At 46.8% G+C, this 62,442-nt stretch overlaps 5 protein-coding genes across 7 annotated transcripts; 4 read left to right on the top strand and 1 right to left on the bottom strand.

Annotated features, from left to right (window-relative positions):
* Positions 1–6,108: 6,108 nt before the first annotated feature.
* On the top strand, positions 6,109–12,578 carry LOC136530391 (uracil phosphoribosyltransferase-like). 3 transcript variants are annotated; one of them, XM_066523134.1, is made up of 12 exons: positions 6,109–6,418; positions 7,560–7,639; positions 7,734–7,812; positions 7,900–7,958; positions 8,183–8,260; positions 8,342–8,423; positions 8,730–8,778; positions 11,664–11,725; positions 11,865–11,932; positions 12,033–12,088; positions 12,175–12,222; positions 12,299–12,578. In XM_066523134.1, exons 2-12 carry the CDS (start codon positions 7,595–7,597, stop codon positions 12,348–12,350), a joined length of 678 nt encoding a protein of 225 aa, XP_066379231.1. In that variant the 5' UTR covers positions 6,109–6,418; positions 7,560–7,594; the 3' UTR covers positions 12,351–12,578. The 3 variants fall into 3 exon arrangements, with proteins under 3 accessions (XP_066379231.1, XP_066379233.1, XP_066379232.1); XM_066523136.1 differs by having other exon boundaries at positions 6,109–6,425; XM_066523135.1 differs by lacking the exon at positions 6,109–6,418 and having other exon boundaries at positions 6,450–7,639.
* A 3,818-nt stretch (positions 12,579–16,396) lies between these two features.
* Positions 16,397–17,949, top strand: LOC136530393 (peroxidase 40-like). The gene is made up of 4 exons (XM_066523138.1): positions 16,397–16,714; positions 16,861–17,052; positions 17,232–17,397; positions 17,498–17,949. The coding sequence occupies exons 1-4, from the start codon at positions 16,397–16,399 to the stop codon at positions 17,947–17,949; spliced, it is 1,128 nt and encodes a 375-aa protein (XP_066379235.1).
* A 6,220-nt stretch (positions 17,950–24,169) lies between these two features.
* Positions 24,170–25,654, bottom strand: LOC136530392 (uncharacterized). Its single transcript, XM_066523137.1, has one exon. The coding sequence runs from the start codon at positions 25,652–25,654 to the stop codon at positions 24,170–24,172; it is 1,485 nt and encodes a 494-aa protein (XP_066379234.1).
* A 982-nt stretch (positions 25,655–26,636) lies between these two features.
* Positions 26,637–27,197, top strand: LOC136530389 (uncharacterized). The gene has a single exon (XM_066523130.1). The coding sequence runs from the start codon at positions 26,637–26,639 to the stop codon at positions 27,195–27,197; it is 561 nt and encodes a 186-aa protein (XP_066379227.1).
* A 9,168-nt stretch (positions 27,198–36,365) lies between these two features.
* LOC136530388 (formamidopyrimidine-DNA glycosylase-like) lies at positions 36,366–56,542 on the top strand. The gene is made up of 10 exons (XM_066523129.1): positions 36,366–36,662; positions 37,224–37,275; positions 47,538–47,595; positions 48,222–48,290; positions 48,380–48,505; positions 49,093–49,143; positions 54,890–54,967; positions 55,445–55,547; positions 55,632–55,666; positions 55,744–56,542. Exons 1-10 carry the CDS (start codon positions 36,434–36,436, stop codon positions 56,281–56,283), a joined length of 1,341 nt encoding a protein of 446 aa, XP_066379226.1. The 5' UTR covers positions 36,366–36,433; the 3' UTR covers positions 56,284–56,542.
* Positions 56,543–62,442: the final 5,900 nt, after the last annotated feature.

Below are 62,442 nucleotides of genomic sequence, written 5' to 3'. Positions count from 1 at the left end.
GAGCCTGGGCGGTTATGACGAGCAACGGCCGTAGGCTCCCGTATACGTCGCCGTTGTCGTCTCGCTTCAGTCCATGCCATGCGCCGCTTCAGTCCATGCCATGCGCCGGTGACACGCTACTCCTTGATTTTGATAGCCGACATGTGTTGGTGTGTTGGTTGAAAGTTACTGCAATTGTACCCTACGGTGGTACCATGATTAGTGACAACGGTAGAGCGTCGAAACCTGGAACCTCCTGTCGTTGGCCACCATAAGGAAATACAGGGCACTCGTTGTTATCGGGGTCTATGATCATGATCCATTATAGTCCACAATTAATGTACTTTCTCTCTCTTGGAATCCCTTTTGGGAATTCACATCAGTACTTCTCCTGAATTTTCTAAATCCCTTGTTACTTGCAACCTTCAAATTGATCTCGATGTAATCTCCGAACCAACCCTTGTTGTTTTATGAACTCTTTGCAAGTTAATGTGTTTGACACATTTCCTTTTCCATTACTCAACCCAAGGCTTTTTGTCACTTCATAATCTTAGGACGAGATTTCTTTAAGGGGGGATGATTGTAACATCCCAGATGTTAAAATGCCATTAAAAGTTTGATCATGAGCATCATCAAACATAATTAGCAAGTATTGATTCATTCATGCATTTCATGTTTAAGTTATAAGCATGTTAATGTTAATTATGATGTGTTTTAGGTGATACATGAAATGTTAACAACAATATCAATTAAGGCTCTTTGTGAATTTATATATGAGAATTTGTTTAAACATATAAAATTTTGCTAAAATAAAACTTGTAGTACAAAGTGTGCTTTATAATGTAGAATCAAAAAGTGATGATGTTTCTAAATTAAACATGTTTAATTTGGAGCCCAAAGGTTGGATTTAAGGTTGATTTTCAGACAGCCATTTTGGTCGTCCTTGGAAATCAGTGTTTAAATTCATACTTTGGTAAATTATTACATGAATTTTCACAAATAAAATGTGGCCAACTTTTGTACCATTCTTTGGTCCTACACTTGAGCTTTGCTATTGTGCATTTAGTTGTGATGTTTGATTAATGGTTGATCATTAATTAAATGCCAAAGTAGCTTAATCAAAACTATTTCAAAACTTGAAACTGAACCCATATTTCAGTTTCACTGCACCCTTGTTCAACATTCCAAATCTCAAAATCTAGTGATCTTTGGATGTCACTTCTTAATCAAAGTTGGAGATCTATTATAGATCAACAACTTTTGTTAAAAGTGACCATCACGTTTCCTTGCAAAATCCAGAGAACGAAGGGGTGGAGATGGCTCTGCCAGTCGATACATCGTCACCGACAAGCAGGTGCCAGGCAGCTGCTTGCCGTTGATGCGCCGACCTCCTCCGCCGCCCTCGCGCGCGTTGACACGCAACAGCCTATAAAAGCATGTAAATAGCCAGTACGTCCTTGACATATAGGGCCATCGGCTAAAACAGCCGATTCCGGAGATCTTATCGTATAGCATACGATCACTCATCCGTTGCATGTAAATAAAACTACAAATAACTAGGCTCAATCTATTGTACCATCAACAGGTCGAGTCGTCTGATGCAGCATTGACACTAGGACCCTAGATCAGAGACCAGCAATCGATGGATCTACTTACATCGCAAAGAAATCATGAAGGCATGTTATACGCGTGGAAGCTCAGGCCATCGGCTAAATAGCCGATGGAGACATAGCGAGTGGCTGACGTCGTGCTCTTCTTAATAGATAGATCTATTAACCGACAATGTCCAATCTGACACACTATCAACAGATCGAGTCGGCTGATGCAGCATTGATAGCGGAGTCATACCGGATAATGGCGATCAATGAATCTATCTCTTAACAAAACACGACCTCAGGCACCCACCATGTACGATCAAGATCAAGATGGATTAGTCATCAAACTGGATCTAACGTCAAGAATTGAATTCAACTGTGATAATAATTGGCAGACGATAGATCAAAATAATAAGACCAATAAATCTCAATCTAGATCTGGCAATTGGTGATATTGTATTAAACAGTAAACTATTTAGCACGATATCGATAACTTTGATTAATACCAACGTTTATAAGAGATCAGTCGTCTGTTGCAGCTTTGTAAAGGTTGATATGAATCGATAACTGATCTATACTGTGATTTGTAAGAGATCAATCATCTGTTTCAGCCTTACAAATAACAATATAGATCGATAACTAACTTATACTGCGACTTGCAAGAGATCAGTTGTCTGTTGCAGCCTCACAAGTAACAATATAAGTTGTGACGGATACTCACAAACAAGTCGGAGGTCAGGTCATCCGATGCAACCCTGCTTGCCCAAAGAACTCGTTGAAATCTACTCTACTCCTACTCCTAAGGGGTGGCGTGAGCCGAAAAGTAAAGATACTTGTTTTGTTGATCGATGAGAGATGTCTATTACAATAGCCGGCGTTCACTATTTATACCCGAGGCTTGACTACGAGTCCTGGTTGAACAAGACCGGTTATGAAAACTTAGAAAAGAAAACAAAACTTCCTAATTTAAGATAACTTGGACTCCAATCTTTCCTTTCTATGGAACCCGATGCGTCTCTTGCTGAGTCCCGCCGTTTCTGCCAATTGGGCCCATTATCTTGGAACGATGATCTCATCTTATTTATTTGATGGCGACCTGGTTAGCCGATCCTTGCTGAATATCTTTGGCTTTCCTTTGACAAATTTAGACCTCGGGGTCCCTTCTTCTTGAACATAATTTTGGTGTCAACACATATAGCGTTAATCTGGACGCAAGATTGGTTCACTATTTGCGTCGACTGTACCACAAGCTGAGAAATCGGTTTCGTCACACCCGATGGTCCCCTATGTGGCATTGGTCTCATTGGAAGATCGTTTTGCTCTATTTTGAGACAATGTTAATCTCGGTACAAGAGCCGGGCACGGTTTGTGCCAACCGTACCATAGGATCGGAAATAATTGTGGTCGCACCTAATGGTCCTCATAGGTGATGTGCATCATGTTGAAGTTTGTTTCAATCCATTTGGCAATAGTGTTAATCTCGGCGCAAGATCGGGGAACAGTTTGCGCCAACAGTACCGCAGGATCGGAAATCATTTTGGTCGCACCCGATGGTCCTTCTAGGTGACGTCCATCACATTGAAGCTTGTTTCGATCTGTTTAGCTAAAGTGATAAGCTCTACGCAAGATCGGAGCGCGGTTCCACATACCATACCATAGGCTTGCAAATCACTTTGGTCGCACCCAATGGACCTCCTAGGTGTTGTGGGACAAGCGAAAGCTCTTTTCGGTCCGTTTGGAGATACTTCTAGTCTCAACGTAAGATCGAGGCACAGTTTGCATCGACCATACCATAGGATTAGAAACCATTTTGGTCACACCTGATGGTCCTTCTAGGTGACATGGGTTAGGTGGAAGCTTGTTTCAGTTTGTTTACAGACAATGTTAATCATGATGCAAGATTGGTGCATCGTTTGTGTCAATTATATCACATGATCAGAGATCATTTTGGTTGCACCTGATGGTCCTCCTAAGAGATGTGGATCAAGTGGAAGCTCATTTTGGTCGGTTTGGATATAGCGTTAATCTCGACGCAAGATTGGGGCACCGTTTGCAACGACTGTAGTATAGGCTTAGAAATTGATATGGTTGCACGCAATGGTCCTCCTAGGTGACATGGGTCCAAGTGGAAGCTCGTTCCATTCGGTTTGGAGATAATGATAATCTCGTCGCAAGATCAAGGCACGGTTTGCACCGACCGTACAACAGGATCGGAAATCATTTTTGGTCGCACCTCATGATCCTAGGTACTTCGTGTTGAAGACTGTTTTGATCTGTTTAGCAATAGTGTTTATCTCGGTGCAAGACCGGACCATAGGTTGTTGCACGGACCGTACCATAAGCTTGCAGATCACTTCTATCGCACTTGATGGTACTCCTAGGAGATGTAGAGCAAGCAGAAGCTCATTTCAGTCCAATTCGAGACAGTGTTAATCTCAGCGCAAGATCAGGACACTATTTGTGCCGACCATACCATCAGGCTTAGAAATCATTTTTGTCACACCCTATGGTCGTCTTAGGTGACATGGGTTAATTGAAAGCACGTTTTGGTCTATTTCGAGACAGTATTAATCTCGACGCAAGATCGAGGCACAGTTTATGCCGACTCTACCATAGGGTCGGATATCCTTTTGGTTGCACCTGATGGTCCTCCTAGAAGACGTGGGCCAAGTGAAAGCTCATTTCGGTCTATTTGGAGATAGCGTCAATCTTAATGCAAGATTGGGGCACCGTTTGCATCCACTGTACCACTAGTGAAAATCAATTTGGTCGCACTCGTTGATCCTCCTAGGTGTCATGCGTCTAAGTGGAAGCTTATTTCGTTCCGTTTGAAGACTATTAATCTCGGCGCAAGATCATAGCATGATTTGCACCTACCACACCACATGACCAGAAATCATTTTGGTCACACCTGATGATCCTCCTAGGTGATGATGTGCATCATGTTGAAGTTTGTTTCGATCCATTTGGCAACAGTGTTAATCACGGCGCAAGATTGGGGAACGGTTTACGCTGACCGTATGCCACACCCAGTTTCAAGGAATCGAATGCACATCAAATGTATGCCAGGATCAGTTTCTTCATACATACAAGACAATTAGTGATACATATTAGTGTTTATGTACATACATTAACTTTATTACAAAATGACCAAAGGGTCTAAAAGAAAATTACAAAGATGACTTCAGCTATGCCAGGTCTTCCATTATCCATAGGCAGACTGTGACACCCTAGTTGTCAGTCTCAAGTTAAGACGAAACTCAAGTCTCAAACAAGACATATCCGATGGTGATCATGAGCTCTAGTTCATAATCTTGCAAGTGGTGGCAGAGGTGTTTAATTCAATTGTTTAAAAAATGAGACCTAACTTAAACTTTTAAAGATAGAGACAAACTCTTTTGCTTAATGTTAACCCTTTGCAAAATGTGCTTGAGTAGTGTTAATCATGTCTCTTGCATGTGCATCACATAAGCATGAACATCTCTTGGTTATATGAAAAGTTGCCTGAAGTTTGGAATCATATCATCTTCCACTAATAGCCATGTCATGCCACTAACTTCCAACCTCTTAATGCAAGCTATCCATGTCGTCTCAGGTTCTCTCTCGACATGCAAGACATCCATATCATCTTCCACTAATAGCCATGTCATGCCACTAACTTCCAACCTCTTAATACAAGCTATCCACATCATCTCGGGTTTATCTCAACATGCAGACATCCACATCATGTTCCACTAACTATTCACATCATCTTTCATTAATAGACATACTGTGCCACTAACTTTTAACCTTTTAATACAAGCTATCCATATCATCTCTACTTAATTTCATTTTTAATTTTTTTGCAATCTCGGCAGTAACACGCGGAGTACCTTCTAGTTTTACCTAAAAGCTATGGCCTCACTGGTACAATAGGTAGCATGGATGGACCCATATCATTTTTGCTAACATGTGCTACAAATATTAAGAACATTTTTTTTAGAAATGATGCGATAATAGATTTAAAAGTATCATGATAACACATTAAGGTTATTATGAATACATCAAATTAAATAAGTTCACAAGTTAACCACAATTTTAGCTTTATCTATTTTTACTTCCAAAATATAATGTTTCTCGATCTGCTTCTAAGCATAGACGTACTTACAAGTTATGACCAACCGTGTTTATTAAAGAAACAAAGAATACCAAAAAAATAAGAAAACGGTTATTACATGACTATAGTTTATTAATAGATAAAAACATTACTATTAGTATTTTCTATAAACTTATTTTTTAAGAAGATTCTATAAACTTAATTAAACCAAATTTAACCTATATAAATCTTAGACGATTTTTTTTTTACCAAGGGAGTAGCAAACATTGCCTAGCCTGGCCCATGTATGGTCCAACCACGCGCTTATGGAGCACAATTGCAGAAACACGCCCATCCATCCCTAATTCCCCGCCGACCAGGGGCGGACGCCCGCCCGCGCCACCCCCCCCCCCCCCCCCCCCCCCCCCCCCCCCCCCCCACCCCCCGAATTAACACAGAGCAAGTCTTCACAGCCCAGCCCAAAAACACCGGTATCCCTAGCTTCAGCCCCCGCCGGCGGCTCGTCCCGTCCCCGACTCGAGCGGCCGTAGCGCTCGCCGCTCGCGAAGTCGCGAGTCGCCCCGTGCCCCCGTCGCCCGTCCTCGCGTCCCCGTGCCCCCGTCCAGGCGGCAGTTCCTCTCTCTCCTGTCCCCTTCTGGCCTTCTCCGTGGCCTGGGCGTGCGGCACTGCGGCTGGCGCTGGCCGGCTCCCGGCCCCTGCCCCCGTCGCTCCACGGCCCTGGACCAGTACGTCACAGCAGTGTCGCACGGTGAGAGGTGACAGGCTAAGAGCCGCCCATATGTACTGAATACTTATCTAGTTACTAATAATTGCATTTTACTTTGCAACACTTCATATCTCAAGGTATAGAACTAAGGCCCTGTTTAGTTTCAGGGTGTAAAGTTTTGGAGTGTCATATCGGGTGTCATATGGGGACGTCGCATGGGGTGTTTGGATACTAATAAAAAAACAAATTACAGAATCCGTCAGTAAACCGCGAGACGAATTTATTAAGCCTAATTAGCCTGTCATTAGCACATGTGTGTACTGTAGCACTTGTTGTCAAATCATGGACTAATTAGGCTTAAAAGATTCGTCTCGCAAAGTAGTCGCAATTTGTGCAATTAATTATTTTTTTAGTCTATATTTAATGGCAACGTATCAGGTGCAAACCAACCAATCTGTGCAAACTTAGAAACTACCAATCAGGACCACTAGATGTTGATCCAATGGATGGGGTGAGAGGTGGGATTTTTTTGCGCTTAAGCCCTCCACCCGTCGGCCTTTTTTTTGCGCTTAAGCCCCCTCACCCCATCCATTGGATCAGCATCTAGTAGTCCTGATTGATAGTTTTCAAGTTTGCACAGGTTGGTTGGTTTGCGCCTGATATGTTGCCATATTTAATACTCCATGTATGTGTCCCAACATTCGATGGGATAGGGTGTAAACTTTTGGGGAGGAACTAAACAAGGCCTAAGAAATATGTATCAAAGAGTAGTGAGATAGCCGGATTGAGTAAAAAAAAAACTGCGGATTGAACTTAATATGGATGAAATAGTTGCTGGTCCAGGGCTTATAGGAAGCGAATTGATGGGTTACATCGTGAAAGCATATGTGTTTTTTGTTTTTTTGCTATGGAAGGCTCTTGATTTGGTACTTTTCTATTTCAATGTTCCACTTAATTGTTTAGGACTTTGAATTGATATAAATCTTTGTTATATCGATTAGTATACGGCTAGTAAAATTTCTAGTCTTCCTAGCCTTCTATTGTTCAGCACCCCCCTTGGCTCGTTTATGGATCCGCCACTGCCGCCGCCTTCCCAACTTGCCATCCTGCACTCCCATCCCGCCGCCTCCCCTTGCCGCCGATTGCTTTTCGTCCTAATCCTGACTCACTTAAAACCCTAAAGGCCTCCAGCAAAGGTCCCAATCTTGAGTACGGAGGATGGAGAACTGTAACAACGGACCAGTGGCCGTCGACGATTTCAAGGTACGAACCCACCTGCTCCCACGTTGTATTAGTGATTGGTGCCGTAATACTCGTCGGAGATCAAGGTGTTGGTGGTTTATTGCGCCGTTGGCAGGTGGTGGTGCCGGGGCACTCGCTGATCAGCCACTGGGTCTCAGTGCTCCGCGATCACTCCACCCCTTCCCATGCCTTCAGTGAGTGCTGTGCCTTTTTTTATTGTTCTTCTGAATCTCGTCCTTATTCTTGGTGCGTCGTGCTTCACTTGTGACAATTAATTGCAGGGAGTGCAATGGGGGAGTTAGGGAGATTGCTAATCTATGAGGCAACTCGGGATTGGTTGGTATGTTCCTAATTCTTACCTAAAACTAGATGGAAATGCTTTATTTGGTGGTGCTAATGCAAGTGTTTGATGTTAAGATAAATTTAGGGTAGATGTGAAAATAATGATCACTGCGATGTGAAAAGGAAACTTGTAATGTATTTTATTCTGGGCAGTCAGTAATGATGAATTTTATTTCGTTGAGTATGTGATCATTGAGATAGTTCTCCACTTTCTTCTGGTAGCCGACAGTAACACGGGAGATCCAGACACCTGTGGGCACTGCGGTTGTTGAATCTGTCAGTGAGATGGAGCCAATCATGGTTTGTATTTCTCTTCAATGTATCTTTTTGCAAATTTGGCATTATTATTAAATAACCTTGAATTTTATTGATATATTTCAGATTGTACCTATTCTTAGAGCAGGGCTTGCTCTTGCAGATCTTGCAACATCAATTTTGCCATCAACTAGAACTTTCCATTTAGGTGAGAAAAAATAACTTTTGATTTGTTGGGAAAAAAAAAAAACTCAATTTCTCACTTGCTGATGTTTGTGATGCAATATGTTTTCATCTTTTGACTTACAAAGAACATCATATTTGATCGAAACACTTTCTGCTGATGAATATGCTACTAGTATGTCCAGAAACACATGGTGTGCTTCAACTTTTCTTTTACTGGACAAATTTAGCACATAAAAACTGGTCTAGTTTTCTAGATAAATTTATCTATTTATTTAAGCATGCTTATTGATTACTGCTAATGTTCCTTTTTTACCTATACTAAATGAAGGTATGTCCAGGGATGAGACAACGCTGCTGCCCTCTGTTTACTTAAATAAGTAGGTGCCATTCTTTTTGTTTTGCATTTAGATAAAAAATGTCGTTGATATGTTATAACACAGTAGTTGGGGCTCTACTAAAGCTATGTAACTTCATTTGGCAGAACGAAATATTATCTCAATAAAAATGTAGCTTGTTTGTAGCTAGGAAACTACAAGCGCAGGTTTCGAGGCAGTTCATGGAGGTTTTGGGTATTATAGTAGGAATCAGGAGGGGGAGGAAGTTTTGGACTTCGCGGTAGCTTTTGACCTGATGATAGCCAACACTTTCTTTAGAAAGAGAGAATCTCATCTAGTGACCTTCAGTAGCGGACAACACTCTAGCCAGATTGACTTGTCCTCGCAAGAAGAAAGGACAAACGAGCATGCTTGGGTTGCAAGGTGATATCAGGGGAGTGTTGTTTCTCAACATAAGCTTTTGGTGGCAGACTTTCGTTTTCAGGTGTGTGCCCGTAGGGATAAACAAGCTAAGATTGAAAGAATAAAGTGGTGGAAACTGAAAGGGGAGACGTCAGAAGTATTCAGGGAAAGGGTTATCAAAGAGGGCTCTTGGAAGGAAGAAGAGGACATAAACAACATGTGGGAGAAGATGGCAACCAACATTCGGAAGGTGGCCTCAGAGGTGTGTGGAGTAACCAAAGGAAGTGGAGGCGAGGCTAAAGATACTTGGTGGTGGAACGAGAAAGTCCAAAGGGCTATTAAGGAGAAGAAAGAATGCTATAGACGTTTGTACCATGACAGGAGTGTGGACAATATAGAGATATACAAGGTGGCAAAGAAGACTGCAAAGCGAGCTATAAGTGTGGCAAATGGTAGAGCGTACGAGGATCTTTACCAATATTTGAGTACGAAGGAAGGAGAGAAGGACATTTATAGGATGACTAGGGTTCGTGAGAGAAAGACAAGGGGCTTCAACCAAGTTAAGTGCATTAAAGATGAAAGAGAGTATCTCTTGGTGAAAGAGATGAGATTCGACATCGATGGCAAGAGTATTTTGATAAATTGTTCAATGGTGAGAATTCGGACACAACCTTTTAGTTGGATGACTCTTTTGATGACACCAATAGGCGCTTTGTGCGGAGAATCCAAGAATCTGAGGTCAGAGAGGCGTTGAAAAGGACCGGATGGTATCCCAATCGAGGTGTAGAGATGCCTCGAGGACATAACTATAGTATGGCTAACCAAGCTGTTCAACCATATTTTTCGATCGAACAAGATGCCTGACGAGTGGAGAAGTATATTGGTACCGATCTACAAGAATAAAGGGGATATTCAAAGTTGTACTAATTACCGGAGAATTAAGTTGATGAGCCATACTATGAAGCTATGGGAGAGAGTTATCGAGCATCGCTTGAGAGCAATAACTCGGGTCTCTATGAACCAATTTGGTTTCATACCCGGAAGATCAACCATGGAAGCCATTTTTTTAATAAGACAAGTTATGGAGCGGTATAGAGAAAAGGACCTACACATGATTTTTATTGACTTGGAGAAGGCTTATGATAAAATACCATGGAATGTTATGTGGTGGGTTTTGGACAAACATAAAGTCCCAGCAAAGTACGTCGGGCTCATTAAGGACATGTACAACAATGTTGTGACTAGTGTTCGAACAAGTGATGGAGACACGGATGACTTTTCGATTAGGATAGGACTACATTAAGGGTCAGCTTTGAGCCCTTATCTGTTTGCCTTAGTGATGGATGAGGTCACAAGGGACATACAAGGGGACATCTCTTGGTGTATGCTTTTTCGCGGACGATGTAGTGCTAGTTGATGAAAGCCGGACAGGAGTGAATCAGAAACTGGAGTTATGGCGGGAGACTTTGGAGTCCAAAGGTTTTAGACTCAGTAGAACTAAAACTGAGTATATGAAATGTGACTTCGGCACTACTACTCGGGAGGAGGAAGATATTAGTTTGGAAGGTCAAGTAGTGCCTAGGAAGGATACCTTTCGATATTTAGGATCAATGCTACGGAGAGACGGGGATATTGATGAAGATGTTAGCCATAGAATCAAAGCAGGGTGGATGAAGTGGCGCCAAGCATCTGGTGTCCTATGTGACAAAAGGGTACCACAGAAGCTAAAAAGCAAGTTTTATAGGACGACGATTAGACCTGCTATGTTGTATGGTGCAGAATGTTGGCCTACGAAAAGACGACATGTTCAACAGATAAGTGTCGCGGAAATGCGTATGTTGCGTTGGATTTGTGGTCATACAAGAAGGGATCGAGTTCGGAACGATGATATACGTGATAGATTAGGGGTAGCACCAATTGAAGAAAAGCTTGTCCAACACCGGTTGAGATGGTTTGGACATGTCCAACGGAGACCTCCAGAGGCACCGGTGCATAGTGGAATCCTAAGCCAGGATAGTAACATGAAGAGAGGCAGAGGAAGATCGAAGTTGACTTGGGTAGAGGCAATAAAAGGAGACTTGAAAGGATGGAATATATCCAAAGACTTAGCCTTAGATAGGAGTGCTTGGAAAACAGCTATTCACGTGCCTTAACCTTGATGGCTTCTACTGGGTTTCAACTTTAGCCTACCCCAACTTGTTTGGGATTTAAAGGCTTTGTTCTTGTTGTTGTTGTTTGTAGTTAGGAAACAAACAGTGGAGGTTGTTAAATATTCTTTAGTTAATTTAATTTTCTTGATGAAGAAGTCACTTTCATCAGACAAGGTTGGAACCACAGTGATTATGAACTGTGTTCCAGCTTACTCTTTTCTATCTTATTGTACACTTTTAGTTAATTTGATGTATCACAAGATCTTTTCCTAGAACAATCTATTGAAATAGTTGAGTTGCAAGCTATAGTGTTGTATGAAATTACCAATGGTACTTGTTTTCCTGATGATCAATGGAACATAATTTTGAGTGCAGGCTACCTGATAGATTCCCAAAAGGATGTAATATACTCCTTGTGGATCCTATGCTAGCAACTGGTAATCCTTTTCCTTGTATATCACAGCCAATTCTTATATTGGGTTATCATTCTTTTTGAGTTTGCCTGATTGATTTCACTCCTATACCCATGCTGTGTTTGAGTGGTCGTCTTTCTTCTTACCTTGTGTTTTCCATCAGGTGGAACAATCACTGCAGCAGTTGATCTGGTTAAGGAGCGTGGAGCTAAAATCAGTCAGATAAGAATCGTAAGTTCGTGAAGCAAAAAAAAATAATGAAAAAGATGAAACAGATCTGTTTGTTGATTAAAAAATGGTTATTATTTTCTAAACAGTCATTGTTATGCAGATATCAGCTGTTGCTGCTCCTCCTGCCATCAAGAAACTCAATCAAAGATTCCCAGGGTGCATTCTGAAGTTCTATAAATTTGTTGCATTTTTAGTATCAAGGTTACCTTGATGATTGTATATCTTATCACTCTTTTCTGCAGGATTTGTGTGTATACAGGAACTATGGATCCAATTGTGAATGAGAAAGGGTAATTATATTTTTACCAACATATGCATAAATCATGATTATTGCACTGCTAACTCATTCTCGCTAATGTACTGCAGTTTTATAGTCCCAGGCCTTGGGGATGCTGGAGACCGCAGCTATGGAACATGACTCTGGCGGTCTGGCCCTTTGCTGATGACCATTGTTAGGAATTTCAGCAAAACCCAGATTTAGTTGATGCCTGCTTATTTTCGTAGACCAGATTTGTGGTTCCCTAAAACACAAATATGTAGTTTTGAGGGTCTGAACATAATATTTTGACAATGTGATGTCAAATTTTGCCCTTGTGGTGATATCCTGATAATGCCTATGAGCTTCATGGAGTGTTTGTTTTGAGAAGTGGGATAGCCTACAATCACCTTAGCTCTGAACATAACCTATCTGCTGCTTGGTTTCAAGAATGTAGCGAGTTGTTTGTCGCTATCCCAAGAATTACCCAGATGTGGCCAAACAGGCGATCTGTTGATTGCAGTACCAAAACCGGTTCTGTTTATACTGGGTGGAGCTGGAGTGTATATGTATTGTCGAGAATAAGCATGATCCGGAAAATGTAAGGGACCACCTACATGCGCAGGTCATTGTAGGCTCAGAGCATCTCGAGCAGTAGGAGAAAACTCTAACCCTAAAAATTAGTTATTGAGGGAAGATACAAAACGTGTTTTAGGGTTTTGAAGGTCTTCTCTCCAGCAGAACGAGAAAATCTAATCCTCAGTAAAAAAAAATAGTGGATTGGGGGAGGAGAGGTATCCCTTTATTTGAGGGGTGGGAGGCTATGATTTGAGATACTGAGAAAAAAAAATCATTGGGGTTGAGTTTGGAGAACTGCTGGAGCTACAAGATCTTCAAAATAATATTTTTTTTTCTTGGTAGGGGTTAGGAAAAGAGAACTGCTGAAGATACTCCTACTCCTTATTCATCAATTTTTATTTATATTTTACTATTCAAGGCATATTGAAGACTGCATACAACCCTGTAGCCCTCCAAAGGATCCAATGGCCACTGCCCTTCATTAGCCCACATCGTTGCCAGCTCACAGCATTGCCTGGCTGGATTAAAGTTATCACTTGGCCAAACGATGACAACGGCATGGGGAAAAAACTGTAACAACGGGATAAAGAGCATTTCTCTTATTGTTTTTTTTTCCGTTTACAGTATTTTCAAGAAAAATTGTGCCTATATTTCCTACGTAAAAGGATTCCAATGTCCAACTTTAGCACCTATTTGGCATAGCTCCGCTTCACCAGTAAAGCAGTTTTTTTCGGCTTTAGCTTCATTAGCAGCTTTACCGGTGAAGTTAAAGTTGTTCTTATGAACTGTTTGGCAAAACAGTAGATCTTTTTAAAACATGCTCTCACAAAATCCCACGCAAGACCCACCAAAGCGAGTTGAAGCTAGGAAAAGCTACTATTTCTAGCTTCATCTTACATAAATTGCTAGTGAGAGCACATTTTAAGTAGCTTCACATGTGAAGCTGTTTTGAAAGTACCGTTTGACACAAATAGATTCAAACAACTCATGAAGTTGCTCGAGAAGCTGTGTCAAAAGCGCCTTGGCTCTCTGTATAAGAGCATCTTCACCGGGTCTTCTTTTTCCAAAAAAATTGCTATAGGTAATTGAGAAAATAAAGTTTTAGGTTAAAGGTGGTGCTACTGTAGCAGATTGAGTAAACTCCATCCTCTTTTATTTAAGTGGGACCCACTTGTCTGTAAGTAGAACTCTCCTTTTTCTTTCTCACCCAACGCTCGCCAGTGCGATTTCCCACCACGATCGGGGCTTTAGCATGTCGGCCCTCCACGCCCTTGACCGTGCGACGCCATGTTGTCGCGGCATGGCCGGCCTGCGTCCTTATGCGCACGGTGCCCCACTGTGACTGGCGCCCACCCTCGCCAGTGCGATGCTTCGGCGCGGTTCCGTGGCTGGCCCCACCCTCGCCCGTGCAATGTGCCACTGCAGCGGTGTGTGGCCGGCCCCCGGCCTGTCTGCGTGGCACCTAGGCATGACAACATGGTCGGCCCTCGCTCCAGCGTAGCGGTGGTTTGCCAGTGACAAGCACCACCTCCCGTAGATGCGTTGATCCAACGGTTGACAGTTCAGGGAAGAAAGGGGATCGACAAAAATCTCTTATTCTTCCCCTTTCTTTGAGTGATTGACAACATGTTTGAGAAATTGAGAAAAATTATAGGGAATGGGGATCCAAAAGAAGGGGATCTATTAGAGCTAAAAAAAAATCCTACTGAATCCATTTTGTTATTAGGGGAAAGGGGATTGAGTTCCTCAATTTGGTGGAGATGCTCTTAGAGCATCAATTCCGTCTCCCACCTATGTATGTGAGGGTGGTGCTAGTGCTAAATAAGAGAATTGCCCTTGCTATTTTTTTGCATATAGAACTTCCTTTACAGTATTTTCATGTACATTGATTATACTCTTATACTCTTATGTCATGCACTTCATACATCTGTTAGGAAAACACATTCATGAAGCCCCTCATTCAAGAAGGGTTAAGAAATGAGAGTTTCAAGCCATATTATTTTTATCATAGGTACCAAAAAATTCACTTGGAAAGAAAATGTCTTTGGTTGGAATGCTTTTGGACCAGCTTCTTAGTGAAAAAAGCCTCAATAGAATCAAACACAAAATTTATGGTGGGCTTATTCTCCATGCGCTTCTCCCTCCTTTACTACGAAACCAATAAGCCCAAAAACCCATACAGTTTTTATAGCTTCTCTCGTCTTCCTCGCTCCGCCCGCCCCGCGCCGTCCCACCTGTGCCTCCCTCATCTGCCCTGCCTGTGTTGTCCTCACCCACTCACCCCACCTGCGCCGCACTCATTGGTCGTCCTCCAAAAGTGTGAGCTCCTCCCTTCACCGGTCTTCCTCTTCTCCGCGACCCCTCCTCCCACTTACCCCTACGTCCGATGTGTCTTCATCGTAGAGATCTGGCTGTGGAAGCCACCATAGGAGGTCAAGAAAAACCTGATGTGCCAAATGGTAAGTTTCTCCTGGCTTGAACTAGCTTCTTCTATGTTAAGTGGCTAGCTGTCATGGGGTAGCTGGAGAAAAGATGGTTTATCCTAAATTTATGTTGCTCCAAATAGGACTACTGGAGCTAGCTGATATACGAGTCTCGCACTACCAAAATGATGGAGTGTTCCTAGTATTTTTAAGTATTAATAAAACAATACAACTAGTCATAGTACATGGAAATCCTCGCTAGAAGGTATTTGGTAGGGAAAGTTTATAATAAATATTGAATGCTAAAACACTAGGAGAACCTCACATCACTGGAAGAAGTTGCAGATTCTGGTTGTGTTGAGATAGTACATTCATATTATCATGCATATATGCACTATATTATATGGATACAATCTTTGGTATTGACATTGTAGATTTAAACTGTGCGTGGATCCTATCTGATGCAACTAGTAGGTGCTGTTACAAGCTGAGCACTACGGAGGTCACAGTCGATCTCTCACAGAGCTAGGGCGTCCGTCCGACGGTTTCACCAACTATCATGCAGGTCGTACGACAGTTTCACCTACTGCACGTACCGGCGTACGTTCCCCGGCGCTCACCTCTCGAACACACTGGGTCAGTACCACTGCCATGCATGTGCTCCGTAGCTATGTTTCACAAGTTTGACCCCTTCGTGCTTGCGCATGCACCGGCTTAGCTGCTCAGCCTGCCAACTCCAACCATCACTTACATGGCGTAGCACGTACCTGGCAATCATTCACAGAGTGGCGCCCTAACATCATCGTATTCGTATGTAACAATGTTCCCAGTATCTGTGACCAGGTCAAGGATGCCATGCATGCATTTTCTGAGTCGGCTATCCACACAGTCACAGAGCCGAGAAACACCCCGAAAAAGTTAAATTTGCAGCGGAAACAGTAATAAGACACATCTATGTACACATCCAAGTCCAACAATTAATGTACTGCAGGAGAGCACATGCCCTTTAAAGCCAAAAAAAAAAGACTGCTTTCTCTGTGGCTTCATCACACCACACAGACGATCTCCTGTTGTTGGCCTATATAAAGATGGTCATGGAAGAACCCATAAGGTCATCAAGAACTCTCCCTGTCTCTACCACGAAAACAGCGAGCACTGACGGCTTATACTTTGCGTCAGTGCCTCAGCATCCAGCCATTGCATGCCATGGCTCACTCCACCACCTTGGCCCTGCACCTGCTGGTCGTCGTCGTGCTGGCGCTCACCTTTGCTGCCTCTGCCAGTGTCTCCGCCCCCGTCAACAAGTCGTGCGTCACAGGTAGCGCCGGCGCCAGTGTGAGCATCGGCTACGGCGGGGCAAGAGCCAGCGCCGGCGCTGGCGTGTCCCTTGGCGCCGACGCGTACCGGACCACCTGCCCCCGCGCCGAGGAGGTCGTCCGTGCGGTCGTCGAGAGGGCCGTCGCTGCCGACCCACGCATGGCTGCTTCTCTCCTGCGCCTCCATTTCCACGACTGCTTCGTCAACGTAATATGAGTTGATCAAGCTAGCTAGCTCCTCCAACTCGACCATCCACACATCACACACACATGCATGGTCGATCGATCTGCATTTTATATATATATATATATATATTTCGGTGACTTTGGCTGCATGCTGTTTTACTCTGTCAGGGCTGTGACGGCTCCGTTCTTCTGGACGACAAGCCGTTCTTCGTTGGCGAGAAGACGGCTGTGCCCAACGCCAACTCGCTCAGGGGCTTCGAGGTCATTGACGCCATCAAGGCCGAGCTGGAGCGGGAGTGCCCAGAGACAGTCTCCTGTGCCGACCTCCTTGCCATCGCTGCCCGTGACTCCGTCGTGGTGGTAAGGACGTACTAGCATACATATGCATGCATTGATCGATCAGGAGTTCAGGACACTTAGCTTCTTCTCAGTTACATCTTTTCAAGTCGTGCAAATAAAAAAGAATGTTCTAGTGAGTGATCATCGTTTGTTGCATCATCAATCATCATTAAATTGTCCGGCGGCGGCCGGTTGATCAGTCGGGCGGGCCGAACTGGGAGGTAGAGGTCGGCCGGAAGGACAGCCGCACCGCCAGCCTGCAGGGCGCCAACATCAACCTCCCAGCACCGACGTCTGGCGTCGCCACCCTCGTGCAGAAGTTCAGGAGCATCGGCCTCTCTGCCAAGGACATGGTCGCACTCTCCGGTAGCTCTCTTGACGAATCTCTGCATACTCGGCACACACATGTACGTACGTCGGTACGTGCAGACTAAATAAATAATAATTCACATGAATGTATACACAGGCGCGCACACCATCGGGAAAGCGCGGTGCACTTCGTTCAGTGCGCGCCTTGCCGGCGTCGGCGGCGTCTCGGAAGGCGGCGCGGGCGCGTTCAAGGACCTGACCTTCCTGCAGTCGCTGCAGCAGCTGTGCACGGGATCGGCTGGATCGGCGCTGGCGCACCTGGACCTCGCCACACCGGCGACCTTCGACAACCAGTACTACATCAACCTGCTCTCCGGCGACGGCCTGCTGCCATCAGACCAGGCGCTAGCGTCGCCGTCGTCGGGTGCGGGTGCCGTGCCTGGGGTAGAGGCGGACGTCGCCAGCCTCGTCGCCATCTATGCCTTCGACGCGTCCGTGTTCTTCCAGGACTTCGCGGAGTCCATGCTGCGGATGGGGAGGCTTGCACCCGGCGCCGGCACCAGTGGCGAGGTCCGCCGGAACTGCCGGGTGGTGAACAGCTCCGGCTAGATCCTGTCACCAAGTTGCCTAATAATAAAGCCATGCATGCTCACGCTCAATTATCTGGTCCATGCGGCTTGCATTGCTGCTATGTTATCAGCTAGTAATTCAGTCCAATAAGCTTGTTTCGTTTCAATTAATTTTAGTTTCTGCTTTGACTTTATTTGGCAGCATGCATGGTAATTATGGCGGCCATCGTTACTATGTCATGTACTCTCTCCGTCTATGTGATGCAGACTCTCTGTCTCAAAATAAATAATTTTCTGAGATTTAAACTCTATCGAAAAAATAACATTCCACAAAAACATGAAACGCCGCATTCTAATGTGGATACTAATCACAAATGCATGCCCAAATCTATGAGATATGAGACATGCATCCTCCGTGATAGGAAAGAATATGAGCTTATATGCGTCTTTTGTCAACGTCCTTAATCTATTTAAAAACTTTCAAAAAGTTATTTATTTTTGGGATGGAGAGAGTAATGATGTATGCAAGCCATCTCAGAAGTTCCAAAAATTTGATAACAATCTGGAGGTTACTAAGTTTGAATTAATTTTAGGGAGCATCTTTTTTCGCTCAAGCATTATAATTCTCTTTCACAAAAGATGGAATAGCAGAAACTTGCGATTGATAAAGGGAATTTAGATCAATTTGAGTGTTTTGGATATATCATCTAAGATGTGAGGGTCGGCGATCTATTTCATTCAAATTTTTGGAAAACAAAAGTGGTTTCTTTAAGGAAAGCTTACGAGCCTTCAAGCATTTCTAGCTGATTTCTACGGCGTCAGATCTGTCTTCTGTTCTAATACCTCCATCCCAAAAATGGTGCAATTTGGGATTTGGATTGAGTCAAACTGTTGATGCGAGTATCTGTCCCACACGGAACGAAGAACGTTGCAGCGGAAGCATCCAAGGTCGATCTAGCCAATCACAGAGCCAGCTTGCACTACAGGAATCGGCCTCTTTGCCGACTGCCGAAAGCAGTCGGCAAAGGCTGAAAAACGGTCGGCAAAGGCTTTGCCGACCGTTTTTCGCCTAGGCAGTCGGCAAAGGGGTGCCGGGAGAGAAGATGTCGGGAAAGAATTCTTTTCCGACTGCCTTCCGGACAGCAGTCGGTAAAGGCTTCCCCGACGGCCGTATAACCAGTCGGTAAAGACTCCGTCGCCGTCCCGTCCCGTCTCCTTTGCCGACCGCCTTCCTGGCAGTCGGCAAAGGCTTTCCCGACTGCCAGGAGAAAAGCAGTCGGCAAAGGCTTTCCCGACTGCCAGGAGAAAAGCAGTCGGCAAAGGATTTACCGACTGCGAGGGGAAAATCAGTCGGGAAAGCCTTTGCCGACTGCTTTTCTCCTGGCAGTCGAAAAAGGCTTTCCCGACTGCTTTTCTCCTGGCAGTCGGCAAAGGCTTTGCCGACTGCCAGGAAGGCGGTCGGCAAAGCTGGAAATTTTTTTTTTCTCTTTTCTCTCCTGTTTTTTCATATACATATCACACTTTAAAGTACACAGATCACACATTTATATATATAAGCCAAATGCACGCATATATAACACGAATTCACATATAGATCACATCCAAGCATCCATAAGCATTAATATCCATACAGTCCACAGATCATCGAAACATAAAAAACAAGTGCGCAAGTCCAACATCAAACCAAAAGAACTTCACTCCTCGTGCGACCCACGGTCCCTATGCTCATCCTGAACTGAAGGCCACGAAGACCATGAGGACTGGCCTTGCTGGAGCGGCGCCGACGTGTAGCGGTGCTCCCACCCGGTGTGCGCGTGGTGGGTATGTGGCAGAGGGTAGCTCACCGCCGCTCCGGTCCCGTACTGTGGAGGTCGAGGAAGACCGCCACCCGGAGGCCCGAAGTATGTCGGAGGCGAAACAACCTGCCACCCAAGAGAACGTCCATCTGGAGGAGTCGGGTTCGAACCCGCTGACATTGACTGCACAAAGTAGACATGATCTCATTAGTAGCTACACAGACCTCGTGAAAACAATGGAGACCAATATATATAGTCACCGTACTCCCCGTAGGGTCAATAGGTGCTGGACCGAACATCGTGGCGGGTAAAGGAGGCATGACAGCACCAGGGATCTGAATGCTCTGAATGTAGCTGGCAAAGTCCTGCCTCCAGCGCAAAGCCTCCTGCCGATGGGCCTCCTCTCTGGCCGCTATCTCCCGCCGATGGGCCTCCTCTCGGGCCTCTGTCGCGGCCCGCAGCTCGGCCAGCTCGGACTGCAATGTCACACCCAGGTAATTAGGTACATATGTAAAACCAATTAACGAGGAATGGAACTGAAGGTACCTGAACCGCTGCCAACGTGGACGGCTGCCGACGGCGTATGGGGACGTCGGAGGTCGTGCTGGTGGACCTACGAATCTGACGAAGGCTAGGAACGTTGGTCAGATCGATTGCGTTGTTGGCAATCGAGTACTGGCCGTGCGGTTTCCCTCCTCCCGTCCTCATCACGAGGTCTGTGTCTAGGGGCTGCTGGGTTGGATCGTAGTCCGGACCATAGCGCTGGCGAGCCGCCTCGGTGTACCGGGCCATCTTTTCATAGACGTTCGGGTTGGTGTACGCCTCGGGCCCATCTGCCGAGCTGAAGACGTTGTTCGGATCAGACGCTTTGCCCTTGTTCGACAAAGCGTAGCCCTCGTACAAGTTGATGACCTGCCCGTCATGGTAGCGGGACTGCAAGGAACACACAAGGACGATTACACGTAATGAGATAGAATAAATAAATAAATAAATAAATAAATCGACAGAAGCTTACCCATGCGTCACAGTACTGTCCGAGGGAGCGGCTCCCTTGGTGGTGTGCCGGCCCTTGCCTCATCTTGGCACGTTCACTTCGACTGCGACGCTCCTCATACGACTCCGGCATTCTCCAGGCGTCCACAATGGCCTCCCAGCAGTCCATGTATGTTTTGCACCATTCAGCAGGAAACTACATGACATGGCAGAAGATGAATCAGTAGTAACGTCTTCTACTTCATTTGCATGGAAGGAATCATAAGCAATGTTCCTTAATTACCTGCATGTAGATGTCCTTGGCAACGTCGGTCTCAGGGTAGTGGAGCATCTTCTTGGCGTCCGCGGGTGGCAGCCTCTCAAGCTTCACGTCAGCGTAGTAGGTGACGAGGACTTGGACGTGCGCCTCGTAGTACATGTCCTTCACCCGCGCCATGGCGGCCCGGTCCTGCACCACCGACGCCCGGTCCTCGTACCCCTCGTCACATGTGAACCAGTCCTACATGTTTCATTAGTTCAAAAACGTCCAGCGAATGTGTATCGACAAAGCAGTGCAATAAGAACTCACCCAAAACTCCATCTTGATCTTTGTCGCGATGGGGACCTCGTGTGCGTCCTTGACTTTGTAGAAGTCCGACCAATGCCAAGGCACCACCTTGGTCCCGTCGTCGAGTTCGATAAGGCCAGGGTAGTGCTTCTTAATCAGGAGGCCCAGCATGCCATTCGGACTGCGTGCACCACCCCCGCTCACAATCTGCCAGCCTCTGCACAAGTCAGTAAGAAGAATTGTTAGTCTGAAGTTTTAATGTTAAACATGTCATATGAATAAGTCGTAAAAACATAAATGGTTACTTACTTAGAACCTTCAGGTCAAATCACAGGACGGTGCTCCAAGGCGATCGTCGCTCTAGGGAGACGTGTGATCCCACGCTGGTAGACCTTGCGCGAACCTGAGGAAGTCGAATCCCCTGGTGTCTCCTCCTCCCCCTCCTCCTCCTCCCCCTCCTCCTCCTCGCTGTCGTCTTCGGTCTCCTGCACGTCGTCTGAGGGAAAGAGCTGCTGCCTCGCTGTCCTACGACGTGACCGAGTCTCCTCTGACGTCGGCACCTCCAACGCCTCGTCATCGATGCCTGTCGGTGTCGGGGCCCGTGCGTAGATCGACTTTGTGTTTCGCCGCGGTCTACTTCCGCCCGGCATTTTGTCCTATGCCTGCAAAAACAAAGACAGAGATTAAACCAATTAGCACATGAATTAGAATAATAACAAAGTAATAATAACAAAGTAATAATTGCAAAAACAAAGTAATAATTAAACAATATAGTATATACATGAATTAGAATGCATCTCCACGAACGATAGTGGTTGGCTCCACATCATCGCTATCATCATCATCATCATCATCATCATCATCATCGCTATCACTCCACTGGAAATCCTTGCGTGCCTGAGCTGTACTGTCCTCAACACCTAGTTCGCGACAAGCCCTCCATTTCTCTAGCATGATTATGTCTTCAGGATCTTGCACTACTTCACCCTCATCCTCATCAACCTCGTTGTCTACTTCCATGTCCATCAGCGATTCAATGTCTATCGACAAATGGCCATTTAGGCCCTCAGGAATATAGAACTCTCCGTTATCTGCCGTTGGGTCAAAGTTGTAATCATCATCAGTTGGGACAGGCAATTTACCGCGTGGCGATACCGAGTGCACAAGGAACCAACCCTTAAGCCTCTTATCGTCCTGGCACGCCCATGGGAGATAGTAAACTTGCGTGGCCTGTTGAGCCACAATGTAGACATCTTCACCAGCATAGACGGAATCCTGTCGAATTTCAACTTGCCCAATGTCATCTTGTCTTCTAACTTCATTAGGATCGAACCAATGACATTTGAATACCACTGGTTTAAGTTCTTTCATGCCCTCAAAGTGGAGCTCATATATTTCTTCGACTATGCCATAATAGTCGAGATTGTCGTTGCCGGACGTACGAACTCCTGAGCATGTTGTCTTTCGGGTGGGCCGACTATCCTCATAGCTCCTCGTGCGAAAGCGATAGCCATTCACATCATAAACGGTGAATGTTTCCACCCTAGATGTAAAGCCCTGTGCAACCTGTTTCAATTCATCACTCATTTCTTTATCCGTGCGTGCCTGCAAGTTGAGACCAGATGGATCGCTACATTACTCGCTCCTAGGAACAAAGTGGAATCTCAAAGTTCAAAAGAGGTAAGTTGTGTCGTACCTTCGTATGGAACCAAGAGATAAAATCGGGATTGTTATTTTTGAGAAGACCGTCTTCTTCTTCGTTGGTAGGAGGTCTATTCCTTTTCCAGAATTGACAAATATACTCCCTGAAAAAACAAGAGAGAGGATGTCGGCACGATAGGTGGAGGATATTGACTGCATATGTAACTAGCTTGCAGGTAACTAGCTCATTGAGACTTACGTTCGATAAGGAACCACTTCATCAAGGTTCAATAACACGTACATCATGATAGTGTGAAACTCATGTTGCTGTAACGTCTTGCAGGTAGCTGTGCTTCCCCTTCCGAGTTGCCCTTTGAAAAGGCTGAGGGTAGATAAACTCCACTCTTCGTTGTAACGAGGGGTTGTGTTCTCAGCATAGTATGCCTTTGTGAAATTGGACACCTCCTCCACTCTGAATGCCTCTGCCACAGAAGCCTCAATTTTGGCTTTGTTTTTACACTTTTTACGAAGAGTCTTCAAACACCTCTCGATTGTATAGCACCAACGAGCCCACACAGGCCCCCCAGAAGTGCCTCACGCGGCAGGTGCAAAATCAGATGTTGCATCGGCAGGAAGAAGCCAGGAGGAAAGATCATCTCCAACTTGCATATCAACTGAGGTGCAGCATGCTCCAGCTCAAGAATCACTTCCCGAGATATCTCACGGGCACAAAGCTGGCGGAAGAAATAGCTCAACTCTGCCAAAACGCGCCACACTGGCTCTGGGAGGTATCCACGGGTCATCGCAGGAAGGAGCCGCTCAATCCATATGTGGAAGTCATGACTCTTCATCCCTAAGACTTTCATAGTCTTCAAGTTCACTCCCCTACTCAGGTTCGCCGCATACCCATCAGGAAACATTAACGTCTTGATCCACTCAAGCACTTTCTTCCTGTCGCTCCTTTTTATGATGTAATCGGCCGGGCCCCTTCTCCAATTCTTGCCTTCAACAGGTGTCTTCATCACGTACTTTGGTCTATCGCAGATCTCCTCCACGTCTAGTCGAGCTTTAACGTTGTCCTTCGACTTCCCCTTTATATCCATGATTGTAGCCCAGAGTGCCTCGGCGACATTCTTCTCTGTGTGCATTACATCGATGTTGTGTGGAAGAAGAAGGTCCTTGAAGTAGGGGAGCCTATGCAAGCCTGATACATGGGTCCACATGTGTGTCTCACCATATCCTTTGAAACCACCATTGTCTGGATCAATTTCCAAAGCCTCCAACTAGGCAAGGATCTGTGCACCGCTCATAATCTCAGGTTTGGGGTCGGTGACTTCAACACCTTTTGTGAAGTGCTTGGTGTCTCGTCTAAACTCATGGTTGTCATCTAGGAATTGACGATGTTTGTCAAAAGACGAATACTTGCCACCCTTCTTGAGCCAGGTGAACATCACGGTTGCCTTGCATGTTGGGCAAGGGAACTTCCCGTGAACACACCACCCACTGAATATGCCATACGCCAAGAAGTCGTGCAACGAATACTGGTACCACACATGCATTATGAAGTTCCTCTTTGAAGCTCGATCGTATGTACGGACTCCCTTCTCCCAAGCACGTAGCAATTCATCCCATAGTGGCTGCATGAACACACCCATATTGTTGCCCGGATGTCCAGGTATTATCAGCGACAAGAAGACGTTCTTTGGATCAAACATAACGCCGGGGGGGAGATTGAGGGGTATCACAAACACGGGCCAACAAGTGTACGGTGCCGCCATCATTCCATACGGGTTGAACCCATCAGTTGCGAATGCTACACGTACATTCCGAGCCTCCTCTGCTTTCCTCGGATGTTGGGCATCGAAGTACTTCCATGCATCACCATCCGATGGGTGTACCATGTTGCCACTGTATCGTTTGCCATTCTTGTGCCATCTCATTTGTTTCGCGGACTCCTCCGTCATGTACAGCCGTTGCAGCCTCGGTATGACAGGAAGGTACCGTAGGACCTTCTCTGGGATCGGCGACTGTTTCTTCGTGCCATCACTACGCTCTACCTCCACAAACCTAGAGGCTTTGCACTTTGGACAGTGTGTTGCGCTCTCAAGGTCTTCCCCCCTAAATAGGACGCACCCATTAGGACAAGCATGGATCGACTCATAGTCCATCTTAAGTGCACGAAGGAGCTTCTGTGACGTGTACTCATTCTTCGGCAGCTCGTGACCCTCCGGAAGCATTTCCCCAAATATTTGCAACATGAGATTAAAGCCTTCCCGACTCATGTTCAACTGCGACTTCAACCCCATTAGACGTCCCATGCATTCCAGTTGCGATAGTGTTGTATACTTGTGAAGTGGCTTCTTTGCCGACTCCATCATTTCATAGAACGCCTTTGCGGTTTCCTCTGGATCCTCCTCCACCAATCTTTCATTGCCACGTGCCTCGTTGAAGTCTACAATCATGTCATCCACCCCGGCATCGCCATCAAACTTCTCGAGCTCTGCTCTCACCTCCTCTCTAATACGGGCTTTTTCACCATGGAAGATCCACGTCTTGTAATCTTCCACATAGCCGTTTCTGTACAGATCTTTCCAAATCTCATCCTTTATTTTTCTTTTTGAGTTCTTACAACTCCTATAGGGACACGGCATCCGAATCGACCCTCTAGCAACCGGGCCAAATGCTTGGTCTAGGAAATTAGAGGTCCCCCTAACCCAATCCTCGTCCTTTCTTGCAAAGCCCGTGTACATCCAATCACGGTTAGCCATCCTCTGTAATACATATGCATAAGCAAGTAGTAAAACCAGGCATTGCATCTACATGGCGTTCCTACCTGCTAATAGGTGAAGGATAGGTCCTAATCCCACCCGCGGATGCGTAGATGGGTTAGCTTCCATGCATGCCCACGTCTGAATCGGAATTTCGGCAGCACCTCCCCGCTGTTCTCCAGATACACGTCCCCGTAGGGAGTGTGTGTATCCGGAGAACAACCGGGAGGTGCAACCGAAACTACGACTCAGACATGAGCAAGACATGGAAGCTAACCCATCTACGCATCCGTGGGCTGTCCAAAAAACGTGGACAATCCGAAACAGATACGGTTGGAAGTACTACTTCCAACTGTATCAATTTCGGATGGGAGACACCTAACTTGGTGACGCGACCTAGACCATGATACGGGAAGAGGGGTTATACCTAAGGTGTCGAGGTGACGCTGTGCAGGCCGACGACCAAGGCACGGGGCTACTTCGGATCCGCGCTTTTCTGAAACACAACAAAACAATATAAGTACAAATTTTCGGCAGAACCTCCCTTGTACGGAGAGGTTTCCAGAACCTGCAAAAAGAATTCAACATCACATACACGGCTCGATGGCCGACATCACATACACGGCTCGATGGCCGACATCACATACACGGCTCGATGGCCGACATCACATACACGGCTCGATGGCCGACATCACATACACGTTGACTGAACACATTCCTCACACAGCTCGTTGACTGAACACTTGTTTTCGTCTCAAAATTCAGCACGGTTCTAAGAGGGTGGGGGGCGCTAAATAATAGAAGGCTAAAAATGCAACTAGCCGTATACTAATAGATATTAACAAATAACATAAATGATGATATCTATTCAAAGTGCTCTTATGCCCTACAAGCTACAATATGACTGAATCACTAAATATTCAAAATCGAAAATAGAAGCTGATCTGGATCTCAGTAAAACAGTAGGCAGTAGCTCACCGAGATGTGCAGCTGCAGCAGAGATGACAGATGCAGGACTGCAGGAGCCAGGAGCAGGGGGGCAGCCGGCCAGTCGGGAGCAGGAGCCTGGGCGTGGCCGCCGGCCGGGCCACGGCGGAGGGCAGCCGGCGGGAGGCGGCTTGCCGGCTTGGCGGCTTGGGGAGGAGACCAAGAGAAGGCAAGGAGAAGAACGGGCGGCGCCGCAGCGGGCAGCGACAGGGAGAGCCCGGAGGACGAGCGCCAGAGGCCGGACGGAGTAGCTGGGAGGGGAGATGGCCGGCGGGAGGGGGGGTCTGGCCGGGCGCAGGGGGGACGAGGCCGGGGCAGGGCGGCGCTGCCGGCCGCGGCTGGCCACGGCGGGGCGGGGCAGCGCGCTGCGCGCGGCAGCGGCCGGCGGCGGCCGGCGTGGCGGGCCGGCGCGGCCGGGAAACGCGGCGGGGCGGGGCAGCGGCTGCCTGCGGCCGCGCGCGGGCGCCGGGGCGCGGCGGATCTGGCCGCGGCCGGCCGCGGCGGGGCGGCGCAGGGCGGGCGCGCGGCCACGCGGGGGCCGGCGGCGGCGCGGTGAAGGCGGGGGTCGCGGGGGCGGGCGCGCGGGTCGCGGGGGTGGGCGGGGGTGTGAGTGGATAGGGTTATCCCTTCCTTTTTTTTATTTTTTTAAAACAACAGAGCCTTTCCCGACTGCCGTAAAGCGGCAGTCGGCAAAGGCTTTACCGACTGCATACAGTCGGCAAATCCTTTGCCGACTGCCTCCCCACGGCAGTCGGCAAAGATTTTTTTTTTTTTGGTTTTTTGGTTCCAATTTTTTCCTGTGGGCTAAACATATTGTTTCAAGTACAATGTACAAATTTGGGACCTTTTGATGATATTTTGCTATATTTTATACAATTATTTTATTTCCTTGCATTTTCTCGCATAGTCCAAATTTAAACTGCAGGTGCATAAAATAATCAAACGCAGCCATTCGAAAAATAATATTCATGTTGAAGAGTGTATTTTTAGACCATGTACATGAGCCCACCCAAAAATTAGAAGGTCTTGTCCACGCGAGATGACAATCCCGGTGCGGTAGAAGTATTTTTCAATTATAAAAAATTCAAACGTAGTCTGAAAATCACAAAACTTGGCAAGACATCATGATATCGTATGTGGAGACTATGGTAAAAAATTGAAAATGTTTCGAATAAGTTTCGTCGTCTGATGTCCAAAACTCTGATATCTCACATGTGATCACATATGATACCACATGTGAGATATGGGAGTTTTGGACATCAGATGACGCAACTTGCTCCAAACATCGTCAAATTTTTACCATGGTATCCGCATATGATAACATGACACCTCGCCAAGTTTCGTGATTTTCAGACTTCGTTTGGATTTTTTATAATTAAAAAATACTAATACCGCATCGGGATGGTCATCTGTCGTGGACAAGACCTTCAATTTTTTGAGTGGGTTCATGTACATGGCCTAAAAATACACTCTTCAACATGAATATTATTTTTCGAACGGCTGCGTTTCATTATTTCATGCACCTGCAGTTCAAATTTGGACTATGCGAGAAAATGCAAGGAAATAAAATAATTGAATGAAATATAGCAAAATATCATAAAAAGGTCCCAAATTTGAACATGAGATTTCAAACAATATGTACTGCCCACAGAAAAAAACTGGGATAAAAAATAATAATAATAAAAAAATCTTTGCCGACTGCCGTGGTACGGCAGTCGGCAAAGACTTACTCTTTGCCGACTGCCTAACATGGCAGTCGGGAAAGAGCTTCTTTGCCGACTGCCTTTCCTTGGCAGTCGGCAAAGAGGGCAGGCCTTTGCCGACTGCTAACGGAGGGCAGTCGGCAAAGCCGACGGCCCGGAATTCCGTCCCGTCCGACCACTTTTGCCGACGGTCTGTCTTTGCCGACTGTCTTTTGCAGTCGGCAAAGACCTCTTTACCGACTGCCAGCCTTTGCCGACTGCCTTGGAGAGGCTTTGCCGACTGCCAGGCTCTTTTTCGACTGCTAGAGAAAAACAGTCGGCAAAGAGCCCCTTTGCCGACTGCCTGGAGAAAGGCAGTCGGGAAAGAGACTGGCAGTCGGCAAAGCCTGATTTTCCTGTAGTGTTGGACGATATCTGGATCTGGAGGGGCCGAAAAGCCTGTATAGTCGGCTTTGCCAACTAGTCGTGATCAGATAAAAAATTCCCCAAGTTTCACCTAGATTATGATATCAATCACACTTACATGGTGAAGAATAGTAAAGTTTACGAGCAAACTAGCAAAGGATAATCAAAGCACTTACGTGATAAAAGAGCGGCTAGATTCCGGGCAAACTAGCAAAGGAGTCGTTGAACCTCTTGCTCAGGAGGGACTCCGTCTAGGCAATGATGTCACCAGGTTAGCCTGGGTCAGTCAGTAAGCCTAGGACATCATCCTTGGTTGTCGGATCAAGCGATGAACATCAACGTGTGGTTGGAAGAAATTAGAGCAAAAAAGAGGTAGAGATGAGTAGATTGGTTTGTGTTTCCATTGTGTTGGATACCTCAACTGACCGTAATCCTCATATATAAAGAGTGTGGTCCTGTCCCACTAGAAAAACCTTCCCAACCGATCGAAATCCACAAGTTTCCTAGTTTTTGAACTCAAAACCCGCAAAAAGTTGGCGTAGCCCATCTCAAAGTTAGCTTAGCCGACTTTCCATGGCAAAGTCGCTATCCAAACTTCTAAGTTGGCTATCCCAACTTTCCTGGCAAAGTTGGATATATCAACTTTCTTGGCAAAGTCGGCTATCCCAACTTTTGTGGGGTAATTTTCTTGGGGTTGTAGCACTCATCTCCAGATTCTAAATTTGATGCTCTATATATGTTTTTTTACCATCTCGGTGAGAGAAACACAATAGTAAAGTTTAATTAACTTGCATTTTGAGAACTTCACTTCATCAAAGTCGGCTTAGCTAACTTGAAGATAGGTTTAGCCAACTTTAGTATTGTCAGCCCATGATAGTGCCAAAGTCGGCTATGTTAACCTCTAAGTCGGCTAGGCTAACTTTCCTACCTTGGTTCCATCTTTGGTCAATTTTTACGTGTCAATATATGGCCTCCTATTTTTTAGTGAAGCTTAAATACTAAAAACATTCTTCTAAGCCAATTTAGCCTAAGGGTGATGGTCAATAACTATTCATTGGCCATTTTTCTAAGGCAATGTTGTATATCGGCCACTGTTTGAATAACACTTAAGTTTCTTACCAAACACTTGAAAAATACTTCCTCAAGTACCTCCCATTGAGTACTCTTGGGAGACAATCACCTTGCAACTTAACATCTCCATTAAATATGAATTCCCAATCACCACTTTATTCACCTCATGGGCTTCTCCCATACCCACTCTAGCTTGATTAACATCCGAGCATTTAAGCAACAAATGTTTGGTGGTTCGTCGATAGAGCTCATCATTGATCAAACCATATTTAAATGTAACACACTGAACATTTTTATCAACTTTGTTAGTGCTTGGATCATGTAAATAATTGATAATGGAATTCCTTCAATAATTACCCAAATCGGTGTTAGCATCAATGCGGTTCTGGATAGGCCAAGTCGGTTAAGCCTGTCTCAAGGTCGCCTTATGCAATTTGGCACTTTAGGAGACTATCTAAAGGTCGGCTTAACCGTCTTTCTCTAGCAAAGTCAGCTATTCCTACCTCAAGAGGTCGGTTATCCCAACTCTGCTTGCTGGATTTTTTTTCCTAGGACCATAATTCCCTCGTCCAGGCTTTGAGTTTAATGTTCTATACACTGGTACCTTGCTCTTTATTTGAATGCTCTAGTCTATCACTGTTATACCTAGATTAGAGTAGTAATCGTTAGTGTAAGTGTGGTTCTTAGACTATGGTTTACCAATGTGTGCGGCTTGCTCCTCGGATGTGTGTTAGCTAGTGGATGGTGACAGCTCTAGTCTCTGTAGTCTCCACCACGTGTTTAGGCAAGTTCTTAAAACATAGGGCCCGAAGCTGTAATGACACAAGTTATCTTTTACGGTGCTTGACCGAAACAGATCAGCTCCGAAGTGAACCATCTTAGTAATCTCTTCCTTGATCTAATACCCTTACCATAAAGTTTCTCTCTACCCGTATCCTAAACACCTTGTTGTCATAGGACAAACTTGATTCTTAGTAGAACACTCACGTTGATACATTGGAATACTCCTAGGTGAAAGCTACTTTTGACAACCGTACGCTTGTGGTTTTACTTGTTTGCCACAGTTAGTGTCAACAATGTTACTCTTAAAACCATCTAAGCTAGAACAAAACTAGTGCAAGCGAACACAACAACATTGAGCTTAATCCATGACATCTTCATCCTCATCTGATAGGGGAATCATTGGAATAGCTACAACCTCTGCTTCAATCCTACATGCCACAAAAAACTTTAGTATCAGAGAAGGCACTTGGCATTTTAACTACATTCAACAAGGTAAATAATTGTCATAATTATCACCTACATGGTAAAGATAATAAAGATTTCACATTCATCCTAGTACAATATATACAACGACTAGTACCCACATAGGCTAATTACTTGTGTTTTACATACCAAGATTAGATATGAACCTAAGCAACAATAAATAAAGAGAGCATACTCAATTAGCTGGATATGTGCAACAACATTGCTCTATTTTGTCAAAGGTGGACACAATTGGCTAGTTGTACAACAATAGTAATATAATGCAAAGGAAAATGAGAAGAAAAAAGTCAAAAAATATATGCAAGAAGAAGCAAATATAGGAAATACAAGCAACTCGATACACTAACATCGGCCTTTCCTACTTCTAGGCTATGAATTACTTACGTTTTAGCAAGATTATATATGAACCTAAGCAACAACAAATAAAGAGAGCACACTTAGTTAGCTGGATATGTACAATCGTATTGCTCCATTTTATCAAAGGCGAACACAATTAGCTATAGTTGGATGTATACAACAGTACTAGAGATGAGCCTAAGCCCTCCTATACCTTCCTTGAGCTCCAACACACCACAAATGGTCGTTATGCCTCAAATGAGACGAGAGAGAGAGAGAGAGAGAGAGTCAACAAGGAAAGAAAATCACCAATTGAGAAGTGTTTTTTCTTTACCCCATAGATTGATGGAGATAGGGCTGCAAAGGCTCGTGGCTATTTTGGTCCTCGGTGTATCCAAAAGGTCATAGGATCAGCGAGGGGAGCAAACTCCGTCTTTTTCTGGTTCTCAGTGTATCCAAAAGGTCACAGGGATCAGCGTGGGGAGAAAACTCACGGTCCTTTTCTCACCTGTGTATTGGGCTGGGGTCAGGTTTGGGGTATCCACTCCAAAGGAGCCCTTAAACGGGAATTTATATCACTATTTGATGTGTGGACGTCTAAGCACAGTTCTCACTTTATTACCAACTCTCAGTTTTTTTTTGAAACTGGGACCTCTCAGTTATTGGTGTGAAAGGTAGCCGTCTAAACTCTTATTGCTCGTACCACTAAAGTTTTCACTCTCATGAAATAAATAAAATATTTATAAACTCATACACCTCATAATTAGTAATTACCTCGACCAAACGTATCGATATAGATTTAGGGGAGTCCCAATGCATAGTTTGTAAAGGTAGTTTCCAAGAGCAATAAATTTCAATATAGACCTAACTCTTCCTATACATAGTTTTTATAACAGTTTCTAAGTCTAGAAAGAATCTATCCCTAATAATAATAAAAAATAAAATTTCTAGCCACTTTAGATTTTCGTCCAACTCCTATCTCTATTTCGAATTCTGGTTTTTGTCCGGTAATCTCTAAGTCTGCTCGGGTGCACTTAACTCCTCAAGGAAACGGAAGCGGGGTCCGAAAAGAACGGTACCGGCTCAGGCCACCAGTTTATATAGTTCCAAAAAAGTACGTACGAACCAGTTTAATTTCAAAGCACATATATGATGGGACTATGATGAGAAGCATGCAACATTTGGAAACACGTTAAAATTATTATCTGAAAAGTGAAAGCTGCTCCGGTGCAGGAGAAGAACGCGCGTCAGCGCCGGTCGCCGCTGCCGTAGCCGAGCACTCGCTCAGTCGCGTCGGCCGTTTCAAATTTCGATCTCTCGTCTAGAGGCCGTTTCGATCCAGGAGAGCGTTCCGAGTCTGGAGAGAGAGAAGCGAGGATAAATTTGAACGGATATGGCCGCACATGAGGAAGAGATAAGTACTGTCTGATCTTTTTCATGTGTTTTCTTTATTTTATTTTTTTTTTCATATTTTCATTTATTTTCATCTGTCCCATCAATCATGTTTTATTTATGTTTTATAAATGAAGAATCAAGAAGCAACGTAATAATATACAAAAATCTTCTTCCTATTTGATTACGTTAATTGTATACATTAAATGATTTATCGATAATCAAATAGACTACCACTGTATAAGTTGTTTGTTCGTATGTACGTGAGTTCCTAAAAACTTATAGACAACGTGTTGTCTTAGAGTTGTCCATGCCGTGATATATGTTTTCTATGTTACATATCCCGCAGAACGGCTCAGCCGGAAAAGATATGCTCCAAAGACATCAACAATGACATTGATTTAGAAATAGTGTAGGGTTCCCAGTGCAAAATCATTTATTATTTTTAAACATAATCAAATTAGCTTAAAATTGTAAAATTCATAATAATAAACTATAAAAAAAATTCAAAAGTAAAACCGAATTTTAAGATTTTCTTAAACTAGATGTACATAATATAGGTGCATGAAATGGTCTATATATTTTCAATGTAATCAGATTTAATTTTTCATCCAACCTAATCCAAAGTGGCTCAGCCTCGACGCCATTACATCCGAAAAACTATGTCAGTTTTTTCTCCGTGAACCTTCCATTATTTCCAATGCTCCCGTCCCTTTCCCGTTTCTTTTTATTTTTCTATTTCCTCTTCCCACCATGGGTTCTATAGGTGACTTTTTCTTCTTCTTTTTTATCTCTCACTTTTTCTTATATAAATAAAAATAGTAAATAACAAATATATTATGAGTCTCTTATTTTCTTTACTTTCCAAATGTGCTCCTGTATGTGAATCCGGAGGACTCAAGATCCGTGAGAACAACAACTCACATTTCTTCTCTTTTTTATTTCTTACTTTTTCCTATAAACAAAAATAATAAATAATAAATATAGTATGAGTCTCTGATTTTTTTACTTTCCAAAATTCGGTCATGCCCCTTCATGTCCCGTACGTGAGTCTAGACTCATGATCTGTGCTCATACAAGTAACCACAACTCGCATTTGGCAAAGCACAAGCACAATTGCTAGCAAAATCTATGTTGGATCAGTGAGACGCACAAAATCTACAAGATATGGGAGTAGGTGAGTACTTTATCGACACATTTTTAGGTTTTGTTATTTTCTTTTCCCAAGTATAGTTTGTTTTTTCGTGGTTTTTGTATTTTTATTTTTCCCAGCGCAAACTCAGACACGCGATGGGTCGTGCGTTCACGCCCCGCCGGAGGGGAAGAAGAGCCGCCTGGTGCCGGGGGGGGGGGGTACGGTTCGAGGAGAGAATTCACTCACCGACGGGTGTACAAGAGGGTTTGTCTTGGTGGTCGCAACATGGCAGTGATGGTGACCGAGACGACATGGGCATCACCCGCCGGGGCCATGGACGGATGTACATAAGACATTACTGGGTGCAGCCGCACCCACACAAAAACAGGAAAACAGTGATTATAGCTAAATTTGTACCATATTCGCACCCTTAAAATAAAAGTCTACGCACCCACAAGGCAAGCGCACCCCCCTTAAATTTTCTCTAGCTCCGCCATTGCGTGGCGATGGGAGATGGTGGTTTACGCAGGGCTAACAACAGGGGCGTCGTGCCAGAGTAGTCGACAGGAGGCCTGTGGTTAGGGTGGGACAACGTGAGAGATTGGGGGGGGGGGGGGCAGTGATCCTGCATGAGCCGGTGACCGTGGTCCTGGAAGCCCAATGGAGAGGTGGCGCATGAGGGGTGTGTGAGGCAGTGTGCCCAAGCGAAAGCAGGGGCGGGCCCAATGCTGGCAAGGAGGAAGAATGATCATGCAGTTCCCAACTATGCGATCTTTTTCCCGTAGCAACACACCAATATTTTTGCTAGCTAATAACCTCATGCATGCTTCACAAAGAGAGCTTGATAAGTTGTAACAAAGATTATATGTAGCAATGCGTGTGGCCACAAATCAATCACCCTGTTCGCTGGTTGGTTTCAACCAGCCCAAACCAGCCAACCAACAGTGTTTTCCTCTCACATAAAACCAGCACCAGCCAGTCCAAACCAGCCCAGAAACCAACTAGCGAACAGGCCGAATACCAAAAGCTTCTCATGCTCAGGATTAAAATAGGACTGGTACAACCTAGATCATAGCCATGTCAGATTAAAGCTGGGAGAGGGAAGCGACCTATATGAGAGAAAAAGATTTTTCTCCCAGCCAAAAAAATCATTCTTAGCCAGCGCTATCACCGTCGCGGTGGTGCTGCGACGCCACGCAGATAGAGGCGGCTTGCATAGATTCGGGCATCCAGCGCCGGCGCCGTGCCGTATGGCTACTCTTCTACGACGTCGCTGGACTAGACGCGGCCCCTCGATCCATCGCGCGCGCTCGACTAGCCCGGACTCTGGATCCGTCATCGTTGTTCTCTTGCTCGGCAGGGAGCAGTGGATCTGAAAGAGGCGGATGGAAACGACTAGTTTCTCCCATATGCTACTCGTCTGGTTTCTTCACATCTTGATTCACGTGAGGACTCGGTTCCTTGGTGTAGAAATCTTTTCTCCCTTGCTCCGTACTCTCTCTTTATTAAATCTTTTGTCACGTCAGCGAATTGTTTAGTTGGTAAGGTAATTAAGATAAATAGAAACTATGAGTAATATCTTATTGGGAGTGCCCTTAGGGTGCATCGACATAGCTTAGGATAAATTAAAGTGGTTTAAATATATATATTTAATCTAAAATTTAAATGAAGTGATTTATGTTAATGTTAGATCTCGTGTCTATGGCTTAGGGGGTGTTTGGTTCTTTAGTCGCTCCTAAAATTCATGTCACATCGAATGTTTAGAGTATTAAATATAGATTAATTACAAAACCAATTACACAGATGAAGGCTAATTTGCGAGACGATTTTTTAAGCCTAATTAATCTGTCATTAGCATATGTTTACTGTAGCATCACGTTGTCAAATCATGGACTAATTAGGCTTAAAAGATTCGTCTCGCAAATTAGTCGCAAGTTGTGCAATTAGTTTCGTAATTAGTCTATATTTAATACTCCATGCATGTGTCTAAACATTCGATGTGACAAGAATTTTAGAACGTACTGCAGGAACCAATCAGGGCCTTAGGATATACCATTTTTTTATAAAGAAATAACTTTTAGAGTTGTCTTAAGTTAAATTATTCACAATTTGATTAAATTTATAGAAAAAACATTAATATTTTATGAGACTAAATTAATATCAATAGATGAATCATGAAATATATTTTCACGATGTATTTATTTAATATTATAAATGCTTAATTTTTCTCTCACAGCAAAACAGTATCATCTGGCTTATTAGCCGTAAAAACCATCAGCCCACCAACAAAGTTATTACTCTTGTTAAAATTGACAAATTTAAGATAACTTAACTTTAGATGATTGATTTATTGGTGATGGAGAGAGTACTGAAGCTTTATTGAGCTACGAATTCTAGATCCAAATAGTAGCGCATATACAAGGCCACACCATCTGTCCTGAAAGAGAGAAGCGAAGGGGAAAACCCCTAGGTCAGGGGGGAGAGATGCCGGAGCTTCCGGAAGTAGAGGTGGCGCGGCGGGCGCTCGAGGAGCATTGCGTCGGGAAGAGGATCGTGCGGTGCGTCGCCGCAGACGACACCAAGGTCATCGACGGGGTCGCCCCCGAACGGTTGGAGGCGTCGCTGGTCGGGAGGACCATCGCCGCCGCGCGGCGCAAGGGCAAGAACATGTGGCTCGAGCTCGACTCCCCGCCGCATCCCACTTTTCAGTTCGGTCCGTCCCCGTTCTCATGTCCCCAGATTGTTTCCGTTTGGTTTCCTTACCTACGTCGCGTATTGGTCCGTATCTTGGTTCTTGAGTTTTTTATTGTGTGGTTTTGAAGGTTAGCAATACAGAAGCCTTTTTTGGTGATTCGAGATTACCTTTTCTTCCCCCTTTTCATTTCGAGTTATTGTGTCCAGGCTATTCTTGGGCTCTTTCCATGCTGCATTCACACAACTTTAGGGAGTTCCATGTGCCGACTGCCGAGTTTTATTTTCCTGAGGTGTAGTGCAAATGTGTAATCTGGAGCATTCAGTTTTTCCACAGTGTTCAACTATTAGTTTCGATTAAAATGCAAAATTTTCCACAGTGTTCAACTATTAGTTTCAATTAAAAAGCATGTGTGTAATCTGTAGAATTTAGTTTTTCCACAGTGTAAATGATTGTAATGGTCCCTTTTGGGCTGTTGCGGTTTTCCCTTCTATGAATTGTTTCAGAAGTCTTGATTTTTTTTCAAGCTGTAAGCATATGAGATCTTACAGAGATGGACATAACTTTTAGCCTTTGCTACAGGTATGGCTGGGGCTATTTACATCAAAGGTGTGGAGATTAGCAAATATAAAAGGTTTATTCTTTTCACAAATTTCATTCTTTTATGTTGCATGTTTTAGCTTAAGGCAGCTAACACCTCTCACTTAAGAATTAGCTACATAGTTTAGAAACAGAATGGTTGGTGCTACACAGAAACAAAAGAACTATCACAATTTTAGATTAATTCCATTTTGCATGCTATGCTGTAATAGCAGATACATACAATTATCATTGTGTTAGTTGGTGCCACCTGAGCCACTTTGATGGTATAGAAGGTGTAAGCATGAGGGCACACAATAAAACCAAGCCTGCAGTCAGTAGTAAAGCCTTAATCTGTACATTGGGAATGGTAATTCTAGTTCTAGAAATTACTTTTGGACATGGTGTAGCTAGATTTTTCTTGAAAACTAGTTTCAAAATACCACAACTTTGCTTTGACTTGCATACATTTGTTACAATGAAGCACTAACTAGTGATCGAAGTAGTGTATCGGTGACCATATCAGTGTCAAATGGCATCCTCTGGGGTTTGGATGGTTTATTCAATAGTCCTCTCCTATACTTCTCCTAAAACAATAACAATATGGTCTCAATCCTATGATAAGGCCCGAAGGAGTGCATCCCCTGTAAGAAATTCCTATAGGCCATTCGAAGAAAGGCACCAAATATGAATATCTGTAACTACAGGCTGCAAGACCACCTCATTGCAGGTGCTGGACGGCCGATCTTCCAGCAAGAAAAGGGATCCCTCATCCAGAGAGGTGTCATCGTTGTGATCAATCTGAGGAATCCATCAACCATCCTCTCCTTTCTTGCATCTTTGCTTGGAATTTTTGGTTCAGGATATTCCAAAGGGTAGGCCTACAGATCCTTGCCGCTCAGATTGGAGAAGATTCTTTGATGATTGGTGGGAGAAGATTATCCTTGCTATTGGAGAACAACTGCAGAAAGGCCTCAACTCCCTTGTGATTCTTGGGGCTTAAACCATTTGGGATTGAAAGCACGTAGAATGTGTGGATGTATTGCATTGAGTCCTCGGGTAGTATAAATAGAGTGCAAGACTTGGGGGTCAAGACGCCTCTCGAATACATATGGCAATACGGGATTACAATATCCCTAACTACCAAATGTACTCACATCCCCCTGTAGTCATAGCAGAAGCATCACAGATGATTAGACTAGAGAAGAAGTCGAAGACTAACATCCCCTGTAGTCGTAGTAATGCTGCACTGCAGATGCGACTGGAACTGGAATAGAAATCGACAAGTAGCTCATGTCAGTAGTTAGCCTAGTGTTCTTCCAGTTACCTACTATAGCTATTTACTATTCATTGTCATGTAATTTTTCTGTTTCCTTGGCAACCAAGTTGATCATGGTGCCTTGGCAACCAAGTAGGAATCATAGCATCTGCTTTATGCAGTTAGAATATGCTCAGGAGTAGGTACACCACTTGCTTATATATATGCAGTGGTTAGCATCTTTTGTATCTAAGTTGTTATTTGCAATTCAATACAATCCAAGTGGCCTGCTGGCCAAGCTGCCCTCTGGCTGCCCCAATTCGCCAACAATTGGCATCAGAGCACAGGGTTGAGAGAGAGGGAGAGCCATGGCCACCTCCGCAGAGAGAGCAGCAGCCGCCGCCGCCGCCGCCGAGCAGCGTGCGCAGCGTCTGGCCGCGGCAGAGGCCGCAGCTGCGCAGGCGCAGCAGGCCGCGGAGGCCGCAGCAGCAGCAGCTCGGAACGCGGCCGCCACGGCCGCGGCTCTGCGTCGAGAGTTGGTGGAGGAGGATCCGCTGTGCGATCGCCGCCCGCCTCCGCGGAGGAGCCCGGAGCGCGAGCGCAGGTAGACGCGGTCGCCCGATCGGGATCAGGATCGCCGCCGCGGACGGGCCAGGGGCCGCTCGCCGGTGATCCAGACCGTGTACAAGGATTCTGGCTCGAGCTCCACCTGGCCGATGCTCACCAAGTCCAATTACCATGAGTGGGCCTCGATCATGAAGCTGAAGCTCCAGGCGCGGCAACTCTGGGACGCGATCGAGTACCAGGACCTGCCGTACCATGAGGACAGGCGCACGGTGGAGGCGATCATCGCCGCCGTACCACAGGAGATGCAGATGCCGCTGTCCGAGAAGGGATCGGCCAAGGAGGCCTGGGACTCCATCGCCGCCGCACGAATCGGCGTCGATCGGGTGCGCCGCGCCACGCTCCAGCGACTCCGCAGCGACTGGGAGAAGCTCGCTTTCCGTCCGGGTGAGCAGATCGAGGACTTCACCCTTCGCTTGATGGCCCTGAAGCAGCAGCTTCTTCTCCACGGCGACAACGACATCGATGAAGAGCGCGCGGTGGAGAGGCTCCTGCGCGCCGTGCCGCCGAAGTACGCCCAGCTCCGGATCGCCATCGAGACGCTTCTCGACTTCCAGGACCTCACCATCGAGGTGTCTGGGCCCTTGAAGACGGTGGACGACATGGAGGCACTGGCCGCGGAACCGGCCGCCATCGGTGGTCTGCTGCTGACAAGGGAGCAGTGGCGTGCCAAGGAGAAGGAGGAGGCTGCCGCTTCCGCGTCAGGCAAGGAACCGCGACGTCGTCCACGCGGCGGCAAGAAGCATCGCGGGAAGGGCAATCGCGGCGGAGGAGACAGAGGCGGTGGCGACGATCGCGGGGCGGACGACGACACCTGCCTCAACTGTGGTGATCGCGGCCACTGGGCGCACGACTGCCGCCAGCCGCGCTGTGGTGGTGGTGACCGCGGCGGCGGCGGCGGTGGCAACCAACGCGGAGGAGGCAACCGCGTTGGAGGTGATCGAGGTGGACGGCGCGGTGGTGGGCGTGGCGGTGCTGCGCACGTCGCAGAGGCGGAGGACAATGATGGTGCTCTGTTCCTCGCCCACGGCTTCCTCGAGCTCGACAAGAAGACCGAAGCCGTCTGCTCCAAGGCCACGGCCTCCCTCGACATCAACGAGCCACGTGCGCGTGTCTTCCTCAACACTAGCGCCAACGAGGAGGCGCTCGACGGCTAGTACCTCGACAGCGGGGCCACGCATCACATGACCGGCCGCCGGGAGCTCTTCGCCGAGCTCGACACCACGGCGCGCGGCACGGTGCGTTTCGGCGACTCGTCTCGAGTGGAGATCAAGGGGACCGGCTCCATCGTCTTCCAGGCCAAGAACGGGGAGCAGCGCGTCCTCCATGGCGTCTTCTACATCCCAGCGCTCCGGAACTCGATCATGAGTTTGGGGCAGCTCGACGAAGGAGGCTCCAGAGTGGAGATTGAACATGGAGTGCTCCGAATCTGGGACCGGCGTGGTCGTCTTCTCGCCAAGGTACATCGCGGGACCAGTCGGTTGTACATCCTGCACTTGGAGGCCGCGCAGCCGGTGTGTCTTGCCGCCAGGAAGGAGGACGAGTCATGGAGATGGCATGAGCGCTACGGGCATCTCAGCTTCGAGGCGCTGCACCAGCTCGGCAAGCAGGAGATGGTGAGGGGGATGCCGGTGATCAAGCATGCGGAGCAAGTCTGCGACACTTGCGTCACCACCAAGCTCCGCCGCAAGCCGTTTCCACAGCAGGCACAGTACCGCGCGCAGGCACCCCTGGACCTCGTCCACGGCGACTTGTGCGGGCCGGTGACGCCGGCGACGCCAGGAGGGCGCCGCTACTTCTTGCTGATGGTGGACGACGCCACCCGCTTCATGTGGGCGGTGCATCTGCCGGCCAAGGATGCTGCTGCGGATGCCGTGAAGCGGGTGAAGGCCGAAGCAGAGAAGGAGACCGGCCGTGAGCTCAAGGTGCTGCGGACCGATAATGGAGGAGAGTTCACCGTCGGTGAGCTGGCGCAGTACTTCACCGCCGAAGGAGTCAAGCGGCACTACTCTGCACCACACTCACCGCAGCAGAACGGTGTGGTGGAGCGGCGCAATCAGACGGTCGTGGCGACCGCACGCGCGCTCCTGAAGCAGAGGTCCATGCCGACCAAATTCTGGGGGGAGGCGGTGATGACGGCGGTGCATCTGCTCAACCGCGCGCCGACGAGAAGCTTGCAAGGCAAGACCCCCTATGAGGCCTGGCACGGACGAGCGCCGGTGGTGAGCTATCTGCGCACATTCGGCTGCGTCGCCTACACAAGGGAGCTCGGGCAGCTGCGCAAGCTCGACGACCGCGGCAAGGCTGGGGTCTTCATCGGCTAGGCTGAGGGCGCCAAGGCCTACCGGGTCCTCGATCCGGCGACAGGACGCGTCAAGGTGAGCCGCGACGTGGTGTTTGATGAAGGGCGCGGCTGGGATTGGTCCAATTCGGCCGTTGGGACGTCTGCTTCCGCCTCCAGCGACTTCGACATCGAGTTCTGGGGAGTCGACGCAGACGGAGCTTCGCCGCGCACGCCGTCACCAGCTCCAGGGGAGCACGATCCACCGGCCTCCTCTGCTTCACCAGCAGCAGAGACCGAGCAGGCGGACCCAGTTGAGTTCGCGTCACCGCTCGAGGACGACGACGATCGCCTTGACGCTTCCTACGACGGCGAGCAGCTGCGGTATCGTACCATGCCCAACATCGTCGGGGACGCGCCCACACCGCCGCCGGCTTCACGTCTCTTCGCCGAGCTTCATCTCACGCACGCCGGCGAGCCGGCCAACTTCGCGGAGGCTAAAGGCGATCCTGCCTGGCAGGCCGCCATGGAGCAAGAGATCAAGGCGGTTGAGAAGAACCGCACGTGGGAGCTTGTGGAGCTTCCTCCTGGTCACCGGCCCATCACTCTGAAATGGGTCTACAAGCTCAAGAAGGACGAGCGGGGCGCGGTGACCAAGTACAAGGCGCGCTTGGTGGCGCGGGGCTTCGTCCAGCAGGAAGGGATCGACTTCGACGACGCGTTTGCTCCCGTGACGCGCATGGAATCCGTCCGAGACCTCCTCGCGCTGGCGGCCCAAGAAGGATGGCGCGTCCACCACATGGACGTCAAATCAGCCTTCCTCAACGGCGACCTCAAGGAGGAGGTGTACGTGAAGCAGTCGCCTGGCTTCACCGTCGTCAGGAAGGAGAAGATGGTGTACCGTCTGCACAAGGCTTTGTATGGCCTACTGCAGGCTCCGCGAACTTGGAACGCCAAGCTGGACGCCACCCTCAAGGAGATGGGTTTCCAGCAAAGCGACCATGAAGCTGCGATGTACAGGCGAGGGACAGGGGAGGAGCTGCTGCTGATCGGCGTCTATGTTGACGACTTGATCATCACCGGTGCCAGCACTCAAGCCATAGAAGGTTTCAAGGCTCAGATGAAGAAGATTTTCGACATGAGCGACCTCGGCCTCCTGTCCTTCTACCTGGGGGTCGAAGTACACCAGGATTCAGCTAGGATCACTCTGAGGCAAACCCATTATGCCAAGAGGATCCTTGAGCTAGGAGGTATGGATGCCTGCAACCCTACCCATACACCAATGGAGGAGCGGCTGAGGTTGAGCAGGCAGAGCACGGCTGCAGAAGTTGATCCTACCCAATACAGAAGATTGGTGGGCAGCCTGCGCTACTTGGTTCACACAAGACCTGACTTAGCCTTCTCAGTAGGCTTTGTCAGTCGATTCATGGAGAGGCCGACTGCAGAGCACCAAGCTGCCATCAAGCGCATCCTGAGATATGTGGCTGGTACTCTGGAGTTTGGCCTTCACTACACTAAGGCTCCAGGGAGAGCAAGGTTTGTTGGGTACTGCGACAGTGACTTGGCTGGGGACATTGACACCAGCAAGAGCACTAGTGGCACTCTGTTCTTTCTGGGAAGCAATCTTGTGTGCTGGCAGTCAGTGAAGCAGAAGGTGGTGGCTCTATCTAGTTGTGAAGCTGAGTACATTGCCACTACCACAGCTGCAACACAAGCTATTTGGCTATCCAGGCTGTTGGCAGACCTCCTTGGAAGAAATGTGGAAGTGGTCGAACTGAAGGTTGATAGCAAGTCTGCACTTGCTCTAGCCAAGAATCCAGTCTTTCATGAGCGCAGTAAGCACATCAGAATCAAGTATCACTTCATCAGAAACTGCTTGGAAGATGGAAGTATTAGGGCTAATCACATATCCACCACTGATCAGCTGGCTGACATTCTAACCAAGTCTCTTGGAAGATCAAAATTTGATGAGGGGAAGAATTGGGCTCAAGCACATCACTTCCAAGGACTACAAGGCTAAAGGGGAGAATTGTCAGTAGTTAGCCTAGTGTTCTTCTAGTTACCTACTATAGCTATTTACTATTCACTGTCATGTAATTTTTCTGTTTCCTTGGCAACCAAGTTGATCATGGTGTCTTGGCAACCAAGTAGGAATCATAGCATCTGCTTTATGCAGTTAGAATATGCTAAGGAGTAGGTACACCACTTGCTTATATATATGCAGTGGTTAGCATCTTTTGTATCTAAGTTGTTATTTGCAATTCAATACAATCCAAGTGGCCTGCTGGCCAAGCTGCCCTCTGGCAGCCCCAATTCGCCAACAGCTCATGAGGATGATAACCCTTTTAGTCTCTAAGTAGCTAAGGTCGAGGTGGACGTGGTCGAAGCCATGGAGGGAGGCTCAAACCTGAAACATCAATAGTCACATGAGTACACATAATCACCAGCTTCCCACTGACAACTGCGTCGGGACAAAGAGAGAGCTGGCTGTGATGGGATAAGTCTCATGTGTTGGCTGGTCTTTGTGGGGCTGTGCTGGTCACATGGTCCTTGTGGCTGCATGGTCTGTTTTTAGGACAACATCTTAGACTAGAGGACAACATCTTAGAGGACAACATCTTAGACTAGAGGACAACATCTTAGCATTAGGACAACATCTTAGACTAGCATCTTGGCATATGCTTGGCTGGCTAGCAGCCTATATATATGTACCCCCAACCCCTCAGGTTGGCATGGCATTTGGAAATAAACCAGAAAATTGCTCCAACTCCTAGTGTCATCCTCTCTCGATGAGAGTAAGAATTCTGCTACTACCAAGAGTAAGAATTCAGCGACTAACAACTAGTATCAGAGCTGTATTATCCTGTAGCCTGAGCATCTCCTGCTCATCTTCTTTTCTAGCCTCGCAACAGCCCCAGCTAAGAGCAGCAGCAGCTCCGGCCGATCCTGCTCACTCCTCTCCCTCTGCGCAGACGAGCAGCAGCTCATCTGAAGCAGTCCTCTCCCCACGCAGCAGCCCCCCCCGGTAGCGCGTCATGTCCGCAGAGCAGTCTCAGCGCTCGGTCGCCTCGAGCACGCGGCGTCGGCAGGAGGCCGAACTTGCCGCGGCAGAGGAACGCGAGCGAGCGGCGGCAAGGGCGTCGAGGCTAGCAGCGGCGGAGCTGGCAGCAGCCAGAGTGGAGGCGGAAGCAGCGGCGGCGGCGGATGCAGCCCGTGCGGCGGCAGCAGAGGTCGAGGCCCTGCGGGGCAGCATCAGCAGCTCCGTTTCTGCTGACGACAGCGCCGACGCGGACCTCGAGTTGCTGGGGAGGGAGGCAGGACGAGCGCGGGCGGCGCAGTGGGCAGCCGCGCACGCCCACGAGCGCGGCGGCAGCCCCGACAGGCGCGGACGCGCCGGTGGCGCTCCTGGAGGAGGCGCACACGGCGGCGGCGCTCCTGGAGGAGGCGCGCACGGCGACGGTGGCGGACGGGTCGATGGAGAGGCGACCTTCACAGGCAGCGTGGCTCTCTCCCCAGATCGGTACAGTGGTTACCACGGGCTCCAGGCTGTCGTCCGGGATGTCGGCCCCGGTGGTGGGTGGCCTACCCTCACCAAGACCAACTACGTCGAGTGGGCTGCGGTGATGAGGGTAAAGCTCCAGGTGCGGCACATGTGGGAGGCAGTCCGGTATGGCGACGTCGACTACGACCTAGATCGACGGGCGCTGGATGCCCTCATCGCTGCAGTCCCGCCCGAGATGCAGTTCTCGCTTACCAACAAGCGGACTGCCAAGGAGGCTTGGGACGCCATCGCTGCGGCACTCATCGGCAGCGACCGCGCCCGCAAGTCCACACTGCAGGCACTTCGCAAGGAGTGGGAGAACCTGGCCTTCAAGCCAGGTGAGGACGTTGATGACTTTGCTCTCCGTCTCAACACTCGGTTGCAGAAGATGGTGCAGTTCAGCGATGACACCTACGGCAAGGAGAGAGCCGTCGAAAAGCTCTTCCGCTGCGTCCCCGAGAAGTACAAGCAGATGGCTCGCTCGATCGAGTCCCTGCTGGATCTCTCCACGATGTCGATCGAGGAGGCGATAGGTCGTCTCAAGGTCGTCGACAGCGATGAGCCACAATCTCTCTCGGGGCCCATCACCACTAGCGGGAAGCTCCTTCTCACTCGGGAGCAGTGGGATGCCTGCCAAGGTGACCGGAAGGAGGAGCCTTCTTCCGCGACTGGCAGCCGCAAGCGTGGCAAGCCGCGCAAGGCGCGCAGAGATGCCCAGGCCGGGGTGCGAGGACGTGCTGAGGGTGATGCCCGCAGAGGCGCCCAGGGCGGTGCCGCCGGCACGAGACGACGCCTGCCGCAACTGCGGCCAGCTTGGTCATTGGGCCAAGGACTGTCGACAGCCACGACGCGGCCAGGCCCACGTCGCACAGGCGGAGGAGGAGCCGGCTCTGTTCATGACACATGCAAGCATCGAGCTACCTCCAGCGGCACCGGCCGCAGCGGCTCTCCTCCACCTTGACGAGCCAAAAGCACACGCCCTCCTCGGCGACGGCTCCGGCAACGACATGACTGACGGGTGGTGCCTCGACACTGGCGCCACCCATCACATGACGGAGCCGACGCCCTTGATCTCCATGCCGGAGGCATCCCCAAACTTGATGGAGCCTCGGACGCTAGAGTCAAGCTCGGTGAAGAACTCCCGTCGGCAAGGTAGACCGGGCTGCTCAGACGTATCGACAAGCGCTCACGTCATCGATTTGCAACATTGGCGGCGACTTCTCGTAGGTGGTAGCAGTAGGCGGACTTGGATTGAGGGTTGGTGTGACAAGGATCAGCAGTATGGGTGGCGCCAGCCTAGATAGGCAATGACTAGGAAGATGGCTTGACCACGAGCAGCGTCCTTGGGAGGGTCAACGATCGAATGTCGAGAGATTGGCAGCCAGGGTGACAACCCCGATCTCTCATCGGGAAAATAAAAGAACATAGCAATAGATCAGATGGTTGCTGCAAGGCCAGGGGCGGCGCGAAGGTCCGACGTCCACTTGCGATGACGTGACGACCAGCCACCACTATGCGGCAAGCCGGCAACCGATGTCCCTAAGGGCAGCAGTCCGGTGTCCCCAAGGGCGTCCTCTGTAGCCATGTGCTCGTGCTCAAGGGGCAGCGACAGTAGTGGCGCAAGGGAGGGGGGGGGGGGGGGGGGGGGGGGGGAGGCAGATCTGGTGTGGCTAGGGAGGGGCTGGTAGTTCCCGATGATAGTGATTCCAAGGGACGACATAGAGGGTTGGCAATGACAAGAATAGTGTGGCAACCCATCGATGCCCACGGCAAGCCATGCTGATGATTTGTTGCTGCTCAACGCCAGGGCGGCAGCATAACCTTCCTATGATGCCACTGCCCTTGGGGGAGATCGATCTTCTCGGGGGCGGTGCGGTGGTGTCAGTGGAAGCCTTGGCTCAGGATCAAAGCCCTAAATCGTGATACCATGAAAGTAGAAAAATTGCGTATAATGTGTGGATGTGTTACATTGAGCCCACGGGTGGTATAAATAGAGTGTAAGACTAAGTGGGCAAGACGCCTCCTGTATACATATGACAATACGGGATCCCTAACTACCTCTAACTGTAATAACAACAATAGATGTGTATTTGATGGTGTACCTCTTTGTTTGGCTAGAGCCTTATTGCTCGTTAGCGAGGAATTACACTTATGGGGTTTGGCCGGGGCTAAAGGTATTTCTTACCTTTTTGCCCAGTTGTCGGAGTAGTGCGTGTTTAGGTCGCGATCATATCCCTGTATTTTACTGGCGCAAATGTGTTTGTAACTTCTTTGTGTGTGTGTGTGGTTTGTAAGGGTTCTTTCCCTTTTTCTTAATATAATGATATACAACTCTCCTGCGTGTTCGAGAAAAAAAAATAACAATAGGGTTCTAACTTTTTAGTAGAGTTTCAACATACTATTAATAGATAATTCTGGTTCTGTTATTACCAGGAAAGTCTGTACGCAAACTTATCACATACACAATTTGCATAGTTTGGTCACATGGGATGTTGATTGCATATGAAGACTAACCAAGAAATGTATAATATTGAAGTTAAAACTTAGCATCAAGGGGTGAAAAGACAGTGGAAATAATTCAGCTTATTTTCTTTCATGTGGCATTCCATGTAGGTCTGCAGTGAGCCCAACTGAGGAGTGGCCCTCAAAGTACTCTAAACTGTTCGCTGAAGTATGTATTCTAACCATATAACCTTCTCATTGTATTCCTGTTCTCTTATGAATTGAAAGCATGTTTGTTTCTGCTGGCAAATTACCTAACTCATTTATACACAATAACACATATTATTATTTGTTTTTAATATAAGATCCAATGATTTCACAGATGAATCTGAAATATCTTATATGAGCTATGACCTACAATTTCATGATATTGACTTATATTTGGATTGTGATTCTTAAATATCTTACTTCTGATCCAAGCAAATTGATGTCTTATGTGGTGATGGTAACTTCCATGGTATCCGATTCAGATAATTGTATTTACATGAGAAGCAGTAACATTGCAGAAGTTGAAAAAAATAACATATTGAAATATTCTAATTATGGACTTGTGTACCTGCTGGGGCATTTGTTTTTCTTGCATGCTAAGTGGGCTTGCTTGATTGCTTCTGCTGGGTTTCAACTCTAGCCTACCCCAACTTGTTGGGGACTTAAAGGCTTTGTTGTTGTTGTTGCTAAGTGGGCTTGCCTTCTTTTTTAACTGCAAAAGGATATTGGACCAACAAGTTGTGCTAGTTATTTTTTATATATATAAATATGTTCTTGTTTGTTCATCTTCTTGTTAACCTGTTGCAGATGGATGATGGCTTGGAGTTTTCCTTCACTGATAAGAGGCGTTTTGCAAAAATAAGACTGCTTGACAACGTAATAGTCTATAGTGATTATTGGAAAAGTTTACTCTTCTATTTGCTGTGATGTTTGATATGTCTAATTACTTTTGTATGTTCTAATAGCCAGAAGCTGCCCCTCCAATTTCTGAGCTTGGACCTGATGCCTTATTTGAACCAATCAAGCTTGATGAATTTATGAAGTCATTAGGTCAAAAGAAAGGGCCAATAAAAGCCCTTTTACTTGATCAGGTATGAGTTTCTAAATTTTGGTGTGGACCCAAATTGCCTGAACCCAAATATTAAGCAGATAAGGTTTGTTTATGCTAGTTCCTAACGCAGCTCTGAATATAATTCAGTGCTTTAGTCATATGTGAAGTGGTGTGAAACAACTTAGAAATATCTTGCTCAAAACACAAAAAATTCAGACCTTAAAGGCATTTGATTCAATGTTTCAGTCAGTTATTTAAGGCCCCATTTGGCTAGGCTTCTTCCGGATCTGGCACTGTAGCGCACTATAGTCTAGCCGGAGGAGCCCCAGAAACACAGCTCCGCCAGCTCCGTCTGTTCGGTAGGCAAAAAAACACGAGGGGATGGAGCTGTTCCGCTGGTGGTACAGTGCAGCACAGTAAGCACGGTGCCATGAGGAGCCGGAGCTGCTCAGATGGAGCCCTGCCAAAGACACCCTAAGAGAATGTGGTTTAGGATACCAATGTGTCTCCTCAGTCGTAGTAGAAACAATAATTTTAATATAAAATGTTAATTTTTTTGAAACAATCATATAAAATGTTATTAGCAGGTGCAGATGTACTCTAGGTTCTGAACCCCTTGTTTTGCAGAGTTTTATATCAGGAATTGGCAACTGGATGGCAGATGAAGTACTTTATCAGGTCTTGTGCTCTGGACATTGCTTCCACTGATTTACAGTTTATGATCCATGACAAAAAAAAATTAAATATAACTTTTATGTACTTCCAGTGTTGCACAATATGGATATTAGACAATTCTTTTATTGTTCTTCTGAACAAAATTACCATAGATAATATTGACTAGCTCAATGTTGAGCTTGCTGCTACACTATTTACCTCAGCGCAAGCAACTTCTCTCTGGTGTCATAGGAGACAAGTGTGGTACCCCATGTAGGGTCGGCACTGCCATGGCCACCAGCAGATTCATGAACTGTGTCGCCACAGGAGATCCATCATTTTAGCAAAGATTTTTGCTGCAACACAAGCAAGGAATTGGAAGTTATTATTATCATGTTTTATTGGCCTCTTATTACACTTGCAATGTGCCTGGTGCTTCACATTTTTAGCTCATAATTAACTATGCCACATATTTTTGCCTATGGTTAATCTTGCCACACTTCTGTAGCAAGGAAATTGACCACCTAACTATTAGGCAGGTCTATGTGTGATTAGCTATAATTTGCACCTGCTATGTATACTTGATTGTATTCCTTGTATACCCAGCCATATTGGCTATATATATGAAGGTCACCCCCCCATATTGGGTGTGAGGTGTGTCTCTACATGGTATCAGCCTATCAGATCCTATTTTTCCGCCCTTCCTACCCCCCGCGCGCCCCTTCCTGATCGCGCTCCTCCCCGACCACCGATGCCGGCACCCTGCCCGCGACAGGCACTCCCACCATGCCTGCCATGAGCGCTGGCACTGCTGCAACGATCGTGGCTCACCACTACGCCACAGTCAATGTCAAGTCCCACATCCCGATTACGCTGGACCTTCAATCCAACTACTCCAACCGTTCTTCTTCAAGTCGCTGTGCGGCAAGTTTGGCCTTCGCTCGCACATCGACGGCTCTGCTCCCCTTCGATCTGATGATTCTCAGTGAGATGCCGCGGAGTGCTGCGTCCGGGGCCGGATCTCTGGCTCCGTCGACGACTCTGTCCTCGACCTCGCCATGGACGGTGCCGATCCAACCGCCCGTGATCTGTGGGTGGCCATTGAGGGAATCTTCCGCACCAACCGGGAGCCGCGCGCCATCTTCCTTCTCAATGAATTTCACTCCATGGTGCAAGGTGACAGCACCATCTTGGCGTACTGCCAGCGGCTGAAGATCAAGGCCGCCGCTCTTCGCGACGTCGGCCATCCTGTCGAGGACTCGTAGCTCGTCCTCGCCCTTCTGCGTGGCCTCAATCCTCGCTTCTCCAACACCGCCAATGACATCGCCAACTCCGCTGTACTTCCCACATTCGCCAGAGCCCATGACATGCTGGCACTAAAGGAGCTCTGTCTCGCCAACGATGAAAAGACGGTCGCCAGCACCGCCCTCCTCGCCACCGCCGGGTCTGGCTGCACCAGCCCGGGCGGGTGCCGTGCTCTCGCTGCCACAGCCACCTCTAGAGGTGCACACAACCCACACGTGATCGGCTACGGCAGCAGCAACAAGGGCGGCGGCGGTGGCAACAACAGCGGCGGCAAGAGCAAGGGCAAGGGCCGGCATGGTTGGAACAGCGGCCCTGCGCAGCAGCGTGGCGGCGTTGCAAGCGCGTCCCAGCCGGCTGGCCAGAACGGCCAATACCGACCCATGGGCCCCTGGATTTGCTACAATCCATGGGCGCCACAGGGCCCTCCTTCGGCTCAGCAGGGCGTGCTTGGCGCCCCTCCTCAGGCTCACATGGCCTTTGCGCCTACGCAGCCCCCGACGACATTTGCGCCGCTCCACGTCTCCCAACAGGCTCCCATGTGGAACCAGGATGGTCTTGTTGCTGCACTCGATCAGATGCATAGGTCCTGGACTCCGGCGCCTCTTCCCACATGAGTTCCTCGGATGGTATACTCCTTTCTCGTCATCCTCCCCTTCACTCTTCCATTACCGTTGGCAATGGTCAAACTCTTCCTATTTCCTGTCGTGGCGAGTCTGTCCTTCATACACCAGAGTCAAATTTTCATCTTAATAATGTCTTAGTTGTCCCATCCCTAGTCTGCAATCTGCTATCTGTCCGTCAATTTACTAGGGACAACAACTGCTCTACAGAATTTGACGCTCTTGGTTTTTCTATCAAGGATATCCCGACCCGGCGCGTGATGCTTCGCTGCAATACTGTTGGCGACCTTTACACCTTCCCTGCTGCGTCTTCCGCTCCACATGCCAGCATCGCCATCTCGACCTCTGGCATCACCGTCTTGGTCATCCCAGCTCTGCCACCATTGACATTCTTCGTCGTAATGCGTCCATCAACTGTAATAAAGTAGAGCACCACCTGTGTCATTCTTGTCAGCTTGGCAAACATGTGCGCCTTCCTTTTTCATATTCTAGTTCATTTAGCTCCATGCCTTTTGAACTTGTTCACTGTGATGTATTGACATCCCCGGTTGCCAGTGTATCCGGGTATCAATATTATCTCGTTTTACTTGATGATTTCACTCATTTCTGTTGGACCTTTCCCCTCACTCGCAAATCTGAAGTCCCCACACATTATAAATTTTTGCAATTATGTCCACACTCAATTTAGCCTTGCCATCAAAGCTGTCCAAGCCGACAATGGCACTGAGTTCGTAAACAATACCCTCCATACTCTCTTTGCTTCCCGTGGTATTCATTTACGCCTCACGTGTCCATATACCTCCCCACAAAATGGCAAGGTTGAACGCCTTCTTTGCACATTGAACAACATCAGCCGCACGATGCTCCATGCACACATGCCTGCTCAGTACTGGGCTGAGGCGCTCGCCACAGCCACATATCTTCTGAACAGGCGTCCATGCTTTGCTGTTCGCCACACCATTCCATATACCCTCCTCCACAACAAACCTCCCGAGTACTCCCACTTACGTGTCTTTGGGTGTCTCTGTTATCCGAACTTGACCGCCGCGGCTCGCCACAAACTCTCCCCTCGCTCCACAGCTTGTGTTTTTCTCGGCTATCCCTCTTCCCACAAGGGGTACCGCTGCCTCGACATGGCCACTCGGCGAGTCATCATCTCTCGCCATGTGGTCTTCGATGAGACTTGTTTTCCCTTCGGGCTTTACCCCTCCAGGTCCTCGCCAAGCGACCTGGATTTTTTGCTTGCAGGTACTACAGTGCCGGTGCGTACTGCATCCTTGCCCACTGCTGTTGGGCAGCCACACCAAGGATTCATTGAGGAGATGACCGACGACCCCGCGATCTTGTTTCACAGCCCCGTACTGCCTGCGGCTCCACTAGCAGCCGATCCACCACCTGCTGCTCCACCAGCGGCTGCCCCGGCTCCAGCTGTTGCTCACGCCGCTCCACCAGCTCGGGACATCCGGCTTGTCTACAGCCGGCGTCTCGGACGCATGACGGATCCTCTACAGCACCGGGACCGGCTCCTGCACCTGTCCAGCAGCCTCCTATGCCTGTCCAGCAGCCTCCTGCCCTTGTACAGCAGGGTCCTGTTCCTGTCCAGCAACCACAGGTGCCCGCAGCTTCACCAGCACCTCCTCTACAGCAGGAACGACGCATCACGCAGACCCAGTCCAGGGCCATACCGGTTATGTGGTATGTGGGTCTCTCTGCGACAACCACTCCGTCTCCGCTTCCCACCAATTACCGTAGCGGTTTGGCTGATCCAAACTGGCGTGCGGCCATGGCTGAGGAGTACAAGGCGCTCATCGACAACGGGACATGGCGCCTCGTGCCTCGGCCACCCGGCGCCAACGTGGTCACAGGCAAGTGGATATTCAAGCACAAGTACCACTCTGACGGTACCCTTGCCCGCCACAAGGCTCGCTGGGTGGTTTGTGGCTTCTCCCAGCGCCACGGCATCGAGTACGACGAGACATTCAGCCCGGTGGTCAAACCAGCAACCATCCGGGCTGTTCTCAGCATTGCTGCCTCACGTGCCTGGCCATCTGGAGGAGACCGTCTACTGCCAGCAGCCCCTAGGCTTCGTCGACCCTGTTTTTCCTGACCATGTGTGTCTGTTGCAGCGCTCCCTCTACGGCCTGAAGTAGGCTCCCCGAGCCTGGTACCAGCGTTTTGCGACATACATTCGCCAGCTCGGCTTCGTCGCCTCGACTTCCGACACCTCCCTCTTTGTCTACAAAAACGGGACCAGTATCGCCTACTTGCTCCTCTACGTCGACGACATCGTCCTTACTGCGTCCTCGACGGCATTTCTTCAGCAGATCATTGGGCGCCTCCACTCTGAGTTTGCCATGACTGACCTGGGCGCACTCCATCACTTCCTCGGGATCTCCGTCACTCGCTCCGCCGATGGCTTGTTATCCCAGCGACAGTACGCCGTTGAGCGGCTTGTTGTTATCCCAGCGACAGTACGCCGTTGAGCTCCTTCAACGCGCCGGCATGGCTAAGTGTCACTCTACGTCAACACCTGTTGACACTCAGGCCAAGCTATCCGCAACTGCCGGTGCTCCTGTTGCTGATCCATTTGCGTACCGGAGCCTTGCTGGCGCTCTCCAGTATCTCACGCTGACTCACCCTGACTTGGCATACGCCATCCAACAAGTGTGCCTCTTCATGCATGATCCCCGCGAGCCGCACCTCTCGATGATCAAGCGGATCCTACGCTACCTGAAGGGCACTCTCTCCTCCGGCCTCCACATCGGTGTCGGCCCTATTCAGTCACTGGTCGCCTACTTCGATGCCGACTGGGCTGGCTGCCCAGATTCTCGGCGCTCCACCTCCGGCTATTGTGTCTACCTCGGCGACAATCTGATTTCTTGCTCCTCCAAGCGCCAGACCACGGTCTCCCGCTCTAGTGCAGAAGCAGAGTACCGTGCTGTTGCTCATGTGGTGGCCGAGTGTTGCTGGCTGCGCCAGCTCCTGCAGGAGCTCCACGTCTCCATTGCTTCGGCGACGGTTGTCTACCGCGACAATGTCAGCGCTGTCTACATGACAACCAATCTCGTTCATCATCGTCGCACGAAGCACATTGAGATTGACATTCACTTCGTCCGTGAGAAGGTCGCCTTGGGACAAGTTCGGGTTCTTCATGTGCCGTCCTCTCACCAGTTCGCAGACATCATGACCAAGGGTCTTCCTGTACAGCTGTTTACTGAATTGAGGTCCAGTCTATGCATCCGGGATCCTCCCGCTTAGACTGCGGGCGGGTATTAGGCAGGTCTATGTGTGATTAGCTATAATTTGCACCTGCTATGTATACTTGATTGTATTCCTTGTATACTTAGCCATATTGGCTATATATATGAAGGTCGGCCCCCCATATTGGGTGTGAGGTGTGTCTCTACACTAACCTTAGGCACACTTCAGCCAAAACTGTTTTTAGCATTTGGGCCAGGGGCCAAGGATAGGCAAGCTGGTGCTGTGGTGGCAGCCAAATATTAACAAACAAAACTTGCAGCAGCTTGAGGTTAGGTGTGGCGACCTTAGTTTGAAATCTATAAAAGGTAAGTGATGCTTACATGTTTGTGTAAACTTCCAAAACAGGGACTAGCTTCCAAACTTTTGTGTAGAACTTTGTGCAATGCTCTCTGTTTGATAATTTAGTGGCTCATCTTTTAAACACTGTAAGTTATAACCACAACTGCACCAGTATGTTTGTTTGAAACAAGAGTGATCTGCTAATTTCAACATGTACACTTAAGCTCGTTTCACATTTGCACTGCTTTCAATATCTGCAGTGTTGTGGAACTAATTTGCTATTTCTGACTATGCTTCACATTTAGGCAAGGATTCATCCTGGGCAAACTGCATCGAAGATATCAAAGGACAAATGTGAGATGCTCCATCAGTGCATCAAAGAGGTAGGTCCATGCCTCCATGGTTGGCATCCAGAGTTTGCCTTGTTGCAAATGGATTGTAGGCTTGAGAACTTTACTTGGATCTAGAATTAGTACGTGATGATGCGTCTTCCATTAATTTATTCAAACAGTCAGTCTGAAAAGACAATAATTGTGTTTGCTAATCGTTGAAGACTGATACGGCTGATATGGGATAGAAGTGCTTGAGCCGTCACCTTAGCATACCAAGTGGGCATGCTATGTTATTTCATACATCTAAAGCTATTGACTAAACAATTAAGGAAAGTCTGTGTGTCAGCATTTTATGTATACTCATTGACAAGTACAGAAAATTCATTGAAATAAGACTTTAAGAGTCATGATAATGCTATCCTTATGCAGCGAAAAGAGTGTGACATTATTGGACATCCATTTTCTCTTCTTATGCATGTCACTGGGATGATAATTTCATACATAATAATCTTTGTTTACCTTACACAGGTTATTGAGGAGTCCTTAAAAGTTGGTGCCGACAGCAATCAGTTTCCAGAAAAGTGGATATTTCATTCCAGGGAGAAGAAACCTGGCAAGGCCTTTGTGGATGGTATGAGCATATCTTCTTTTTTTTGGATGCGTGGGGTGCTCAGGGTGGCCTATCAACATTAAATGTTGCATTTGTTGGTTGCAGGGAAGAAAATTGACTTCATTACAATAGGTGGTAGGGTAAGTTCTTTTGTATCAAACCAACTCTATCTTGTGTGATCCTGCTCTTACTCTCAATGTGCTTCTATATTGTTCAGACCTCAGCATATGTGCCAGAGTTACAGAAGCTGGATGGGACAGATGCGGCAGCCAGCAGATCTAAGGGAGGCAAAGACAAGGAGAATGATGACGATACAAAGTCAGGAAAAGGTAGAAATGCTCCAAAACCAGCAAAGGGAAGAGTAAAGGCGGCAAAAGGCTCGTCAAACAAAGCTACAAATACTTGTGATGATGGCGACGATGGGGATTATGAAGTGGAAGAGGCAAAACCAGCAAAGCGGGGAAGGAAACAACCAGCAAGGGTTGCTAATACCTCATCTAAAAATGCTGGCAGTATTCATGGTGATGAAGCTACTGATGAGGAAGATGCACGTCCAACAAAGAGGGGAAAGAAGCAAATAGAAAAGACCACAAAGCGCTCATTGAAGGAAGCCAATCATGAGGACAGTGATGAAGAAGCAGTTGGTAAGATAGAGGCCAAACCTGGGAAGGCACCAACACAGGCAAAGAGCTTGCCAAAGCAAGTTGATGATGCTGGCCCAGCAAGGAGGCCGCAGAGGAAAGTGCGGCAGCCTTAGCATGCAGGGAATTAAACAATGTATTTTGCAATTAGATTCTCAACTGACTTCAAAGGTTTAGTTAACTTAGGTACTTGATGTGGTGCAGTCGTGCAGAGGAGCCTGTTTCTTCTGCACCGGCACATGATATTGCATCAGCCGGATCACGGTCATTTTGTTGCTTATATGGCCAGATCGACAGATTGAAATATCCCAACGCAGTTGTGTAAGCAATTAAAAACACCGCTAATGGTTGGATGCCGACATGACGTTGCCTGCATCATCACCTGTCTCTGTCTGGAATGAGATTCTCTGAAGTGAGGGAAAGCTTGCTTACACAAGAATCAAGATGGCTGGCCTAACATCCAAACAACGGAAGCGTTCGGTTGGTATGGATTATTTACTGTTCGTGTTGAAAACATAGCATGTTGTGAGAAAAAAATACTGCTCCGGCCGGAAAAATAAGTTGAACAAGCTAGCTTCTTCCCCAGCTGAACACAGCCGGCGTGTACTGTTCTAACTTCTTGCTAGGCAAGGCTAGGCAAGCTGCAGCAAGGAATCCAAACACCCTCGTTTTCCAGGATTTCGGGTTTGTTTGATTTCGGGCTTGTAGAGCACTGTAGGATCTTATACATCCCTGTAGCTCTTGGGGATATGGCTTTGGCTCCGTCTCGAAACAACAGCAAATGAAGAGGAGCCGCCGGAGCTGTGTGGGGGTGGCTCCGCCTGGCTCCGTCACAATGATTGCACAGTACTGCTACAGGGTGAGAGCCGGAGCTGGGTGGAGCCTGGCCAAACGGGCCCTTTGGCCCTGACATGATCACTACGCGAGACGCGTGCTGTAGAATGCAGGTTCGTTACATGATCCCTGGAACCACAACTCCTAAACAGAATCTGATGTTTAGGTTTGAGCTAAGTTGCTTTGAGCTATTGACTATGGCAGGGTCAAATCCTCCCATATGAAGCAGACAGGCAAATCTTAGAACAAATATTTGCATCGTAAATATAAACAACCCTATAGACATTTGTTTTGTAATACTGGACTGTACATATCCATATATATGTTTGCTAGACTTATTCAACTACTACAAGACTAGAACGCAGCATGTATGGATATGTATAGTCCAGTATTACAAAACAAATGTCTATAGAGTTGTTTATATTTACCGTGCAAATATTTGTGTTCTAAGATTTGCCTGTCTGCTTCATATGGGAGGATTTGACCCTGCCATAGTCAATAGCTCAAAGCAACTTGGCTGCTGGTCTGCACATTGGTGTTCCATTCGCCAAAGATTCCATGGAGATGAACGGCCTCCAGTTCAGAAGCAACTTAAAAAACCAACAAATATATTCAGCTGGGTTTAACGAGCTCCAGTAAAGACACCACACTTATTAGGGATCTAATTCTACAACTATTGCAATTTGCAAAGTGTCCCGCGAGTATTGTTCTAACTGAGCTCAAACTGGTAGCAACCAAATTTGCTTCTAACAAAACAGTGGGTAATAAAGTTTCCACAACAAAGTGCGCATTCAACAAATAATTTCAAATCACTAGACAAGATGAACGAAACAAAAATACTGTAGGCATGTCATGGATTGTATCAAATTATTGTTTAAATTTCATGTTCCCATTCTCCTGAACAACTTTCCAATAATGGAATTGACACTTTCCCGGCTCTGATTGCAAAGCTGAAGCTCCAGAGGATACTTGGCGTTGCACTAGCACTTGTGTTAGAGCTAAGAGCAACTATTAAACTATCCCTTGCACAAAGATCGACAGAGCACAACGAGCAACACGGCACAATTACATATCACTAAAAGTAAGCCTGACACAAGATTTAGAAGAACTTGCACCAGCAACTTGAACCTTTGATGCTCGGGAAGCACCAGCTCCAAGTTCCTCACCTGCAGATATTGCTCCCAGTCCTGAAGAAAAAGAAAATACAAATTTAACATCAGATGAGAAACCAACAAGTTGTTGCCCATGAAATTAATTCTAAGTTGGCAGAATAACAACAAAGCTGTTATTGCTACAGCCACAAATATAATAGGTCGTTAAGTTTGGAGAAAGGTAGTCATTTAAGGCTCACTGTATGAAGGAAAGAGAATTTCATGAGAAATATAAGATCATGTCTATTTGGTCAGAATGGACTGAGAATCACAATAGTGTAACCAATAGCATATGCACTTCCCTGTTTAATGACAGGGCTAATACCTCTGTTCTTCTTAATGTTAGCCCCTCTACTAGAGCATGTACATGGATAAATAACCAAAAGGAATCATACAGTTACCATAGCTCAAGTCTTTGTTTCTACTTCCTGGGAGAGTAAATATCCTTTTTCCTCCATAGAAGATTTTTCAGGGGATGGGGAGTGACCATACACCTTTAATGTTTGTTCTAAAACTACCCCTTGGCAGATTGTAAAGTGGGGTTTATATCATAGTGACAAAAGATTTGGAATAATGTCCAGAAACTGAAACTATTGAGATCTAAAAAAAAAAAACTTCCAGCACTATTATTAATGCTGCCAATAAGAAGAAAAAGAACACTACATTACAGCAATCGGGCATCTTTGTTTTTTTTTCCAATCAGAACCTCTGATCTGATTCAAGAAAAATAGAAAAAAAAAATATCTTCAGAACTTGAACAACTTAGGGAATGAAGGAACAAAACCACAAAGACAACAGGAGAAGGAAGAAATGATCGCTAGGGTAGAAGGTCCTGATGGCTCTGTGGAAGAAACTAACTATAACTTCTCGGGAAGTACTATAAATAATTGTTTTATTTTGATCCTAGGATTAATATTCATATTGCTTTTGATTTCTAGAATAGGGAAGATAAGGTGACTAATCTAGAAGAAAAGATACTAGTGAAGAACTTTACAGAAGAATAGATTAGTGAGGCAAAATTTTGACCAAATGTTGATGGGTCAATTGTCCTACTGGCCTGTCTTTTATGTTTTAGGGCTATTGTTGATACCAATACTCAAAATGATTCATTTCTTAAAGGACAATCGGGAGTGTAAGCACAAGCATCACCTAGCAAACTATCCACTTAAGTACGAAAAAAAAGAATAACAAAAAAACAAGAATAATTGTTGGTATTCCTAGTGTTAAAGACCTCAATCTGTCTTTTTAGCTTCTTAGGATAAGAGATGCCAAGTGCGAGATGATAGACTGTGGAAATCTATAACTGATTGCAAGTATAGAAATCACCAGATTCTATGCTGTGTTATGGGTGGAAGATAAGAAATGTGCTTGTTTTTAGGATTGATTTGGTCAAGTACAAAGATACTGAAAAGGAGACTTCTAGGCATGGTGCAAAAGTGGAAGATTAATGTTTTATTGTGTGACGAAACAGGAGGGGAGACCCTTCCTGCATTTCTATGGAAAAGGGAGAATAAACAGTATCTATGCACAAGCAGGATAAGAGAGATAATGTATAGCATCAATTCCTACCACAAACTACTAAGCGTCTCAGTCAGTTAAACATAGCAATTTTGAAGGAAGGTTTAGCCCTTTGAAATCTGGACAGTGCAAAATAATCCTTGAGTTTCCCAAGACAGGGATAGAGATTGAACTCAACACCTGGGGGGGGGGGAAAACCTCCACAGAGGCATTGCATTAAGAAGCAGATTTTAACACAAGACCGAGAAAGGGGACCAGAGGCCGGACTACCAAGCGACACGCTGGAAGCGACATAACCCAGTGAGACCCAGGGTTCGAACCCTGGTTGGTAGCACCACAACTAGACACCTTGCCACCGCACTACTAATGGCATCATAACAGGGATAGAGTTAAGTGCCCATTAATCATTAATGAAGATGGTGGCATTGTGATGTATCCAAATAGCCCAGCACAAGTATATCATCCACGTCCCAGTCAAATATGAGAAACACAAACGAACCTGACTGAGAGAGCAGGAGAAGAGATTCATAAAGTGGAAGATAACGTGCAAGCATATACTGAAATGAAGCTGATGGACCTGTTTAGCTGAGAGGAAGATATCAAGGCCAGTCTAGGCCACTAAAACTCTGGAGTCCAGAATCTTCTGCTTCACTAGGAGGTCGAATAATTATATAGGTATAAGTTAAATAGAGATCATAGCAAGAGGTGGATCTGTGTTTCATGAAGTGACAAACACAACCTTTGGGCTTTGGTAGCTTAAAATTTCTGGTGATAATGTAATAATATGTGTTTGGATGACTATAAAACCACAATGCTGATGACATTTAAATCAGAAAACCAGGATGCAACCCTTTTATCAAAGCTGCTACTGGCTGGCCAAATAGCACTAGTGTATTACCACAGCCACATTTGCACAAAATAACCAAGCATACATTCAAAGTTTAGAAAAAATGTGTAGGAATATCATCATCTGCATTTCTAAGTTGATCAGTGACACTGCCAGATCACTAGGGAATACACGGTTGAAAACAGGCACTGGGGCTAATTGCCGGAATATGTATAATAGACGAATAAAGTCCTAGGCATCATGTAGTGTACCACCCCCCCTGTGGCCCTTGGACCCTGTCGGTAGATAAGGAGTGGGAAATCTTGAAATACTCATATAGTTAATGACTTTTTTGTTTCTCCCCCGTGGATATCATCTTGGCTAATGCCAAATTTTGACCAATCATAGAGAAAGCATAATCAATCCAGAATATGTAGTTATGTACTGTCCATTTAAATATGATATTTAAGATAGGCTAATTAGTTAGAAAATGAACTAATTACCTTGTCCTGAAAATCATATATTTAAAATCAGAACCTGATAAATTACTAGTCATATATATCTATTTTCAAGATTATGCTTTGCAGGCACATATACACCATGATTCATATTTATGCCTTACTAACTAAAATATGGCAATTTGTGAAATATAGCAAAGCATGAACCAACCAGTGATGTACCTGAAGTGCAGAAGGCCATGTAGGGAACTACACTGTCTATGTCACCGCCATTGTATACCTTCTTCACCTGGCCAGATTTCAGATCAATACTGAATAGGCCATCCACAGTCTGCACAAAGAAGAGTGCAATGCCATCTGCAAAGCCAACCAATTCAGTAGAGATGGAGTTGGCATCAGCAGGGAGTAGTGTCTGGAGATCAATGACTTTGCTTTGTGCCCATCCCGCATCTCCAACACTACCACTAACGGCCTCCCATTACCAAAGATAAAGTTTGGAGTCACGCACGGCACCAAATCCAAGCCTAGCATCGTCCTCTGTGGCCATAAGCACAATGCGTGGCCCATGTTCAAGACGGGACAGTGGTAGATCAATGGTAAAAGTTGACCATAAACTCATTTCGTAAGGCAGGTAGAATGCAGACATTTTCCACGTGCAAACCAACCAACCTGTATAAACTTGAAAACTACTGATCAGGACCATTGGATGCTGATCCAATGGATAGGGTGAGAAGACTTAAGCACAAAAAAAAAAGGACGATGGGTGGGGGGCTTAAGCGCAAAAAAATTCTACCTCTCACCTCATTCATTAGATCAGGATCTAGTGGTTCTGATGAGTAGTTTCCAAATTTACACAGGCCAGTTGGTTTGCATCTTATACGTCGCCTTAGAAAATTGCTAATAGTATGTTAATCTCTTGATTAGGCTGATATTTTCTTCATGGGAATTTGATGTTTCTACCCTATGACTAAAGTGTAATTATAATTTTATTCTTAATTTTCTAAATTTATGATTTTGTCCTCACGATTTTAATTCGAAGCCTTCGTTTATCTCTGGTTTTGTGACTATGCTAAATATTAATAAAGGGACCGTCTAGCTATCAGCTGATAGATTTATTGTGTCAAAATCTGTGAGATTTTTGGTCAATCAAAAGAAGACAGCTCACCCAAAAAACTGACAGACACTACATACAAATTAAACATAAACAGATCAACAACCCATAACGGGTTTCCCAAACCCAACATCTATTAACAGACACACGTAGAATAGTACAATATACACGGGTGTCAACTTAGCATGTTGTTGCTTCCGTCGGAACTCAGAATACAATGCAGCCGTGCAGGTGATTGGGGAAAAGAGATAGTTGACATAATGGGCGCGGATTTCGAAAAAATGGGTTTGCGGGTTTCAAATCTCCAGTTTGCTGATCTCTTAGCAGAGTACACATCCGAAAAAGGCCACAGAATCTTCAAACAGATCAAACGCCCA

This window comes from Miscanthus floridulus, unplaced genomic scaffold (genome assembly GCF_019320115.1).
Source record: "Miscanthus floridulus cultivar M001 unplaced genomic scaffold, ASM1932011v1 fs_118_1, whole genome shotgun sequence".
Taxonomy (NCBI): domain Eukaryota; kingdom Viridiplantae; phylum Streptophyta; class Magnoliopsida; order Poales; family Poaceae; genus Miscanthus; species Miscanthus floridulus.
Note: the sequence above shows the minus strand (reverse complement) of the source record. Positions and strands in the feature narration are given on the sequence as shown.

Excerpts from the sequence above, each read along its gene's own strand:
- LOC136530388 (XM_066523129.1), top strand. The coding sequence starts at position 36,434 with ATGCCGGAGCTTCCGGAAGTAGAGGTGGCGCGGCGGGCGCTCGAGGAG. Across the intron at positions 47,596-48,221 it reads ACTCTAAACTGTTCGCTGAA|ATGGATGATGGCTTGGAGTT; the intron begins GTATGTATTCTA and ends AACCTGTTGCAG. Across the intron at positions 48,506-49,092 it reads AAGCCCTTTTACTTGATCAG|AGTTTTATATCAGGAATTGG; the intron begins GTATGAGTTTCT and ends CTTGTTTTGCAG.
- LOC136530393 (XM_066523138.1), top strand. The coding sequence starts at position 16,397 with ATGGCTCACTCCACCACCTTGGCCCTGCACCTGCTGGTCGTCGTCGTG. Across the intron at positions 16,715-16,860 it reads TCCACGACTGCTTCGTCAAC|GGCTGTGACGGCTCCGTTCT; the intron begins GTAATATGAGTT and ends TTACTCTGTCAG. Across the intron at positions 17,053-17,231 it reads CCCGTGACTCCGTCGTGGTG|TCGGGCGGGCCGAACTGGGA; the intron begins GTAAGGACGTAC and ends CCGGTTGATCAG.
- LOC136530392 (XM_066523137.1), bottom strand. The coding sequence starts at position 25,654 with ATGGCTAACCGTGATTGGATGTACACGGGCTTTGCAAGAAAGGACGAG.
- LOC136530389 (XM_066523130.1), top strand. The coding sequence starts at position 26,637 with ATGTGCAGCTGCAGCAGAGATGACAGATGCAGGACTGCAGGAGCCAGG.
- LOC136530391 (XM_066523134.1), top strand. The coding sequence starts at position 7,595 with ATGGAGAACTGTAACAACGGACCAGTGGCCGTCGACGATTTCAAG. Across the intron at positions 8,261-8,341 it reads GTGAGATGGAGCCAATCATG|ATTGTACCTATTCTTAGAGC; the intron begins GTTTGTATTTCT and ends GATATATTTCAG. Across the intron at positions 12,089-12,174 it reads CTCAATCAAAGATTCCCAGG|GATTTGTGTGTATACAGGAA; the intron begins GTGCATTCTGAA and ends TCTTTTCTGCAG.